The following is a 72,089-nucleotide window of genomic DNA, read 5'->3' on the forward strand; positions in this document are numbered from 1 at the left end:
CTCCTCTTCCCACTTGTGTTCATGTATGTGCTTTCTCTCTCTCTCTCAAAATAAATAAATAAACTTTTTAAAAAATTTTAAAAAAGGATCTCAGATTGTGGTGCAGTTCTGACATAGTTCTGTCAAGGGTGAGGCAGAGTCCTCAAGCCAGAGTCACCACTGGAGGAGTGAGTCCTGCATTGCACAGCAATGAGCTGGCCTTGGTATACCCACCAAGCTCAGTCACTGGCTGGGAGCTGCCCCTGCTAAGTGTGATCACAGCGTCAACACTGCAATGCATTCAGGGTGCAACAGCTTAGGCCACTGATCAATGATTTCCCATTTCCCACAGTGGGAGATATTCGTGGTGGCCACATACCCACTAGAGCATGCTCTGTCACATCCCTTTGTTTCTGCATGGCACTTAACAATATTTGATAGCATCCTATTAATGTGTTTATTGCCTCCCCTTCCTCATACAGCTGACAAGAGTACGGAAGTTTTAGCTGTCTCGTTCATCACTGTAACCTAGTACCCAAACACTTCCTGGCACATAGTAGGTGCTCAAAAAAGGTATTAAATGACTCTTTACATTTGGGGCAGGGAAAAAAGAAAAGGAGGGCTATTCTATATTCCCTCTCTTTACTGGTATGTTCCAATAGATGGGACTCTGCAGTAAAAACCAATCAACTTCACATACATTAAAAAAGAAACCTGCTGAAATATTTTCTTCCCTGATTCATATTTAACTAGGTTATTCCTTATAACCATACCTTTCCCTGATCTGGTCTATATTTTCCTAAGAAGAGATATTCTACTTAATCCACCTTCAAATGAGAAAAGTTATAGTAATTCAGTGTAGTTGTATAGTCTTTTGTATTCTTAGTTTGCAAAGCACATCACATTCATTATCTCATTAATTTCTCTCAACAATCCTACAAGGTACTTGTTATTATCCTCATATTCCAGAGGGGAAAACTGAACATAAACACACACAAAAAAACAAATGAAGGAAACTGGACAGATTAGGATGCCCATATGAAATTCTCCCAGCAGAAGGAACCGGTAGCATATCTGGTCCAGGTGGAATTGTTTGATCATTCCTCCAGAAGTCCATTCGGAGTCAATGCAACAATTCTTTGTAAGATCAGAAAGTGAGTATGAAAACAAAACCTGTTGTTCGACCCATTTCCCTTTTAAGTATTTTGCTTTACTGACTCTCTTTTTTTTTTTAATTTGATTACACAACTTTAATTTTCTGGGCATCCACACTTCTGTGGTAAGATATTCCTGCCCTGATCTCTAAACGGTATGTTGGATTACAGGAAAACTCTTGATATCAGCATTTCCTGATGTGGCTCAGTAAAGTCCTTATTCATTTCTTTTTATGGGGTTATTTTTCACTTTTACAGACTACAGTATATATTTTATATGTGTATATATATATGTATATGCTTATACTATTTATCTCCTACAGTATAGCTAGTAATTCATCTAATGTTTGATCCAATTTTTACTTATTGTGTGCATGTTTCCATGGAAGATTCCATGGCACCTATAAAGGAAAGGTAACTATCATCTCTAAAAGGTTCATAGAAAGGCTGAGGCATGAATTAGATCATGAAAGAGAGAGATCAAGAAAACGTTTCAAAAAATTTTTTTAGAGAGGAAGAAAGCATGCCCATGAGCAAGCAAGCAGGGAAGGGGCTGAGGGAGAGGAGAGAGAAAATCTTAAGCATGCCCAGCATGGAGCCCAATGTGGGGCTCTATCTCACAACTGTGAGATCATGACCTGAGCCAAAATCAAGAGTTGGACACTTAACCAACTGAGCCACCAAGGCACCCCAAGACAAAAGGTTTAAAACATAAGAGGAGACAAGAAATCTTTGAATAAAAAAAAAAAGATGAAATCCAAGCCAGAGGTTTAATTCTATCATGGTATATGTGTAGGCTCATCTTTCTCACAGTTTGGGCCTAAAGACCTACCAAATGCCCCAAACACACAAACAACAAACAAAATGTCATAACCTCTGTCCCATTGGTGTGCATGCATCCTCTCACACAGGTGGATGTCATGTTCAGGTCAGCCTGCATGTGGGCCACATTCTTCTATTCCCCACTCCTGGCTCCGTGCCAGGCATAGCTAAGAAGTCCCAGCTCTTACAATGAGCTTCTTAGATTTCTTCACAGTGAACAGCTACTACAACTGTCTGGAATTGTTCCTACAGATGAAACCAACCTGCCACTCCAGACCTGGCTCTGCTCAGGACAAGAAGACAGTTAAGTGAATCTTGTCACTTTCCTCTTCTTACGCTGATTGAACCTGAACTGACCATCCCAATAATATTTTACAAGAAAAGCTAAAGTTACTTAAAAGTCACATTCGTTTGCAATCTCCTTGTATGTAGCTCAAAATAATGTCACTAAGATAGCTCATATATGTACAAAACTCATTTGACTTTTATGAGAGCCACAAGATGTTCCCAGAGTAGATGACACGAGAGAACTGAGGCTAGAAATGAATTAAAATGACACTGAAAAGGTTACACAATGATTTTCTGCAAATCTAGGTCTTCTCCTTCCTATTTAGTCCCTTGTTTAGCAACCAAATAACAAGCTTTGGAATATATGCATTCCAAGATTTGGGAGACTACAGATTTGTTAAATATTAATCCTGGAATGATTCATGCATGCAATTAGTTTCAGTATTTTAGTTGTGTTCTGGGAAACACTGGTTTAGAAACACTGATTTAGTTCAGCCTCCTCCCATTTTATTGATGAGAAATCTGAGACCCAAGAGGTTATGACTTAAGTATGATGAAATACACAGAAAGGCAGAATCAGAACTAAAAGTCAGGTCTCATAACTACTCTTCTTTTGCACTTCACCTTCAGGCCTCCTAATAGTGTCTTAAAAAGCTGCATAGGGGTCTGGTAAGACACCCAATGTGGGATACACTGAACCAAGGGTTAATAATATAGCTTTTGAGTAAAATGATAGAATATTGGATTCTCAATCTAAGTAAGGCTTTATCACAAATATGTACAAGTTTGTTTATAAGCAAAGCAGAGTCTAGGTTTCCAGACCCTTCTTCGGAAACTGCAGTATCATTCTGCATCCCATTTTTACAGGTATGCAGTATAAATTGAAAATAAATTCCAAAGAAGCTCTAAGGGGAAGACTGCAGTAATTTCAGCCTAGATGAGCTGAAAAAAAAATCACCTCTGAGCTAGACCATAAATCCAGCTATTTTATAGCTTTTCCTGTTCTATTCTTGTGCTTGTTCAAAAAAAAAATTCAATTTCTTTAGTGAAACTATATTAAAAAAAAGTACAGAATGCAAAGTAGATCTTAAAGTCAGAACTTCTATCAAGACAATGCTATCTATATGAATAAAAACCCATACGGATATCTCTTGAGCTTTCAGACAGTCTGCCTGGAGGGACCCCAGGTTTTCAAGCAACAAAAAACTCAGGCCAGTCTTAAGGTCGGTGCTTTCCTAAAGAAGATGGCAGTGCTGGATCAGGGGATGATGGCCTCAGCCCAGGTATTTTACTTACTGCCATCACATAAGGCATACCTCACACCAAACAAGCCAACAGTCTCTTCCTGGGGGCAAGGAAATCATTTAACTTGGGTTCTGCTCTACCATTTTGAGGTACATAAGAGATACAAGAGAGGTCATCCGACTAGACAGTAACTGAAGGATTATAGAAGTCTAGTCAAATTGTGATAAAAGTATAGATTTAATATTGACTTCCTGTGTAAGAGCAAACTAGATGTTTTAAATCTTACAGTACAGGTCTTCCATTTAGCTGAAACACTGGGTTCAATTTTATTTTGCTTTTTTTCCAGCTGCAGAAAATGTTTCCATTGTTCAGCAACATATCTAAAGCTTCCTGCCTGAATCTCCCTCCGGTTATTGCTTACATACATTCAACATTACAGAATTTTCTTAAAAGGCTGGTGAGTCAAACTTAAAGCAGACTACAGAATTTCCAGTCGCATGGCCATTTGCCTTCACCCACGTGACCTTAGACTATTTAGATGCTGCCAAAGACCTTTGTGGAAGTGGTTTTCCTTACTTTTTTTTTTAATGTTTATTTATTTTTGACAGAGAGTGAGAGAGACAGAGCATGAGTGGAGGGGGAGCAGACAGAAAGGAAAACACAGAAAATTCAAAGCAGGCTCCAGGCTCTGAGCGTCAGCACAGAGCCCAATGCGGGGCTCGAACTCATGAACTGTGAGATCATGACCCAACTCGAAGTTAGATGCTTAACCAACTGAGTCACCCAGGCTGCCATGTAGAGGTGGTTTTCTTTTTTTTTTCTTCTCAAAGATGTTTATCATAATATGTACACAAAATGCAAAATATATGTAAAAGCAGAGCTTTCAAACACAAGTAAAAAAAATACATCGTGTCTTCACTTTTAGTGTTTCAACTAGTAGAGGTGGTTTTCTAAAGATATTTTTAAGCAAATAGAGGCAAAGACCAGGGCAGTTTGGGTACAAAACCACATTTTCTTAAAATTGTATTTATACAATGCTTTACAATATATAAAGCACATTTCCAAATTATTTAGTGATTCACAAGCCTAAATGAACATTATAATCACTTGGAGCCATGCTAACTCTGATACTCACTTCCCAGAGAGTCTTAGTACAAAGAGCTAGAGGAGGGCCCAGGAATCTGCATTTCTATCAGACACCTGCAGGGGAGTCTCATGCAGGTGGTATACAGACTAAGCTGAGAAAAACTCTGACTTATAGAAGCCTGACCATGGCTGTGTCAGCTAATTACCACACTTCACATAATTTTAGAGAGTCTAAAAGTAAAGAAGCTAATCCTCAGAGAGAGACTTAGATATTTGCCTAATATCTTACATGGAATGCGAGAGCTAGATTTCAAAAACCGTACGTTTGATCCAAAATCCAAAGACATTCACATGAAAAAGGCTGAGTTTATTCTACATGAATTAAAACAAGAGAATAAAAGAAAACATGGCTGTATTAGAGAAAGCAACTGTGTGTATGGGTGAAACCGAAAGGATAAAGAAGCCATTTGTGAGAAAGAGGGATGAAAAGGAGGTTTTCTCTTTATCACCATAATGTCTAGTGGTCCCTCTCCAGACTCTTCCCAAGGGGTCACAGTCTGTCCCTGACTTCCTGGCTGTAACCTGGCCAGTCTAAAACTGCTGGGATCGCCTCACTGCCATGAGAATATAAACTGATCCAGTGTCAAGTGCAAATGAGGATAGCTACTTCATTTTTAACTTTATACCTTTTCTCTCCATTTTCTTCTCAAACTCCTGGCTCCTCTATTTCCCTACAAGATTCTAACTGTAAACAAGAGAGAAAAAAGTCTTTATTCAGTAATTTTTTGAAGTGTTCTTAAACTGGAATCAGACAGAATGCTAATATCAAAATTAATCTCTATCACTAACTTAATGCGTTATCATGGGTGAGTTGCTTAACTTGCCTGGACTTTGCAAAATAAAGTGGTCAGACTAGAGTTCCTCTAAGGGCAATTTCAACTTTGAAATGCTGAGATGCAAACTCTTCAGAGTGAGCACTGAATATGTGTAAGACTCTGTGCCGGACTTGGATGATAATAAACAGTCATGGACCCTCAGCATGGAGCTCACCAGTTACCCAGGCAGGATACAATAGACAGGGAATTTAATGAATTATAGGAAGAAATACTAAGGTGACAGGGGATTCATGAAACAGTAATATGAAACTGAGGGACAGAGTATTTCTATCATCTCTTGTCTATTGGATAATATCACCTACTCTTGTTCCTTCTAATCTACCTGTACACTACAGTCTGTGTGATCTCAAAATGCAAATCTGATCACTATTCTAACATAAAATTCTTTAAAATCTTCCCCTTGAACCTGCATCCAAATTCCTTCATATGACCTAAAAGGCAGGGTCCATGCTTGTTTTGTCCTGTCTTGGATCTGCCCCCAGGGCCTATTACAGAGTAGGTAAAACTTACTGAAGAAATAAATAAAAGTGAATAAAATGAATGAAAATATGACTTAGAGTTGGCCAGCCGTTAATGGAAAACACAGCAGGCTGGAACAAAGACTGGAAGGGTAGAGGAGCAATGCTATATGAATGACTTGGAGAAGTAGGTTCACCCTCATTACAAGACAGAGAAAAAGCAGACCAGGTCTGATAGCACAGAAAATCCTCTTTATTCTAATCAGGAAAGACAACCAAGATGCAGAGGAGGAGCCTATAAACACAGGGTAATTTTGTCCTCTTTCTGAGGTGCCTGGTTGGCTCACTCAGTTAAGCAAATGACTCTTGCTTGGTTTTGGCTCTAGTCATGTTTTCATGGGTTTCATGAGTTTAAGCCCTGCATCAGGCTCCATACTATCAGTATGGAGCCTACTTGGGATTCTCTGTATCCCTCCCTCCCTCCCTCCCCCTCTCTCTCTCTGCATCTCTCCTACTCACGTCATCTCTGTCTCTCTCAAAATAAATAAATAAACCTTAAAAAAAAAAAGGTTTGTCCTCTTTTCAAGGGAATTAAAATTCTCAGATCTTTTGGTATGGATGGGACCACAAAGGCACTGAATAGTTTAATCACTGACACTGATGGACAATTCTGCTGCTTTTAGAGTTGAGGGACTTTCATGGAAGACCTAGGAATCAAGTCTATTATCTTGCAGACAGTTTTCACATCAGAAGCTCATTTCCTCTCATTAGATTCCTTGCCTTGCTCCATCTTTTACCTATTTATTTCCTTTATTTTGTCAGTCTGACCACTTAGAGCTGGTATAAGCCTAGGCTTAGGGCTCATTTGAGCAGGAAAATGGATAAGCAGTGCTTCATGTTAACAATACGTCTCTTATCTGATGAAATATCCTAGGGAAAATGGGACAAACCAATTCAGAGTTGTCACAAACCTGTATTAGCCAGAGAGAGACACCCTGTATTGAGCACCATGCTGAGTCCTCTGCATTTATTATCCATAGGCAACTGCAGCAAGGATGTTGAGAATGTAGGCTGCAGATGCAGATACTGAGGTTTCTCTGGGTCTGTTCCTACCAGCTAGGTGACATTGGGCATGTTTACTAACCTCTAGGTGCCTCTTTTACCTTGTTTGTAAAATAGAAATAATATCAGCATCTACCTCATAGGCTGGACTAAATACGTTTATATATGTAAAGTCCTTAGAACAGTTCTTGGCTTATAGTAAGTATCACATATTGTTAGATGCCATGACTGCTTTGTTTCTCATTTGGTCCTCTTTCTTTTTAAAAAATGATGTATGACTTGGCATTTCTCAGAAAACTGAGCACTGGAGAGTTTAACTGACTAGCCCAAGGTCACATAACTAGTAAGTGGCAGAATATTCCAGATCTCAAGCCACTCTGACACCAAACTCCATGCCTACACTATGGACAAAGCTTTCAAGATCCCAAATGCTGAGATGAGTGGAATCAGAATTGCAAGGGGAGCCTGGAGCTGAAAAGATGGATGGATGAATGAATGAATGAATGAATGATGTCACTGATGTAGTCCAACTGTGCAAATACCAGATGAACTGCCTAGCCACAGTTTTTTTATTGTGCCAAATGAGGAAAAGTGCAGATCGTACACTAAACCAAGACAGGGAACACACATCTGAACCACCACTCTGAACCAATTTATATACTTAGAAAAATATTGTACAGAGGAATCACACAACAAAATTCTTTTATTGCCAATTGCTACCAGAGATAACAGTTGATTTAAAAAAAAAAGAAAAATTCCACTAGACTAAGTTCCATGAGGTGAGGTGTTGAATCTCTGGTTCACAAGTACAATGGTTGGCAACCAGGAGATAATCCACAAAAGCTCTGAATGGAATGAATAAGCTCAGTGTATCTGTTCATACAGATATGAACAACACCAACAAGTTCTAGGTTTTATATCTTGTGGAAAAGATGAACATTCAATATATTATATAAGTGTAAGCATATGGAGTGCTACAAAAGAGAATTCAGGGTGCTGCGGATGCATAAATCAGGGGGACCTGACCTTGCCTGGGCATGAGGGAAGGTTTTTTCAGGAAAGTGATGTGTGACCCAAAACCTGAAGGATGGGTGGGGGCAACCAAGTTAATGGATAGCAGCAAGACTGAGAAGTAGAGCATGATTCATAACTGTTGCTTCCAAAAGATTATACAATAATAGTATGAAAAGATGATGAGAACATTTGCTTTTTGTTGATTAAGAGAAAAGAACAAAACAAGGAAAAGTCAAGGTTGAGATAAGGAAAAAGTTTTGAAACACAGAGCTGACCTGAAGGATGTACATTGTGATTTCATGTTCAAGAAGATGTTATGGCAGACAAAGTGGGGCAGGGGTGGGGTGGGGGGAGCCCAACAGCTTGTGTTATTACAGAGATGGTGCCTTCCTGGGATAAGGATTGAAGGCTACACTCCAAACTCTTTCCAGCCCTGAGCCTCTGTAATTCCAATTAGAATTAGGGTTGCCTTGTTTCCCAGCAGCAATCCCAGTGTGAGCTCAAAGCCAAACCAGGAAAGGCATTAATCTCCATAACCAGCCCTCTTCAGCCCAGGGAAGTCGATTTTTCAAGGCTTTTCTCTTTTTTCTAACTAGCCACCCCACCCATATGGCTGTGCCCTTCATGCTTTTCTGGTGGCTTCTCTTGTAGGTAAAATGATAACAGAAACAAATAAATTCATATTTATGTAATAATGACTCTATTCTAAGTCTTCTAGTCATATCTGATGGTGACTAGAATGGCAGAATTGTTAAGAGCATAATTCTAGAATCAGAGAGATCTGGACTGAATCCCAGTCCCACCAGTTATAAACTGTGTGATCTTGGCCACTGCTCTGAGCCTCATTTTCCCATGTGTAACATGGGAATACTTACTGTACGCACGCTATGTGGACGCGCCTCATATGGTTGTAGTGAGGGATGTGAGATGAATGGAAAATGCTTCATATTTTGCCTGGCAGAGTACAATCCCTCAATCCTAGTCAATATCTTTATTGTTAACAAGAGGACTGTGCTAACAGAATAATGCATTTTTTGAAGGAACCTGTATTGTGGTACCTGAGTGGCTCAGTTGTTAAGTGTCTGACTTCGGCTCAGGTCATGATCTCACAGTCTGTGGTTAGAGCCCAGTATCTGGCTCTGTGCTGACAGCTCAGAGCCTGAAGCCTGTTTCAGATTCTGTGTCTTCCTCTCTGCCCCTCCCCTGCTTGCCCTCTGTCTCTCAAATTAAAATAAAGACATAAATTTTTTTTTTTAAAAAAAGAAGGAACCTGTATTATAATGGTGACAGTTCAGGCACTATGGCACTGAAATAGGAAAGATGGCAATATTGTGAGGATCAGGGAATTAATAGCTATGGATTTACAAAGGAAAGCTTAGTATAGCAAGGCTTTCTATTCCAAATGTTATTAACGTACTGATGGTCTGAAGTCAAGGCACATAGGGATTAAGTAATTTGCCCAAAGACATTCAGTTAGAATGTAATGGAGCTTTAATTTGAACATAGACTTCTGACATCAGAGTCCAGGCACTTAGTTCTAGCCCCATCAGCTGTAAAACAAACCCACTGGCTTCAAAAAAGGCAGGGCAATACAGTATAGCAGCTATGTGTGGAGTTAGACCTCCTGGTTCAAATTCTAAGCCTTCCACCTACTAGCTTTCTGAGCTATCTTCTACAGTTTACTTAACCTTGTTAAGCCTTGGCTTCCTCATCTGTAAAATGGGAGACATAACAATTGTTCTTGCCTATTTCACTTTTATGGGAATGAAATCACATTCTTAGCTGAATGCCTAGTCCATAATAACTGAAAATATTTAAAAGTCAGTAAACTTTGGGAGCTAGAAAAACCTAACACAGCATTTCTAATTCCTGGTTTTTTAAATAAGATGAAGCTAGAGACTAAGAAGTAAAGAGACTTGCTCAAAGTCACCTAAATCATTAGGAGCTGCTGTTCTCACTCCTGCAGTTCTAGAGTGGATTTTATATCTGACCACCTTAGTAAGCCAGAGTAATGGTAATAGTGAACATTTACTGAGCCTCTTTATATGCCAAGCGTTGTACAGAGCATTTAACCTGCATTATCCCATAGAAATTTACAACAACCATATGGGATACACACTATTATTTTGCCCAGGAAGCTAAAGCTAAGAGAAGTTGAGTAGACCAGCAAGTGAAAGGGGTGGATGCTTAAGTCATTAGAATAGAGACCATATGATTGGGATTAGTGCTCTTGCAAAAGAGACCCCACAGAGCTCCCTAGCCAGCTATATGCAACGTGGAAGACAGCCTTCACTGGAAACTAATCATACTTTAATTTTGGACTTCCAGCCTCAAGAACTGTAAGAAATAAATTTCTATTATTTATAAGTAACCCAGTCTGTGATATTTTATTATAACAGCCTAAACAGATGTAGTAGCTATCTAAAGAAAGCCTAGAGAACAAGGATCTAAAAATAGGCAAAAGCCAAAATGCCCCCCACAGGTATGGTCTCTTTGGGACACTGACACTGTCAAAAACCCCACTAGGCACTTGCCAAATTGCACTTGTGTCTCTGCTTTACGCTCAAAATTTCCAAGTGGTAATCAGGACCATTAAGCTAACAATCCTAACTCATATGTCTGTACTTAGGGAATAGTGAGCAATCCTAAGACCTTTAGGAAGAAATGGGTCCTGTTTCCCACAACAGCCTCCAGTGGAGAATTCTCCCGTAACATGGAGAGTATTCAAAGGCTGAGTAGCATAAATGTATGCATAACTGAACATCAGTTAACTTGTGTGTGTGTCAAAGCAGATTGTGGGCCTCATGAGAACATAAACTGGGTCTGTCTTGGTCACTAAAGGGTACCTAACTCCCTAGCCTAAGGTTTGTCTCATAACAAGTACCCAATAAGTGCATGCTTAATGAACAAATGAAAGAAACATTTTGGGGGAGGTTCCTAGAAAGGGGTATGCTTATCAGGATAAGATAGGGGAAGGCCTCTACATAGGTGGAATACTATGAACAGAGAGAATGAGAAAGAATTCATTCCACAGACTTTGGAAATTACTTTTATTTTTCACTCACTGTGCCCTGGTGTAGATGTTTAGATAGTCTATCCACTTCATTATACCAAATCTTTAATTCAACAATTATTTACAGGGATGAAGAAAATGGTCTCAATGGAGAAGGTTCAGTAATAGTTCAGACTAATCAATAAGATGGGGTCAAATTATGAAAAGCCTTCTAGGCTGAGAAGCATAAGGAAGGCAATGGGGGTGGGAGCCACCATATGTTTTGTTTTTTTTTTTCTGTTAACAGCTTATTGGTGGTATAATTGACCTATAATAAATTCCAGTTTAAGGTGCACAATTTGATAAGCCTGACATCTGTACACACCTGTGAAACCATCAGTATGATCAGCACAATCAAGATAATGAACATCTACATTCCCTGGAAAATTTCCTCATGTCCCTTAGTAATTCCTCTTTTCTGTCTTCCCACCTGTTCCCTGGCAACCACTAACCTGCTTTCAGTCACTATAGTCTGGATTTTCTCAATTTTTATATGAATGGAATATACAGCAAGTGCCTTTTTTTGGGGGAGGGGTCTGGTTTTTTCATTCAGCATAATTGTGATGAGATGCACCCATACTGGTATCAATAATTAAATTCTTTCTTTTCCTGAGTAACATTTCATGGTATAAATATACCACAATTTGTTTATCCATGTCACTGTTGATGGAAATTTGGATTGTCCCCAGTGTTTGGTTGTTATAAATGAACATATGGACATTTGTATATGAAGGACCATATGGCCATATGCTTTATTTCTCTTAGAGAAACAGACCTAGGAGAAGCATGGTTGGGTCACGTCATAGTGGTATGTTTAGCTTTCTAAGAAACTCATGTAGTAGTGGTATATTTAGCTTTCTAAGAAACTGTCAAATTCTTTTCTAAAGTGGTTTACAATTTTCCAATTCCACAAGCAGTGCAAAGGAACTCCAATTGCCCTGCATCCTCACCAACACTTGTTATGGTCATTAGTATTTGTATTCATAATACAGTTTTACCCATTCTGATAGGTGTAAAGTGATACTTCACTGTGGTCTTGATTTGCATTTCCCTGATGAATAATGATGTTGAACATCTTTTCATATGTTTGTTCCCCAGTATACCTTACGTTATAAAGTGTGTAGCCTATTCTTTTGCCCATTTTAATGGGATTGTTTGGGCTTTTTCTACAGTTGAATTTAGAGTTCTTATTTCTAGATTCAAGCCCTTTATCCAGATTGTTATACAGTTGTAGTAACAACAACAACAGCTAGCGCTTACTTTGGGCTAAAAGTGTGCTGCTTACTTCACGAACATTGTCTCAATGCTTACAGCAATCCCAAGAGCAAGATAATTATAATTATCCCAGTCCTATAAATAAGAAACTTGAGGTTTACAGAGATTAAGTAACTGTTAATAGGTTAGCCAGAACTTGAACTGGAAAGTCCATTGTTTTTATGTCATCTCCAGAGACCTAGGAAAATCAGTCCTCATTAAATAAAGCAAACTCTCCAACAATTTTTTTGAAAAATAGAAATATTTTACTGTGAGAGAATAAACTGTGTTTGTTAACTCACCTAAGAAGTCTTTGAAGAAGTTTCAACCTGAGTCTCATGACACATTTTGGAACAGAGAGTTCTGTCCCAGAACAAAATAAATGGGTAAGGTTAATCATAGCTTGGCTGTGCCCAACACTCTTCCGTTGGCTGAGTGCACCAGCATGAATCAACCATTAATCAACAGCAATGTGAAAGGTATAATCTCAAAAGGAAGACAATGTAAGAAATTGTGGTGAGGGCACTTTAAAGTTTGTTAAGGGAACAAGAATTGACACCTCAATGTTTCCTGGTAAAACTGACAGAACCGTCATGAGAAAGAATTCATTTCATAGACTTTGGAAATTACTTTTACTTTTCACTCACTGTGCCCTGGGGTGGATGTTGAGATATTCTGTCCACTTCATTATACCAAATGCTTAATTCAGCAACTCCATCATGTCCATTTTTCTGCTAGCATTGTATAAAGACACACAATAAACAATAATAATAATAATAATACCAAAGCATAAGAGTGTTTATATTAAAAATATTTAACCACCAGTATGGCATGGGCCAGTCAGAATGCCAGAATGTCCTACTGGTATATGCCAGGGAAATACCAGCCCTACAGTAAAAGTTCATACTATTGTATTGTTTTAGAGTTTACAAGATATTTTTATATCAAGTATCTCATTTGAATTTCATAGCTTTGGCAGCAAGGCATGATTATCCCCACTTCACATATAAAAATGATCAGAAAGGTAAATGATTCTTTCCAATGCTTTCCGTAGCTAGTTAATCATAGAAATGGGAATTAAAATTAGGTGTTATGACTCATGATCCAATAATGTTCCACCATTCCCCACAGTGTCTGGCTCCAAGAAGCAAATGATCCTGTTGGAATAATGCATGCACATTGATGAAACAAAGGAAATACACTTAGTGGAACAAGTATGTATATATACATATATATATAGCACAGGTGCTTCAGATTCAGAGAAAAAAAAAGGGAGGACTGAAGGTATAAAATTGACATCCCCAAAATGGTGGCAACTGTTAAATATTCCTGGAATGAAGGAGGTTCCACAATTCTAAATGCTCTGCATCAAATGCATCTTTGGCATCCCGTCTCCAGGTCCAACTTTGAGGCTAGTCCAAGCCTACAGAGCCTTGCCCCTCAAAGTGTGATCCTTACATCAGCAGTATCAGCATTACCTTGGAGCATGTTAGAAATGCAGAATCTCAGCCCCTGCCTCTTCTCCCCACAAGACCTACTGAATCTGACTTTTCACAAGATCCCAAGGAGACTTGTATGTATATTAAAGTTTGAGAAGTACTACTCTAGATCACCTTCATTACTCAGGTAAGCTCTGTGCATCCTCTAATATGATTTCATAGTCATTAATCACCACCACCACCCATCCCAGCTCTTCTACTGGATGTTCTAGAACTTATGGTCTGTATCAGAAAAATCCCCTATATCTTCAAACTTCCTTCTAGCTTCTCCACCACATGATGTGTTGGGTGCTTATTATGAAACCCACTCCTCTTGCAGGCCTCTCAAGCAAAAACGGTTTTTACCTTCCACACCCCACCTTGTAAATAACCTGCAAGTGAAGCGAGGTGCTCTCCTTTATCCTCACAGTCACTTATAGTAAACCATTCCCTCCCTCCTTGCAAAATCCTGCTGTTTTTGAAGGATATGCCATTAAGCTCTACCACCTGTTATCATGCCTTCTTGCAGTCACCTGCCATTGTCCTTAGCTTCCTTAATTACTGAAGACTAAGTCTCAAAAACACTGTCATTCTCTTCACCCTTCTATAGCACTCTCTCTGTACCTCCTCTCCTAACAACTATGTCAGCATTCCCGACCACTTCTACACCAATGTCATAGTCACCATCCAAACCCTCTGCTTCTCAGCACTTTACTACCTCAATTTTCTCCTTCACCTCATTTCAGCTCCCTACTCTCATGGCCATACACTAGGCCTTGTTATTACTAATAACTACATAGCCTGTGAAATATTTTTTCAAACATTTGCTCTTATTTTTGTAACTAAGTTAATTTAATAATCTCCCATATTCTCTTGTACTAATTCTTTTTTTAAATTTGTTTTTTAATTTTTTTTATATGTTTATTTATTTTTGAGAGAGAGACACACACACAAACAGCAGGAGTGGGGTAGGGGAGAGAGAGAAGAAGATACAGAATCTGAAGCTGGCCCTAGGCTCCAAGCTGTCAGCACAGAGCCCGATGTGGGGCTCAAACACACACACCATGAGATCATGACCTGAGCTGAAGTTCAGCGCTCGACCAACTGAATCATCCAGGTGCCCCTTTAATTCTTTTTTTTAAATGTTTATTTATTTTTGAAAGAGAGAGAAGAGAGACAGAGTGTGAGCAGGGAAGGGGCAGAGAGAGAAGAAGACAGAAATGGAAGCAGGCTACACACTGCAGGCTCTGAGCTGTCAGCACAGAGCCTGACACAGGGCTCAAATTCATGAATCACAAGATCATGACCTGAGCTGAAGTTGGACACTTAACTGACTGAGCCACCTAGGCACCCCCATCCTGTACAAATTCTTTAACTACCTTTAGGACCCCCAACACACCAGCCCTGCCACTTTTCACTGTCCATTACCTGTCTTATGCCCTTCCATTCCTCCATTATTCTTCTTAAATGCCATGGTCAACCTCTATATTCACTCCTCTCATATCCTCCCCAGACCCTGGATCCTCTTCCCTCCTTTAGTCCAGTTTGGAAAAAACCCAACTGTGGTTAAACTCGGTCCTCTACCTGTTTTGCAACAACACTCAAGCATTTGAAAGGGGCTGGAGAAAAACTCACTATATGTCTTGTCTCTCTTTAAATCTGTGACTACCCAACTCAAGTGGGCCTCTAGTACTACCCAGCAATTTCTCTACATTCCCCAACCAATTCACTCTTCCATTGTCTAAGGTGAATATTCACACATTCCCATCTCCTCCAAAATCCTGAACACTCTCTCCCTCTCCTCACTCTCAGCTCTTGACTTACTTTTTATTTCACTGAGAAAATCAAAGCAACCAAATCTGTCAATCCACCTCCTTCTCTGCCCATAAATTATTTTCACATCTGTATAAAACCAAACCCTCTAGATGGGCACTAGATGACAGGCCCTCTCACTAACCAAAGACTTTGCTCTCATGACCAGCATCTCTTTCCCCTCTTCATCAATTTCTCCCTTAATATTAGATCATCCCCAACAGCATACAAAACACTACAATTTCACCTATATTTTTAAAAGATCCCTCCAGTGGCCTCATATCTCTCTCTGGCTATTTTTTTAATCTACTCACCTTTAGAAAAAAAATTACTAGAAATAGTAATATTTTCACTCCCTCGTATTTTATTCTCTTTTTAAACCACTTTGGGCAGGTTCTTCTCCCACCTGTATGCAGAATCCAGTTATCAGTCATGGACAAATCCCACCCTACCAAATCTAAGGTTGGTTTTCTAGTCCAATCTCCACTCTGCACTTCTTCCCTCCTTTCTGGTCCCTCTTGTGCTCCAGGCATTTAGCTGGGTCCTGTTCTAACTAACAACCAATTCTCAATTAACCTGGGAAGTATTAATTACTTCCAGTTTAACATTGTTCTTATCCTAGAGAGATCCAAACTTAATAACAGGCTTTTATAAAAACAAAAACAAATAATAAAAAAGCAGCAAGACTCTGAGGAATGTAATCATGTAACAGCACTTGAGGTATGATGACAGAAAATTTCATCATTATCTGTGGAGACATAAAACAAGTTATATCATCTCTCGGGGACTCCATTTCTCATCAGTAAAATGAGAAGGTTAGAGTCAGAAAAGATCTAAGATAGTTTAATTAGGTATGAGAGAGAAACTCTACGTGTCCTTAGAATGAGGTGTATTATTATTGGTCATGGCTGAAGCCAGTACCAGTAATGTGTGAAGATTAAGGAACTAGTTATACCATTGCTGCAAGAGAAGGCACCATAATTCTCTCATCTGTCAAACATGAGAAAATAGCAACCACCAGTCTGGCATTATATCAGGGCCTAGGAAAGCATAGTCCAATCACAGAACTTGCTTGAAATATGCCTTCTCCCTGCTTCTCAGAGCATGGAATGATTTAATAGGGGGAAACAGGGAATTTCATTTTACAGTCAGAGATAAGATATTTAATTCAGAGATTCTGGAAAGTAGGGGGATGGGAAAGGAAAGCATAAGGAAAAGGCTAGAATGTCAGGAGAGACATTTTAGAAAAGATGAAGACTGGGAAGGTTTGGATTTCCCCCAAAATGTCACCCACTATACAGTTTTATCGCACACCCACTTTGTGGCTTGTATGTTGTAGCTGAGAAACTCACAGCTATTTTTATATAATATGTGGTGATTAATGCTCAAGAGTTCTTAGATAATTTAGAAAAACTAAAATGTCAAGTGTTTATCCTGCTATAATGTCAAATTTGCCTTATTCCATTCACTTTAGTATTTCACAGCAGGAAGGGATCCTTAAAAAATCATAGTCCAGGGGCTCCTGGGTGCCTCAATGTGCTAAGCAGCTGATCTCATGGCTCAGGTCATGATCTCACAGTTTGTGGGTTCAAGTCCAACATCGGGCTCTGTACTAACAGCTCAGAGCCTGGAGCCTGCTTCGGATTCTGGGTCTCCCTCTCTTTCTTACCCCTCCCCCGCTCACACTCTGTCTCTCGAAATAAACATTTAAAAAATTTTTTTGAAAATCATAGTCCAATTAACCAACTTTTTGGATGATGACACAAAAGGTCAACATATGGGTCACGGGTAAGACAAATAGCACCTCTGCATCTAGGTTGGAGTTTTTGTCAAGTTTTTTTCAAGTAATAACAGAAGGTGAAACAGCAAGTAATGTATGTTAAGTGCTTTCCATGAGCCAAGGATATACTAAGCGTTTTACATTATTATTTCACTTAACCCTGTCAACAACTTATGAGTTTGTTACTATTATTATGCTCTTCTTATAAACAAGGAAACTTCTCTTAGAATGATTAAGTCATTATTGCAAGTCATACTGAATTCAAATCCAAGCTTCTTGTTCCATAGCTTAATCTCTAAATCACAAGACTGTCTTCCTGTTTTGCTGTTGGATGCGGGGTAAAGAATACTGAAAACTTCAGGGGCTCCTGGGTGGCTTAGTCGGTTAAGCGTCCGACTTTCGCTTAGGTCATGATCTCGCGGTTCGTGGGTTCGGCCCCGCGTCAGGCTCTGTGCTGACTGCCAGCTCAGAGCCTGGAGCCTGTTTCAGTCTGTGACTCCCTCTCTCTCTGACCCTCCCTTGCCCACGCTGTCTCTTTCTCTCTCTCCTAGAAATAAATAAAACATTAAAAAAATTAAAAAAAAAAAAGAATACTGAAAACTTCATATGTGTCAAACATTCCCACTATTTCTAAAACTGGCTCTAAATATGGACCTTCCTGACAGGGCTGAGATGTGTGTAATCTGGGATAAAATGGGAAATTTGGAGGACTCATGCTGGGAAAACTCTGGAAGACAGACAAAATATGGCAGATGAAGACAACATGAGGACATAACACTGTTCTCTCCTATACTGCAAGCACTCTTGGCTCCCAGTATACTATAGCCAGCATGCATCAAGGGCATAGAATATTTTGTTTATTGGCAAGATGTTTTGAGACTTGGTTTCTCCTCAGGGATTATAAATTTTATAGCATGAATATACATTAATTAATGGGCTTCTATATTTAATCAATATATCCTAATGTGAATCCAGATGACCACTGCTATTTTAAAAGCAGTTGCCTTATGCCACTGCCCAGATACACTGATGGAAGGGAGACAAACAGTCTAAGATAATAGTCCAGGTGGAAAAGATCTCTTCGGCTCATCTGTTCCACCTCACTCATTATAAACAAAGGAAAAACTGAAGTCTCAATATAGGCATATAACCTGTCCAAGTTCATACTATGAGCAGAATCACATCTAAATCTAGAACCCAGAACTCTTGACTTCCAGTCCAGTGTTCTCACCACTCTAACTTTTAGTTTAGTAAATACTATGTCTAATTCAAGCACGCAGAGAAAAAAATATACATAAAAGAAAAAACAAAGGAGACCAAAGAAACATGTCTAATGGAGACCACGAAATGATTGCCACAGAAGGGAAGAGTCACATATCCTTTCATGTCTGTAGTTTAGATGATAAGTACAATAGGTACTGTTACAGCATATTTTCTTTCTTTTTTTTTTTTTACAAATAGTTTATTGTTAACTTGGTTTCCATATAACACCCAGTGCTCATNATATCAGCTCCTATTCATCACCTAAATTTCTAGGAATTTGGGTAAATTCCTAGTAGTGCTATTGCTGGGTCATAGAGGGGTTCTACTGTTAATTTTTTGAGGAACCTCCACACTGTTTTCCAGAGGGGCTGTACCNTTTTGACTATTCCGGGTCTTTTGTGGTCCCATACAAATTTGAGGATAGCTTGTTCTAGTTTTGAGAAGTATGCTGGTGCAGTTTTGATTGGGATTGCATTGAATGTGTAGATTGCTTTGGGTAGTAATGACATTTTAACTATATTTATTCTTTCCATGAGCATGGAATGTTTTTCCATTTCTTTGCATCTTCTTCAATTACCTTCATAAGTTTTCTATAGTTTAGTTTTCATCATACAGATTTCTTATATCATTGGTTAGGTTTATTCCTAGGTACTTTATGGTTTTTTGTGCAATTGTGAATGGGATCAGTTTCTTGTTACAGCATATTTTCATTTATGATGAGCTAGAGACTCAAAGAGTGACATATCTATTCTTATCTTTGTTCATGTAGGAAATGTTACTGAGTATTTGCCAGCTATTGTGTCAGATGCTGGAAACACTGTCATAAGCAACATAGATATGGTCCCTACTTTCATGAAGCTTACATTCCAGAAGAGTAGATGAACCACATGAGATAAATCAAGTAAACACAATAGAATCAAGTAATGAGCCATCAAAAATATTACAAACAGATTGCTATGAAGGTAACAAACTAACAAATGTAATAAAAAAAATAAGAGTATACTTGCTTTAGGTGGGGTGTTCAGGAAAAGACCCTGAGCAAGCAACATTTAAGCTGAGAATGGAACTAAGAGGAAGAGGCAGTTTTGTGATGTGCCAGGAGAAGGAACATTTCAGGCTGAAGTAGCTGCACATGCAAAGACTCTGAGCCAGGAAAGGAGGGTATGTCAAGGAAATGAATGAAGTTTTCTGTTCCTGAAAGGCAGTGGGTAAGACTGAGCATAAAAAAGGATGAAGTGGAAGTGAGGACCAGCCAAGTGGTTGGGACCTTGCAGAACATAGTGAACATGTTAGAATTCATCCAAATAGAATAGGGATGATAATGGAGGATTTTAAGTTGGGGAATGATAGAATCCTTTTTGCATTTTTTGAAGATCATTTTCTCAAGATCATAGGGGTTACATTAAAACTCAACAAGGACTAACACTCAGGAATCCCAGTTCTGTGCATGGTAATCTCGAACAAGTCAATTTTCTCTCCTATGCTCACTTCATATCATCAGTGGGTATGCCAAGGGAGTTAATGGATATGAAATCTCTTTGATGAAGCAATTAGAGCCAAACTAATCCCACAAGTAAAGAAACACCTTCTCTCTTTCTTCAGAGAAGACATCCATGTAGTTCTCAGTTCTACCTATTACTAGTGATGCATGAGTACATGTGTGCATCCTGTACAGCTTATGACTATCCAAAGAAAAAAGAAAACAAGACTGCCAGTTCTTCAAGGAACTGGGATATGTCTTTGCTAACCTGGGAGCCTTCATAAATATGTTTATGCAAAATAGTATAACTACAACAAAACAAAATACCTATGTGAGGACCTGCATCCATCCCATTTACTGCTAAGGGCTCATCTCCATTAACTCCAATACCCCTTCACTGAGGAAGCACATACATGAGGAAGAAAGGAGATGGGCTTATGACCCCTCACTGCTCTACTGCCTCTAACTTGGGCTAAGTTCCTATTGGTCTGTGTTCAGGCCTATATTCGAGCATTACCATGGCAACACTGTCCCATCAGTAAAACATGACATGGTAATGAAGACAGCTGCTGTATAATGAGCTGGGCCTACACAAGGGCAGAGCCTCAAAAGGGTAGAGGGAAAGGAACAAGGGCTTGCATCCTGATCCTTATCAGAAGAGCTTCCCTGAGAGAGGGACGTGGGTTATACACAATTCTTATGTCAAGACTTGGAGTTGAATGTTTCATACATTTTTGTGGCTAATTTGTGATATTCTCATCAGGCTTGGTCTCTGTGATCTACTATAAACTGCATCTTGATCATCCAAATGTGTATTTCCCACTCACATGAGAAATGTGCCAGTGTGTGGGAACTCATTTGATGGTTGTAGACCTCTGACTGTGGAACTTTATTTTCCTGTAGGTTCCAAGGCTATCTTTTCTTCATTTGTAGTAACTAAGAAGGAATCAAAGAGCTGGAACTCTTCAGTGTTATGGAGAGAGGGTATCATCTGGAGAAAACCCAATAGTCTTACTTCATCTTTCTATCCCTATTCTGAAGCACAAAGTCTTGCATTTGGTAGGAACTAGTGCCTGAATGGAAACTTACATCACCCATCACCCTTGTCACTAATAAGTAGGCTCCTCTTATTCACTGCTGTATCTTGGGTGCGAAAAAAATGCCTGGCTCAATAAATATGTGTTGACTAACTTATTGACCAGCTTAAAGTGGGCCTTTATCATGTCCAGTAAACTTATAATTTTTTATCAACTGTTTCCTACTTGCAGATAAGCCTATTTCAGTCATCTCTACTCTCCTCAAACTCCCAGCCCTACCTCTGACCTTTCCTGCATCCCAACTCCCTCTCCCTGTCACCTCTTTGATGACTGTCAGTAGAAATCATGGCCTTGTACTTTACAAAGAAACCGGAAGCCACCAGACAAAGGTCAGAGTCCCTCAACTTCCTGCTACAAAATCTAGAAACCATCTTCCCTTTTCTCACAATAAAGGAGACATAGCTTCCTCCTTCCCAAGGCGAGCTCTACCAGCTGTGATTTGTACACTCCCTTTCCCACTTTCCTATAATCTTACACATAAAGTGTCCCTTTGCTGTTCATACGCTCTCATTCATCCCCATGTCCTTCCTCTCTTACCCCTTACTCTCCCTGTCCTCTGATCTTTCTTCCCTGTTTCTCTCTCTTTCAGAGGGGTGCTTTCTGCTCTTAAATGAGTCTTTTTCATAAAAAATAAAAATTTTTCACTCAACTCAAAATTATCTTCCAGTCACAGCATGTCTCCTCTTCCCCTTCCCAGCCAAACTTCTCAAAATAATGTCTACAATTGCTGCATATTAATAAATCCTCCATTTCCTTATTTCTAACTCCAAGTCATGAAATCTGCATGCCTCATCTTTGTATTTATATACCTTTCATAAATTCTCCATGATTTTGTTTTGACTTCTTAAAGAATCAACCTTCTTGACCTTGTCTTGGCTTTACTCCTCTTTTCTTGGGCTCTTTGGGGGAGGTTCTATCTTGCTACTAAATGTGGGAGTTTCTCTTCCAATCTAAATCTCCTTCTCATCTGTATTCTTTCCTTAATCAACCTCACCCATGCCAGCAGCTTTAACTATCTTCTATAAGCAAAATTTCACATATTTCTATCACTAATCAAGGTCTTCCTATGAGTTCTAGACACTTATATCCAATCTCCTCTGGATTTTAACACATAGCCATCACAAAGGCATATCAAATCTGGCATATCTAAAATTAAACTCATAATCTTTCCCCCTCAGCTCAGACCTATACTGATGACTAAATTAATGTGAATGGACCTAGGTTTTGATTGGTACAATTGAATGTATCACCATCTATTCAATAAATGATTCCATGGATGGGTAATCATTCAATTATACCAGCTAAAACTTAGTAATCATGCTTGTCACATTCCTCTCTACACTCTCTATATCCAATCAAACACCAAGTTTGTTTTACCTCTTTAAACAGATCTCAAATCTGTCCAGTTCTCATCATCTCTACTCCGTAATTCCAGGGTAAACCATCCTCATTTGTCTTACAGACTCCTACAATTATTTCCTGATATACTCTACTTCTACTCTTCACCTCTGAAATCTGTTCATACAGCAGCTGGAACACTGTTTCAAAATGTAAACCTGATCATATCATACTCCCATGCTTAGGACTCAACAGCTTCATAGCACTGTTAGCTGAGTGCCAGAATGGCTAAAATGACCCATAAGGTCCATAAGAGTGGCTGTGTTGCCCTCTCCAGGCTCTTTACATGCCTAACACCTATTTGCTCTCTGCACTCTAGCCACATGACCCTTCATTTGGCTTCCCAGATAAATCACGCTTTGGCAAGGCATGGACTCTTTTCATAATCATCTCATTGCCTAAAACTCTATCCCTGAGCTCTCATCACCTGGTTACCTCCTATACATCCTCTAATGTCACCACTTTACCCTTCCAGACAAGGTCAAGTCTCCACGTACACATTCTAAGCACAGTGTATTTCTCTTTCATTATAGTTACTCCAGTCATAATCATATATCAACTTAAGTGTTCATTTGATTAAATGCCTGTCCTGCCGTTAGATTCTAAGTTCTATGAGGACAGAATTATACCTAGTATAGTATCTGATAAAAATTTGAAGTACTAATTAAGGAATAAACAAATGATCAAATTATTCAATAAACGGTGGTAGTGGTATTAATAGTAAGAATCGAGCCATAACTCTTTTTCTGTAGACAAACAAATCCAAGGAAAGAGAGTACCTTGAACCCAAGCCCAGCCATGTCCTTTTATATAGCTAATCATGTTTCCATTTTTCTGATTCGTAAATACACCTAGGGCCTACCCTGGCAAATCAAAGAGAACCATTGAAATAAGGAATAAAGATGTTTCCTTCACAGTTCAGGTAGTGGGCTTCTGTTACTATCTGTCTGGTTTCCTCCTTTCTTCTAGTTGGGAATGGACCTCCTTTGTAATTCACATTAGCCAAGAAGTTTACGCTAAGCTAATCTCATTATTTCTTTGAGGAATCTGGCTCTTAAACAGAGAACCAAAAGCAGGGAATATAGTTGGAATTAAACATCAAATGACAGTGACCTGACGATGCTACTCATGAGCATCCCCTACTTGGCCATCAAGAGCTGACACTGTTCCTGCCCTGCTTGAGGCCAGGTTGTTCATCTCATCCTTTAATTTTTTTAATTACCTGGTTTGCTACAATTAAAAAAGTTGTGTTTATTTATTTGCTTGCTTGTACAGTATTACTAATGCTCTTCATCAAAGAAAATTAACTGATATAGTCTGGAAGATGAAATTAACAGATACAGATAAGATTTTATCCCATATCAAAAATATATCTTCAAGTTTTCACATAACATTTACAAAACTTAATTATAGGTTTTATAAATAAAAGAATAAAGAAAAAATATAAATAATTTCATAAGGCAGAAGTTGTATAATCGACACTTTAAAACATAAGATTTAAAAAACCACTTAAACTTAATCATGTAAAAAAATTAATCCTAGAGGGGTGCCTGGGTGGCTCAGTCAGTTAAGCATCCGACTTTGGCTCAGGTCACGATCTCACAGTTTGTGCATTTGAGCCCCATGTCAGGCTCAGTGCTGACAGCTAGCTCAGAGCCTGGAGCCTGTCTTTGGATTCTGTAACTCCCTCTCTCTGACCCTCCCCTACTCACGCTGTCTCTATCTCTCTCTCAAAAATAAATAAAACATTTAAAAAATTTTTTAAATAAAAAAAATTAATCCTAGATTTACAAATCACTTTCAACTAAAATGTTATTGAAGACAGAAATCACTATTACATTTATGCATCCTACTTTAAGTCATTTAGTGAATGCCTACCATGTGCCAGCTTCCTGGCCAGTGATCAAATCTTTTTATTAGATCAACCTCCTTGAATACTTAGTACAAGCATTTATTGAATGCTTACTGTATTTCAAACACTGTGCTGTTTGTACCATACTGCGTTGTGATCCTCACAGCCATCCTAATGAGTTAGAATGTTAATCCCACCTTACTGAGAAAACTCTGTTTAGACAGCCCACGTCATTCGCGCAACTCCACGCAGTTTCAAGTGGCCAAACTAAACTTCAGTTTGCCTGGTATGGAGCCTTAGTTCTTCTCACTAAACCATTAACCAGTTTAGTGCCATCACTAAACAGCAAAACCAATGAGAGAAACATCAGATGAGGTGACCAGAGACTGTGGGAAACCTGACTATCACAAATGAGACTCTAATGTCACAGAAGCAGCAAATGTGCTGTCTTTCCATTTTTCTCCCCCTCTCCTTACCTGCATGTCAATACCCGCCCCCCATGTAGCAAAACATGATTGAGTACTCTTTCTGCCTTGTATGCAGCAGCATCATGCTAGCCATGGAAGTGGAACAGTGAATAAGTAAAACAGCACCCTACTGTAATTAATCTTAACGTCTTTCTTGGGAAGAGTGATGATTCATTTTTTTTAGTTTATTTATTTATTTTGAGAGAGAGAAAGAGAGTTGGGGGGGGAACACAAGCAGTGTAGGGGCAGAGACAACAGGAGAGAGAGAGAATCCCAAGCAGGCTCTGGCACCGTCAGCACAGAACTTGACGCAGGCACAAACTCACAAACAGTGAGATTATGACCTGAGCTGAAATCAAGAGTCTGATGCTCAACCAGCTGAGCCACACACATGCCCCAAGAGTGATAATTTAAACAAGAAACCACAAACATCTCTTGCAGTCTACAAAGTGTTATTGGAACTCAAAACAACCTGTAAGTCAATTAGGAATAATCGTATTTTTATGCATAAGGCTACTAAAGTATGTACATATAAAAAAACTTGCCCAGGGACCCACTAGACCAAACACAGTCCTCTTAGATGCTAGAACTGGAGCTGACATACCCATCTTCTGACTGATGAGACAGGGTCTTCCATCCACTGCTACTCTATTATTCTCCATTTTCTTCTCTGACCTAACCTGTAATAACCAATGGCAAACTTCAGCTGGAGAGTCTGAGGAAGAACTAAGGAAGAGCATATATCACTCTGAAGAGTGTTGGCATTCTTAGTTTATATTCCTTTCAACTTCAACTGCTGTTTATATTGCTCTTCACAGCCTGCTTTGCTATTCCTGAAAAAGACTCCTTCCATATTCCATTTCCGTCTCTCCTTGATTTTGGTGTTTGGCCCTAGGGACAGCTACCAGACTAATTTTGAAAGTAGGTTGTTTAAATTAAGAAGTGCATGCATGTGCATATGTGTGTGTATGTGCATCTGTATGTCAGAGGTGGGAAGGGGAGGTGGAGAGTGAGGGAAAGAGCTAGCAAGCTAGGGAAAGAACAAACATGGTTAGAAACTAAAGTATAAAGAGATTTTCAAATTTTATTTTAACCTAGGGCAAGCCACTGCAATCAGATAATCCCTGGGCTTCCTGTAGCTCAGAGAGTCAACAGTTCAACATTCACTCTGTATAAAGCAATGCCTACTTCTTCCAGTATCACCCCAGGTATTGCTGTGAACTTGATGCAAGAATGGCTGGAGGAGTTGGAACCACCCTGAAAGCCTTGCCCACTCATCTAGCATCTTCCCCACGGTCTTCATACCATGCCCAGTTCCCTCTACTTGCAATCACTTCTCGACTCACAGGATCATACTGATTAAGAGAGAACTAGAGAGGACATCAGGTCCAGTAATTTTCATACTCTCACATATGAACAAATCTCCTGGGAGATTCTTAAAACACACACTGATTCAGAAGGTCTGGGCCAGGCCCCAAATTCTGCATTTCTAGTAAGTTCCCATGAGATACTGATGCTGTTGGTCTATGGAGAACACTGAGTAGTGAGAAGTTCATTCATTTTTGTCTGACTTAAAATCCTTCCCAGCAGCTCTGAAAGGTCTCTAATCTCTCTTAGTATTTTCCCTGCTAAGGGGTCCCTGCCTCTCACAGAGCTTCTTTTATTTTTATTCAGAGAATTATTAGAAATCCCATCCTTATTTTAAGCCAATACTCACTTGTTTGCAACATCTTTACTAGGCTTAAAGAAGCAACATGGAAAACACTGAATTCATCTTCCACATGACAATCTCTTAGAGATGGACAAACCTCTTTAATCATTGCACCTTACTGAAATGCTCATTCCCTGAGGCCAAATCTTCCCTGGGTCTCTGTGCTATCACTTTTCTGATTTCTAATTTCCTTACTATCTTGGTTGCCTTCATCTGACTCTTATCAATATTCCAACAATTTACTGGAATGTTATCTTTTAGTGTCTGTTTCTGTGATGTTTACAGAGGTCTAGCTTGCTGTTTATTTGTTACTTAACATTAGGCAAATTGTGTGAAAAGGTATTTCAAAGAAAACAGAAACTAATCATTAACCATTAAAAAAACAGTCAAGCTTAACCCCAATTAAAACAATACTGTATCCCAAAAAGTAGTGTTGGCAAGGTTTTGGGGGCATGTGAATGCTCAGTCACCACAGAGGAACTGTAAATTTAAATAGCCTTTTTGGAAAACTAGAGAGCAAAAGGTGAATTTAACATTTTTAAAATATTTATTTATTTATTTATTTATTTATTGGGGGGGGAGAGAGTCAGAGAGAGAATCCCAACCAGGCTCCCTACAAAGGGCTTCATCCCACCAATTTGAGATCATGACCTGAGCTGAAATCAAGAGTCGGATGCTTAACTGATTGATCCACACAGGCGCCCCTGAACTTAACTTTTTTTTAAGTCTCTAATACAACTTACAAAAAAGTTACAAGAAAGTATATTTCTCTTTAATCATATCTCTTTTTGGCACAGGAATTCTATTTATATGAATCCAGTTAATGGAAATATTTTCATCTCAGTCAAGTTTCCCTTATCCTGAATTTGATAACACTACTATCACTACTATGAGGACTTCTTCCACTAGTAATACTATCACTTAGTAGGCACTTAACCATATGCCAGGTACACAGATGAATTCATACAGCCTTGAAGTAAATATTGCAATTGTTTCAATTTTTACAGTGGTAGAAATAGTGACTCCAAGAGGTCCAGCATCTTCTCAAAGTCCCATAGAATGTGATAGGCCTGGACACTCAGTAGTCCTGCCATCTGTATTTCCTGTCTCTGTCTCCTCCCACCATCTCCACTGCCACCATCCAAGCCCGAATGATCATCACTTCTTACTTGGATTACCGAAATAGCCTATATCCCCTCATCGTCCTCGCCTCTATCCATTTCTTCACTGTAGCCAAAAAAGGATCTTTCTGAGGATCATGTCACTCTCATGCTTCCAATGTATGTTTCATTGGCTTTGTTTGTTTGTTTGTTTGTTTTTGAAACAGAGAGAGACAGAGCACGAGCAGGAGAGGGGCAGAGAGAAAGGGAGACAGAATCTGAAACAGGCTCCAGGCTCTGAGCTGTCAGCACAGAGCCCAACACGGGCTCGAACCCACGAACCGTGAGATCATGACTTGAGCTGAAGCTGGACACTTAACCGACTAAGCCACCCAGGCACCCCTCATTGGCTTTTATAACAGAAAAGAAAGAAACAAAGACCTCAGTGTGGCCTACAGGTCTCTCCATGGCCCCCATCTTGCAACATGCCCCACCCACCAACTTCTCATAGGCACTAGACTCCTCCCTTCCCATCACCACAGGACATCTGCACATGTTCTTTGCTTTACCTGCAATGTTCTTCTCTTGGCCTCTAACCCTAAAATTCCCTGTTAGTTCTTCTCACCTCTCAGCTCTCAGAACTATACCACATCTTACAGCTTTATTAATAAAGTACCTCTTTTGTGCAACCTGCTATAATTTTATATTATTTATGTTATTAATTGTCTGACTCTCCAACTGGCCCACAAAAAAACTTGGACTAGTTTTAGTCAAAATACCTTATACAACAACTGGCATGCTGAATGGTGTCATCTACAAGGACACCTTATATTAAAAATAGCACTAATATGGCAAACTGCCACTTTATCCTATAGGCTAATTTATACAAGAACAATATGGAGTGCTTCTGTGTAAAAGCATTTTGATAGATTCTATTCTTGGGCGCATAAAATTTTAATTTTTAACTTAAATAAGAAGTCCCTTAAAACAAGATTCCCAGAATTGAGTGCATGCGCATCAGCCCTGAACTGACCTTTGTGTGAATATGTTGTATCCATAGGAACACTCTACTTAAAGGTAGATATCCCTGAAATGCAAGAGTCAGTAATTCATATGAGAATAAAATAGAATTTGTTACACGGTAATTCTGAGTCATGAGTCAGGGCAAAGACCTTGCTCTCATGTAGCAAAGGGTCAGGTTTGTTTGGGTCCAGATCCTGTTTGGTTCCTATAACTGATAATAATTAACCATGTGACTTTGTGAGGCATCTAATCTTCATAAGTCCTAGATTTTCTCATCTGTAAAATGGGAATCATAAAAAATACCTCCTCAACGGGGTTTTTCAAGGATTGTATTAAAGAATTCAAATAAAATACTGGTGGAGAGGGTCATCAAGAGGATGTGACCACCAGTTGACCCAGGAGCTGGACCTAGGCAATCAGAGGCTCCTTAAACCCTCTCCTGTCCTTTAAGTGTTATGTCCTGTTCACAAAACCTACTCAAGAGCTGTTCTAAGAACACAGCCTAGAGAGAGTAAGGTGTTGCTGAGACCATCCAGACGGTACATGTGACTGAACCCAGTTAAGGCCTCTCTATAAACTTTTAAGATTCTAGCAGGCAGGTGCAGAAATCTGCTTGTCTTATGGCCACCCAGGACAAGCCTTGTGCATACATATGTTCCCTTGCTTGCTAAACCTACACCTACCAATCTGGAGTGGTCTGCCTTGTTCTTCAGTCTCTCCTTGCTCTCCGTGTATGGGAACCAGTCTGCAAACTGACAAGCACTTATGTATCTCCTGGCACACAGTTAGCGCCCAACTTCATGGAAGTTGGCATTGCTGCCACTGCTGCCGTGGATGATGATGATATTTTTTCCCTTTGAGAGGTGTGAAGCTTAAAGGAATAAGATTTTAAACATTATTTGGGCAGGGCTCTCAGCCAATGGGGACTTTTGTCTCCTTTTAAAACACACCATATTGTCACGTGCTGACTTTCACTCAGTCACATTCTGATCTGCAGAGAAAACTGTCTGCTTTGGATGCTGCTCAGGTATCTACCTTCATAAAGATGTAATTAGTAACGTCTCCATCTGTTGGTGGTTTAAGCACCCTTAGTCATTCTCTGTTTCCAAACAATGTAAGCCATTGAGATTGGAGTGGAAACTGATTTTATTTCTATCAAAGAGACTAAAGAGAAATGAACAGCCACCATGATTCTCTTCCCAGATATGTGCCATCTTCCGCCATGGGAGTCCCAACTGACTTTCTGGGAAACTGTGAATACAGAGAGGTATTCTGTGAAAATTAGTTTAAATCAAGAATCTTTTCTTTCTCTTTTATAAATCTGTCAAAGTGAACCCCAAACAAAGCAAGGCTTTGTTTCCTTGCCTGTAATGCAAAAATGAAAAGAGAGGCTATGTCACAGGATTATTGTAAAGATTACATGCATTAATACATGTAAGATGCTTAAAATAGTGTCTAGGAAGAATAATTATTCAACAAATATCAGCTATCATTTTTTTTAATTTTATAGATTTTAGTAGATGCTACTGTACCCTCATGCCACATCCCCCAGCCCACCTGATGGCCACAGCTACAAAAAGTAGCCCTGTGCATGCTCAGACTTACCTCTGCTGATAGAGTTGTGCCATAAGTTCATGCTGCATTTCTATCCTGTAACTTTCTCTGACAACATATAAGCTTGTTCAACCCATGAGCAATAACAGTCCAGAGATGTAGGGGACTTACTGCCCTCAACCAATGGGGGACAGTAATTGGGATAAAAACTTAAGCTCCTTTTGATTCAGGTGAATAATTCTGAGAGGTTTTCTATTTAATTATCAGAAATTCCAGTGGAATTGACTCCCAGTTGTGACTTTCTTGAGTTCTCTATACATGAGCTTCACCTCTTTCCTTAAATGCCATCCAAATATATTGTCACATATTTGAAGGTCACCCTGATATCCTACTTCACTCTTCTTCAGGCAAACCATTCCCAACCTGCATCAAGCATTGCCTTCGGGATACTGTGCCCCTCATCAATCTCGCCATCTTCACAGAGTTAGAAGGTGCAGACTCAGACTCAGGTGAGCTGGGGAATACATGTGCATATACTTTCTTAACAGCTACTTTGACTTGCTGTGCTGTACTGATAACTCATTAAAACTGAGAAGTCCTTTTCACCTTAACACTCCCAACCACATCTCCTGGTTTTTAAGTCTTGCAACTGTCTTTTTGACCCCCAAAAAGAAATACATTTGTTATTAAATTATCTTTTCATGCCTTATTATTAAATAGTTATTTTAAATACTGTACTATTTTAAATAATAAGTATTGAACATTTCATCAGGAACTATTTCACTCTACTAGCAATCCTAAAAGCATAGTATTGCTATTTTAATCATTTTGCTGGTGGGATAATTGAAACTCATAGAGGTTAAATAAGCTCCTTGTGGTCACAAAGCTAGTAAGATGAATGCCCAGGATTTGAACCCAGAGCCTGCACTAGAGTCCATGCGTTTATCACTCCTATATTATCTCCCTGCATCCCTTATTAAGACATCATTCTGTTTGATTAGATCTACCTTTTCCCAACATAGAGATGCCTTTGAATCTTTAATTTGTTTTCCTATATATTGTGTATCTTCCCCAGCCTGGAATTCAGGCTGCTACTGCCCACCCTTATAATTTTAATGACTCTGCACCTCAATGAGATACTGCATCCCAGTACTTAAACTTTGCCAGAAATATATATATTAAAGTTTCTTAATAGTGATCTCAGTGACAAAGCTCATCATGAATGAGAGGGCCCAAATTCTGGCTCTGCCATGACTTTCTATTTAAGTCACTGTTAAGGCTGTTCAGCAAAATTTCCTGGTTCTCCATCGTCTGTGCACATGGTAGGAGAGTGCTTCCTGCCCCTGTTGCTTTTGAGTGGATGTACATGATTGGCCCTGGCCAAAGAGCTGTGAGCTATGAGCAAAGGTGGCATGTATTACTTCTGGATGAGAGCTTATGATTGCCTGCCTAAGACCTTCCAAAGATCACTTTCTATTGCAATGATCATCAAAGTCCCAGAGAGTGATCATTCCATCATCCCGGATCTTGGAGTGAGTACAGCATGGGACAGGCCCTCCTACTGGCCAATGATAAATTTATAGTGTGCATGAGAAACAAATTGTTACTGTTTTAAGCCACTGAGATATCATTCCTTACATCATAAGCTGCCCCATCTTGATGAACAGATTATTCTTGGACAAGTCACTTGACTTCTTTCATCTCAGTTTTATCATTCAATTTAACAAATAAAAGGGAAAAAACAATTAACATTTAGTGAGCATCTCTTAAGGATAAGACACTTTAAGATAAGCACTCTCATTTGATCTTCTCAACAGCCACGTAAGTAACCATCCCTTTGCAGAAATATTCTCGAATTCAGATATCTCTCAAATCTACTGCTGCCATAGTAATCCAATACTATTTCTTACTTAGAATACTGTATCAGCCTCCTGCCTACATCCTGTTAAAACTTCACCCTTCTTAATTCTCCTGCTCAAAAACTTTCCAAAGATTTCTCTCTGCCATCTGAATCAGGCCCAAATTCTATATCAAATCCTAGAAAAATTTACATGATCTGGTCCCTACCAGTCACTTCAAGCTAATCACTCATTCTCTTCTGTCCACTCATTAGGTCCATCTACCTTTGTCTTCTTGGTGTTTCTGAAACACATCAGTCTGGTTACTGTCTCAGGACTTTTGCACTTGCTATTACTTTTGCTGGGACTGCGCTTCCCTTTGCTCTTTTATGATCGACTTCTCATCATTTAGACCTTGGCTCAAATAACATCTCCTGAGATAACTTTTCTTTGACCATCCTTAATAAAAGAACACCTCCAGCCTTATGTTTGTATGGTCCTGTATCCTTCTTTTTCCTCACAACACAAATTATTACCTGAAATCATATTATTATTTATTAGTTCGCTTGTATATTTTCAGAATTCCCTATAGTAAGAGAAGCTCCCCACGACAGAGATTTTTGTTTTGCTTGTTCACTGATGTTTCCATAAAGCCTAGGACATTGCCTAATAACATAGTGAGCCTTCAAGAAATTATTGGCTGAATAAAATAAGTGAATAAATCTTCAATTTACAGTTAAGGAGATGAGGCTGGGAGAGTCTGAGTAACAATCCCAATGCCTTACATGATTTCTTTGGGTGTGCCTGACTCTAAACCCCACTGCCTTTTCGTACAGCAAGGCACTGCCAAAAGAGCCCAAAGTGATAGCCGTAGGCAGGGCTACGTGATAACGCACAAGTGTTCTTCCAGGCTTCGGATTCTATTGTGGATGCAAAGAAGCCACAAAGTCAATTGATCATGCTTTCCCCAGAGCCCTGGTTTTCCAGTGGAACAAGATAACTTGAGAAATCTATCGATCTCCCATTTTTGTCATGCTGTGCAGGTTGCAAGGATCAATGGAAATCTGTACTCTCCTATCCATGACCCTGCCGCTTTATTTCATAGTGCCACCCAGATTCCCACAGTTCTGCAAAACGCACCCCTCAAAGTGCCCACAGCTTATTTAAGTTAGAGTATCACCCTCTGTGTTAGCTATTTTCCCCGGATCCTTCCAATTCAGAGAAATGTCTCCTGCTTCTCTCCAGCTCCTGCTTCAAAGCCAGCACTCCAACCCAGCAGTCCTCTGGCTGAGCGTCTGACACACACTCATTGGCCCACAGCCTGTGCAGGGGCGGGGCCTCTAGCTCTTCAAAAGGGATCCGGGTCTGAGCAGCCCAACCTTTCTGAAGTACTCACTTTTCCCCAGCCTCTTTCCCCTGAGTCTGTGCTTTCCTGCCTGCTTTCTCTTTCTTTTCTGGCTCAGCCTGGGGCAGACGCTTCTATCAGAGGAGGCTCAGGTCTTGCATTTTAATGTCAGTAATGGAAAAACACAAGAATACGTCCTGGATCCACCAGCAGGAACTGGAAGATCCATACGAGAAATACCTGAACAGCACCGAGGACTACCTGGCCTTCCTCTACGGGCCGCCACGCAGCCACTTCTTCTTCCCAGTGACTGCAGTGTATGCGCTGATTTTTGTAGTGGGAGTCGTTGGCAATTTTCTGGTGTGCCTGGTGATTCTTCGGCACCAGACCATGAAGACACCCACCAACTACTACCTCTTCAGCTTGGCTGTCTCCGACCTCCTAGTCTTGCTCCTTGGGATGCCCCTGGAAGTCTACGAGATGTGGCGCAACTACCCCTTCCTGTTTGGGCTGGTGGGCTGCTACTTCAAGACGGCCCTCTTTGAGACAGTGTGCTTTGCCTCCATCCTCAGCGTCACCACGGTCAGCGTGGAACGCTACGTGGCCATCCTCCACCCGTTCCGTGCCAAACTGAAGAGCACCCGGAGGCGGGCTCTCAGGATCCTCGGCATGGTCTGGGGCTTCTCTGTCCTCTCCTCTCTGCCTAACACCAGCGTTCACGGCATCAAGCTCCACTACTTCCCCAACGGGTCCTTGGTCCCAGGGTCCGCCACCTGTGCGGTCATCAAACCCATATGGATCTACAATTTCGTCATCCAGGTCACTTCTTTCCTCTTCTACATCCTTCCCATGACCGTCATCAGTGTCCTCTACTACCTCATGGGGCTCAAAGTGAGTATCCAAGCTCGCTAGCTTAAGGCAGCACCCCTTCTTCTCCCACTAAATCAAAGGTCAGAGAAAAAAACTTAAGAATGGGAGAAATTCAGAATTGGAAGGAAGCATAGAGAAAAACAGAATAAGCTCAGAGGGGAAACAGAAGTTAAGGGACTGGCCCCATATTAGGCAAACACTGACCACAACTATAAATCATTTCCTTTAACTCATCTATCATTATTCTTCCCTCTATGCCTGTGGCTTTCAAATCTAGGAGTTCCTAGAAATCTGACTATGAGTATCAATGTGCAGGCACCTCCCTCTGGGAAATCCTGATTCAGGAGGTCTGAGGTGGAGCCTCACTTTAACTAGCACAAGGTGGCCATCCCAGGAGAAACTGGTCCACACCCTGTTGTCTCCTGCGCACCTACTGTCTTCACTGAAATTTTCCTCTGTACCCAGCTGGCCTGAGTATAATATAAACTCTCTAACTTATACTCCAGGACAGAGATACAGTTTTAATGCCAGACTGTTCCTTATGGTTGCTTTGACCCTTTGGTTGAAATATCAGGCTAAAATGTGAAAAATATGGCTTGTGTGGGACCAACTTGGATTTCTCTTGACCAGGTGGAATTTGGGGGACAAGGAAGTGAGCAGAGCACATAAGATAGAAGAAAGTGAGGATACATGATAGCTGGGATTAATAAAACACTATCACTCTGTTCCAACATATCTTATAATTAGAGGTTTCTTTCCTGTACTCATGGTGATACGGTACTCATGAGCTGTTGTTTTTTTTCTTTTTTCTAGATCAAAATTAGCTGAGAGAAACTACTTTTGGTGAGGGTAGTAGTGAGTCTATATAATTCCTCTCCTGGTATATTCTGCATCCAAATTCATAGAGATGAAACCTAACTGTGACAGTTTTATGCCCATTTAAGGAGGCAGCTTGTGTTGTAAACAGTCTTGGGACTACTTAGGTTCCCAGATCTGAAGCTCACATAAAATATACTTTTAGGCAAGCCACACAATTCTCTCCTGGAGTTAGTGTTCACATTTATAAAATGAAAAGGTCACATTACATCATATCGAAGGCTCTGGATAGCTCTAACAGTCTGTAATAACCTTAAAAAAAAGAAGAAAGAAAACAGAAAAAATCTGTGAGCAGGAGCAACAAAAATGAAGAATGAAGGGAAAACAAAGCAAACATCACATTCACATCATATGCCTTACTCTGCCACCATGTATTCTGTGGCAGTCAAGTTACTCCCCTCTCAGTGCATCTTTGAGGAAGGTGAATATCAAAAATTAATGCCCACAAGTGGTCCTTTTGTATACATGCTGTGCCTAAAATGAGTGGCAGAATCCAAGTAGGAAGAGCAAATTCTATGTACCACGAATGTCTAGACACAGGAATAAATTTAATCAGGCAGAGAGTTTTGCCATTCTCTTCTTAGAGGGATGGCCCCTCTATTCCCAGAAACACATGTCACCCCGGACTAGCTTACAATGTCTTTAGAATGCACTGTNATGAGCCCTATGAGAAATCTCCACCCCAAATTTAGCAATACCATCTCATCCAATACCAAACAATCATTCATTTTGGGTTAATTTGGAGGAAGTATTTAACTTTGAGTAGGAAACATATTCCTTCATCCCCAACCAATTTGTGTTTCACTTTGTTCTCTTGTCATGAACTTATGGCTGCCTTGTATCAGGAGAGAAGTGACAGCTCAGACAATAGCTTACAAACTACCTAGTTTGCTGTGTGTGTGTGAATCTTAAAACATTCCTATTCTAGGAAGGATGAGTGTTGTTACCCAGAGGACACCAGGGGAAAACTCTCAGCTTAGGAAATCACTTCCAGAGGATTTTAAAGATCTATAGACTGAGTCAGGAGAAATAAGCCCAAGTCTCTGGCCTTTGCACATGCTGTACCTTTTGCTGTATCATTGCCCAAAATGTTCCTACTGTTTACCATCACAATCCCCTTTGCTTTTCTAATTCTGACTTATCTTTTAAATCATACTTCTTCCATACTCCCTCAGGAAAGCTCTCCCAACTCTAGCTGTACCTGTTCCCTGTGTACATGGTCATGGTCCCTGGTGATTTCCCTTCATTGCATTTATTACAATTCATTACACTTATTACAATTTATAATTCTATACTTGTGAGTTTCTTAATTTATTTCTCTCCCACTAGATTGTAAGCTCAATGAATGAATGAATGAAGTTAAATTATTTCATTCATTGCTAGACTTTAGCTTTTCTACCTTGGAATACAGGAGAGTTGGCAACATTGTTTCCAAGAGCTTTTTAATCTAAGAGATTTTAAAGAGACTATAGCAACTCTGATGATTACTAAGTTATTGACTCCCTTGGTGAATCTAAAGTGATGACTGACTTTGGCACTCACTCCCTTCAGAAGGCCAAAAGCCTAAGACTGATGAAATCCCAGGACTGAGAAAGAAAGAGGGTCAGGTTGGTTAATTATCCAAGTGATGCTTCAGGGCTGGTGTGATCTTGAAAGCTACTTGACTTCTAGGAGCTAACATGTTTGTCAGAGAGACGGGATATTCCTTTGCTTAACTTTGTAGGCAACTTTTAATGGCCCTCTCCTCCAAGTCTTATTTAATTTAAAATTATTTTTTAATGTGTATTTGTTTTTTGAGAGAGAGAGAGAAAGAAAGAGTCCAAGTGGGGGAGGGGCAGAGAGACAGGGAGACAGAATCCAAAGCAGGCTCCAGGCTCTGAGCTGTCAGCACAGAGCCCTATTGGGGGCTCAAACTCACAGACTGTGAGATCATGACCTGACCCTAAATCAGACACTTAACTGACTGAGCCACCAAGGTGCCCAAAGTCTTATTTAATTTTAAATACCTTCTCTAAAATGTTCTGTAAAAATGCCATCCAGCACAGGAAGCTCACTGATTTCTTAGTGCAGTCTGTTCTACTGTTGCACATACCCACACCAAACTCTTTTTTATCTTGAATTGGAATACATTTTCTTATAATTCGACAAATTGATCCTAACCTACCCAAGACTAGTTGAATGCTCCTTCCACCTGATGGACTTTATCAGTTTGTCAGAACTTTCTACATTGCTAATGAGGGAACCGCAACTCACTCTGGCAAAATATGAAGGGCTATATAGACCTGAAAAGTCTAGAGGTCGAGCTGGATTTTGATGAAGATTAATCCTATAAACACACAATGTTCTCAAAGACCCAGCTTTATTTCTATTTCTTTGCTCTTCTTTCTATAATGTTGATTTCAACCTCAAAATCCACACAATAGGACATTGGTGGCTCCCAGCATTTTCCTCATGGTGGAAAAAAAAAATAGCTGTTGTATGCCAAAATTCCATGCAGAGAAGAAGGCGGCTCTCAATAAAAGAGAAATAAAACTTCCATCCCTAGAAGTACAAGCAAGTATCTGAAACCCCATTGATTCCAATTATCTAATCACTGTGACTGATGGAAAGGAGCTAAATTATTTTGGGCCTGAACCTGGAGCCAGAGATGGGCTCATTGCCATCCAAATTAATGAATGACTACGAATGGAAAAAGTGTAAATTTCCTAAAGGAAAATCAGGGTATCATTGATAGGAAAAGAAAAGAATAAATGCCAGAGAATCAAGTGCAACTACATACTGTACCAACTTGTAGATACTTGATAGTAGTTTGTCATGAGTCCTTAAAGCTTTCTTTATCTGGTTGTATATCCCCACAAACTAAAAATATATAAGTTAAAAGAAGAAATTCCACAACTAGATAAGTGATGCAGATCTTCAGTGCAATGGGAATTGAGAGGAAGGGGAGGATAATGGACTGCAGTGGCCACCAGACTATTGCAGAGGTAGATAGGACTTGAACAGGGTAGAAAAAATTGCATGTACAGTGGTGTTAATATGTGATATCTTGAGAGACTTCTTCAAGGATTACCACATCTTGCAACAGGATGAGTACATTTCCACATCTAAATTCAGAAACACATGCGGTCTTATCAGTAACGTTAGTAACACAGAATTTCTCAGATTGTGCTTCTTAAGATGCGGTAGGTATTCCACTGGAAAGGGTTGGGTAGAGGGATGTTGCTTAGTCAAGGAAGCACTATCTCCCTTGAGGCTGGGGTTGGAGATGTGGGGTGTGGAAGGTGGGGATAGGGCAAGGGTGATGCACAAACCCCCATGAAAATGTTCATAATGTCCATCAGTACATTAAAGACTGAGAAGGCTAACAATAAAGACTATTAAATGTATGAAGCAGAAACAATATCTGTTTTTGTTTTCTACTGCCTACCTACCCTGTAGCAGAGGGATTCCATTCTAATAGGTATCTAATAACATGGATGAATGAATGAATGGCCTATCGTTTTTTACTTTAGAATTTCATACTTTTTATAGAAAACCTGTTAACATTCTATATAACCAGGGTTCTACAGAATAGCATATGATAAATTGTTGCCTTGCAACGTGGCCACAGCCCTCTATCCTGTTGATTTAGGTGCCGTGGATCCAACTCTACCTCCAACTTGTTAAACATTTGACAAATTCTTACATTTCTGTATGTCCCAGGTTTTGTCTCCAAAATGAGTGTTAGAGTTACATTTCTCAGATCTTAATAGAAGGAAAAAATGTTTCCCTCCCTTAGCATCCTTTTCTGCTTCCCTTGCAGCTAAAGAAGGACCAACTGCTTAGGGCAGATGAAATGACTGCAAATATCCAAAGACCTGCCAGAAAATCTGTCACCAAGATGCTGTGTAAGTCCTCCATTTTGTTGGTTTGTTTCTTTGTGAAAGCAAAGGAGTTGCATTTGGGACTGAGAAAGTGTTACTGGGATCAGAATCAAAATTCTGAAACATAATGTTGAGGTCTGGTCTTCCTTGGTTTTCTCAGGCTCTGGGACCTTTCTGTTTTGTTTCTATTTCACTTTTTAACCCAAAAACAATGCACTGAATTGCACCATCGTAATACTCTTTGTGGTATTTGGTAAATCTCACTCTCTGAGATTTTGAGCATTTCTTTTCCTCTCTAAACTGAACAGGTTGTTTTCAACCTACTTAGTGTTATGAGTTGCTTTTTTTAAATACTATGAAAGCTGTGAACTCTCCACTCAGAAAATGTACAAATACACATACACAAATATTTTATAATCCTTTTCAGAGGATCACAAACCTCTTGACACCCATCCTTGGATGCTCTGGGATCCTTTAGTTCCAGATTCAGAACATGTGGCCAAGAATAACTCTAAGCAGTCATACCACCTATAACATCATATGACTTTATATAAACCAATACACTCTTTAGTATACATAGGTTGTTTTAAAAAATCCACACACTGATCTACACTCTCCCAAAAGAATGCTATAAAAACATGTGGTCCTGGGATGCCTCGATGGCTTACTCAGTTAAGCGTTTGACTCTTGGTTTCTGCTCAGGTCATGATCACATGGTTCATGAGTTCAAGCCTGGCATTGGGCTCAGGCTCTCTACTGAATCCTGGAGCCTGCTTGGTATTGTCTATCTCCCTTATTCTCTGCCCCTCCCCTACTCTCAAAAATAAATAAATATTTAAAAAATATATATATATATATGTAGTCCTGCACTAGTGAATAAGAAATATTGATGAGAGAAAGGAGGAAAGGAGATTTAAGATAAACTTCCCAAGATAAAACCAAAGGTTTGAAAGAAACAAATCCTTCAGGCGACTATGTATAGAAAACATTTACTGTGACAAATGGTGTTTATGAGCAAAATCACTGTGAAGTCATTAAAGTCTGTCTTTTCCATTCTAGTAGTCATCGTCTGGGAAATTGCTTAGCCCCTGTTGGCACCTGACTTTCCCTATTAAGAAATCTAATGTCTTCATAATGTCTCTCTGCCATTCCTCCTTGATCATAATCTGCTCTCACAAAAAGACCTAAAGTGCATGCACATTAAAGTCACAGTGATAAAATATATAGTAAAGTATTTTGCTTTGGGGTTGGAGTGTTCAATTTTAATAGTAATTAGTTTTTTAACTAACAGGAATTGTAGGCAGTAGTGAGCAGATTAGGGACTTTTTCTTGGTGGGGGTGGGGGGTAAGCTCAGAAGAAATGTTCAGATATTCTTGAAACTACACCACACAGGCAGACCACTTACTCTGAGTACATTTAGTGCCAATAGGAACTATATGTACCATTTACCATGGAAACTTCAAATGCACTCACAAATTCAGAGAACTGTAAAATGAGCACCTGTGTACCCATCAACCAGCTTCAAACATTACCAACTCATAGATAATCTTGTTTCATTTATATTCCGATCTCCCCGCTAGCCCCTACAAGACTGTCCTGAGGGAAATCTCCAGCAGCATGTCTTGAGAAATAGAAGTATTTTACAACTTCAGAAGAGAAAAAAAATCCATACATATTTATATTGGTGAAGACTAAATGGCCCGAAGAGAAAATATGGTAGCACTAATCTCTGTCTTAAGAGCTGAAAATTTTAAAAAACAACAACAACTGGGTAATAGTGTATTTCTGTGAATCTATAATTTTTTCAAAAACAAAAAGAAATTGGAAGGAAATCTGTACTCTAGAAAAGTTATAATAGACACATCTCCATCCCAATCAAAAGATGCTTGTAAAGCAATATTATGCTCATGATTTTTCTCTTTATGTCCCTCCCACCCCAATAGGATTATTGAATTTGCAGAAGTTTCTAATTATTTCTAGAGTAGGAAGAAAAATTCATACAATATTTGTACTACATGCTACATCAATAGTTTGTAATTAATCTAGTACTTTAAAGAACACCAGTTGCTTGAACCCAATCATTTTATTTATATAACCAGTTTATATGGTTCCAACAACCTTCTTGCCACATATTTTCCAAATAGAATGTTTTCAGAACTTTGAATAAAGTCATTACTATTTTAAGCATTCTAAAGTAAACTCATACTGTACAAGAAATCCTGTACAATCATATGGAAACTGTCCCTAAATCCTATGCAATTCATTGTCATGTGTAAATGTTCTACATAGAGGTTCTTTAGGATCTAGATGGCCCATTACAATGATAGCTTATAAAAGATGGTGGAGGGGAAATGCTAGAAGGAATGGATGGACTCAGAGTGGGCATTATATACCTATCCTTGCCTTGACTTTCCTTTGCTCTCTCATTCATCATCCTTTTCCAGTTGTCTTGGTCTTAGTGTTTGCTATCTGTTGGGCCCCCTTCCACATTGATCGGCTCTTCTTCAGCTTTGTGGAGGAGTGGACTGAATCCCTGGCTACAGTGTTCAATCTCATCCATGTGGTGTCAGGTAAAATTTTGGCTGGTTTGGTTGTATCACAAATATCTACTTCCTCATGTCACTTAGAGCAGTTGGTTCTACTTAGGTATACTAATTATTATGGGGATATTGATCCAAAAGAAATATACCAAATCACTATTGTAGGGCCTACTTTATTGAAGACTCTAAGCATGGTGATTACAGCCGAAAAATGGTCTAAGAAGTGACCTCTTTGTTTTGTGTCCAATGACCACATGACTGAATTGGGTTTTATGAATTAAACATCCATGTCCCTGAAATCTCATATTGTCTTCAGCAAGTGTTAGATCCTCATGAAAACCAACAAAAGGGCATTCATGAGGCATCAAGGTATGCTTTTAGGCTAATTTAATGCCGCTTGTTAAGGATACCATGGAATAGGGTGGAAATAGCAGTGGAAAGATCATTAAGTCAGAGGATCTGTATCTGCATCTCATTTCCATCATTAATATTCTGTTTGAAGAATGTGGATTTCTTCATGCCATAGTTTCCTCAACGGGAAAATGGCAATAATGCCTGCCCTATACAAACCATGGGCTGTTGGTAAAAAGTAAATGAAGTAAGTAGCTATTAAATGAAGTAAAAAGAAGTAAATGAAATAATAGCGATTAAAGAGCTTTGTAAGCTGTACAATGCTGTGTATCTTTCTATAATCATCATAACAAGGTTATTAAGTGCTATTATCATCACCATTTACAGCTGAAAGAACAGTTCCACAAGAAAGAAATGACTTGCCCAAAGTCATTTGGCTGGCAAATAGTTAAAACAGTGTTCCAGTCCAAGTTGTCCAACTTCAATATTCTTTCTCCCAAAATGGAACAGAGAATGGTTACCCACATCCCTCTTTCTCAGCCAATGTGGCTGCTAGACTTGGGTGCAGACCACCTGTTCCTCTACCTTGGCTAGTCACTGGCTACTTCTATGGGCACTTTAGATCATCAAAGACCTCATCAGAGAAGAGGGATAAAGCAACTTGTGCACGTTAAGTTGCAGATGTGCAAAAAGCAAAAGCAACAGTGTTCATAGGTATATTGAATGCTATGTATATTATCTACATTCAATCATCCTTTCTTTTCTACTCAGGAGGCCTTGTGTATGGTTTATATCTTGACATTAGTATATTCTTCCATATTAAATTAATTACTAATTCTGAATGAAAACAAAAAAAATATGAAAACACAAAAATATATCTTTGTGGTTAAGCTGAGAAAAAAATAAAGTGATTAAATAAATTGGAAAACACTATAAGATCACATGAGACAACTCACTGACTCTACATCTCCAGATACATCAAGACAACGATTTTAAGATTTCCAAATTACAACATTTACATTAACATTTTCCAGTTAAAATATCATCTCTCTCTTCCCCACATTACCAGCTAGATGAAGTCTAAACCTCTTAAATGCTCCCAAAAAATGCCCCCCAACTTGCCTTTTGATCCTCAAGTTATGTATTTCCATTTATAAATCATAAACTTGTCAAACTAGTTAATTAGATCTGCACATCCGCATTATTCCTGCACAATATAACCATTCCTGCCTGTGCACATTTGGCTTCTACCTGCAGTATTCTTTTATCTCTTCCCCAGTTATCTCCTGCCCATTTCAGGGTTGGCAGCATTCAATCACCTCATTAAATCCTTCATGGCCATAACAGTCCTTGAGTTTATGCCGTTATGTGAATTTCCATAGGATGACTGTCAGTATTACTTTTTGTTTTCTCTTAACAGATATAGTTCGGTATTGTTCTTTTGTTTACTGTTGAAGTTAGCCATATAATACTATTCCGTGTCCTTGGAGAACAAAGTCTAAATCCACTACCTACCATGTGCCTCAAAGTTTCTGGCACAGAATAAGAATTCAATCAGTATTTACTTGTTGAATGAATTCACAATCCATAGAAAAATTCTCTTTCTATATTCCTCCCTGCCCAGTTCTGTGCATAGGGTGTATGGCACTCTGTGTGTCCTGAACTATATATGAATGAGGACAACAATGAATATGTTAATGACAGTACCTATCACTTGTTTTATATTCTTAGCCATTCTCAGTCCCTCTGTGGATAGTGTCTCAACTTTAGGATGATATTACTATTCCCATTTTACAGAGAAAAGGATTGAAGTGCCAGTTCCATCTCAAGTCATAGAACAAGCAAGGGCTAAGATCAGAAACGAAGTTCTCTGATTCTCAACCTTAGGCTCATTTTGGGTGTTGGTGAAATAAAATAGGATATAGAAATAAAAGAAGCATGTGTACCAAACGGGAAAATGGCAGTGTGCAAGAAATTTGGTGGAGAAAAATAAATGGCAAAATACAATTAATCAAGTCGAAAGTAAGGTGGGAGTAGCCATCAACGGGAAAGACTAGGTAGGAAAAGGCCATTGGGGAATCTTTCTATGAAGACATAGTTAGCATTATAAGAAATCTCAGCAGGGACTACGACTTAACTGATTTACCATTCCTCCATTACTTTCAGTTTCAAATTACAGATTTAAGCAAAGCTCCAATGTGATAAAAACCTCTCTCTTTCCTCTGATACTTAAGCATCTCACGTTAATGCTATGAGAGAATGTTCTTTAATTAAACAAGTGGGGGATCAAAGGAGTTTGCCAAGCATCTCAGAGAGATCCCATGCTGGCCTAAATTTTTTCCAAGACTCTTTAATCTTTCTGTGTTTGATTCCTAAATACACAGGTGGTAGATCAGTTCAGAGCATTTTGTATTCTCAATTAGAGTCTTGTATATATTATTACTTCCAAAAGAGGCAATCACAGGGATTCTAGGCCTTTGTTAAATATTTATGCTTCACTCTACCATGCCTCTCACTCAATTTCTCCTCAGCATGTCTCTTTTTTAATCTCCTGTGTTCCAGGTGTCTTCTTCTACCTGAGCTCAGCCGTCAACCCCATTATCTATAACCTACTCTCTCGCCGCTTCCGGACAGCATTCTGGAATGTGATCTCTCCTTGCAAACAGGGGCACTCTCAGCACCACCCACAGGGGCCACCTGCCCAGCGGAACATCTTCCTGACAGAATGCCACCTTGTGGAGCTGACTGAAGATGCAGGTCCTTCGTTTCCTTGTCCGTTGATCAGCAGCAGCTCTCATCCCCCAACAGCCCTCTGTAATGGACAGGCACCATGAAAAGAATACTCAAAGAGTTGACATTCCTCTCTGCCACCATACTACAGGAAGGGACATCCCATAATGTATGCCTTCTTATACGATAGTAGGGAGGTAAAATGCATCTTACAACTTATATACCAACTTGTAATTTATGTGTGTTTTTAAACAAATTGCTACCAAATCTTGTATCTAAAACCCAGAACCTTCTGAGTTTTAGTTTCTTTTCCACCATCCTAACTGCCTCATGCTCCTCCACTAGTTCATGGAAAGAGAAAAAAAAAATCATGACCAGTAAAGCATGACACCTATACTTTGAGTAATTTTCACTTTTGGAAACAGTTTGTCCTGCATCATCTACATTCTGAGTCAGGCTGTAACTCTCACAACCAATGGCCCCTGTGAGACATAAAAGGAAGACATGTAGATGCTATGTTACTGTATATGACTCAAGGCAACCATGCCATTGTTCTTCCACAGCAAATTATTTATCCTACTGACTCATATTATGCCTTTTTAATGTGATACACAAGAGTTTTGAAACCTGATACTTGAAGAATCCTCCTGATAATATGGGAATGCTCCTTAGAACTATTATTCCCACTTTCCTATCCCCACATCATTCTCCGTCATTTCTCACCATGAATCAGATCAGATACAAGTTCAACTTAGAAAAGAACAGGAAGAGAGAGAAGGCTGTGGTGGAAGTCAAAAGAGACATAAACTATACTAAACACAGGCTTGATTGTTTTCATAGTTTTGTCTGGACATAGAGTTCTAAAGTCTTACTCCATAAATAGACAGAGGTATGGTCTACTATCTTGGAAAAAGAAACAATCATATAGTAACTACTAGTCTCAGTCCAATGACTTTCACTTACTAAATCCTTCATTATCTATATAACACTCTTCACACATATGAGAAAAATCAACTTCCAGACTCCTATTATATCATCACATGTAATGTATATTCTATTCAAAATGGAATACTTGTTCTTCTTATGAAAATATTCCCCAGTTGTCTCAGATGCACATATTTGCTTATGAAATTCCCTCTTTTTCTCCAGTCTCCATCTGTTTCTCTCCTACCCATCCTTCAATGTCCATCTCAATATGTCACCTCCATAAAACTCTGCTTGATTTATTCAAATAGATGTGGTATCTGACTTGTCAATCTCTCTCTCAAGCTTTTTCCCCACTCTGCTCCATATTTCAGGGATTTATATTCTTGTTTTGTCAGACTGTAAATATGTCAAAAGTGTGAAGTATCTTGTGCTCATTTTTGCTGTTGCTGGGATCCTGGTAATATATCTGTCGCAATGGTAGATGTTCAATAAATATGTGGTGAGTTAGATGACTTCACATTCCAATGTGCTGAGCCAAAGAATACTTCCAGATGAAACCACATTAAGAGCCAAAAGACTAAAATTCTGTTTCTGACAAGGATATCTTTCAGTTTACCATTTAACCAGTTATGATTATAATAGCATGCCTTGCTGTGCCCAAAGTGCAAGAAGTCTCTTCCCAAACCCTGATTCTTACTGATGCTGAAACATGCAAGTTCCTGCTTTTAGTCTAAGAATTTTCCCTTAATTGAATGAACCATCCTACTGAGAAACCATCCTATTATTGGTCTTTGACATCATTACGTCCTAACTGAACAATCATCTTCAAAGTAATTCAATATATTTTTTTTATTTTTTATTTTTTATTTTTTTTAATGTTTTATTTATTTCTAGGAGAGAGAGAGAGAGAGACAGCGTGAGCAGGGGAGGGTCAGAGAGAGAGGGAGTCACAGACTGAAGCAGGCTCCAGGCTCTGAGCTGGCAGTCAGCACAGAGCCCGACGCGGGGCTCGAACCCACGAACCACGAGATCATGACCTAAGCGAAAGTCAGACGCTTAACTGACTAAGCCACCCAGGTGCCCCTGATTCAATATATTTTTAAAAACCTCTTTGCGAATTTACAGCCAACAACCAATTTGTTCTGATTAACAAATCAGAATTCTCCAGTGATGGTTTATGTTGGTGAGCAGAACCCTCGGGTCATTTGGGGATTAATTTGAAAAGACTCAGCAAATCAAAACCTCATAAATGGAGGAGAAATGAATTTCCTTCTCATATTTTAGAGACATTCTCAAATGAAGATCTAGTAAAGTCATCATCCTTAATGTCAACTCCCAGTGACCAGGACTAAATATGTTGCTGGTGTAGGTAGATGGATAGAGAAAGAAACAACACTAAAACTGAAGCTAGTAAATTTGTTGCTTGATTACAGCTTTGATCTCTTTTTTTCCTCCTCATTTACCTTTTTTCTCTTAAAAATCTAACAGGAGCAATCGGTTTAATTAAGCCTAGCATTAAAATGTGGGGAAAAAGAGTGTTGAGATTTTGTTCATAGACATATACATACAGACATGCCCATATATACAGAAAGGAAACTTATACTTCAAAATTAAAATTGAAACGTCAAAAGTCTGAGAGTTAACTTATATAATGGTTCACACACAATTAGTAGAACAAAGGGGAAAGCTAAAGCTAAATTGTTCAATGATACACAATAGTTGACTTCATCATCTCCTTGTGAATTCCTTGCAATCTCTGCATTTCGGAATAATAAAAGAAGAGGCCAAAGAGCAAACATGATTAATAAAATACTGCTAATTTACTCTTTTGTAATTAAACAGTTACTTTTGAGCTCTCTAGTAATTCATCAGCTTAGCGAACCAAAGCAATAACATTCAGAATGTTGCTTGACAAATTAATTTGTCTAGCCCATAAAGACAGCAGAGATTCTTAATCTGAGACCCATGAACAAGTGTCAGGAAGTCGAAGAATCCCCTGAAATTGTATTCAGAATTCTTAGTGTATACTTTTTTTGTGGAGAATGTTTATAGCTTTGATTAGCCCCTCAAAGTAGTCTATACTTAAATTATTATAATTAACTAAAGCACCCTTCATGGTGTCACTTAGTGGATGAGTTATAGTTGAATGAAGGCATTGCAGGAGAATTTAAAAGTATCATTATTCCAACATAAGAATCTAGGGTATATAAGTATTAGCTGTTCAATGGTGCACTGGTACTAGCTCAGACTGCCTTGCAAAATTTTACTATTACATATTTAAGAATTTTGAGAGCTTGGTATTATATGACTGGTAGCCTGAAATCAGCCACAGTGGGAATATTTACACCATAGAAATTAGCAAACACTTTACATTGGGGCTATTTTTCCCCCACAGAGCCATCTGATCAGCACACAACCAACCACTGATATGCTAGCAATCTGCCATCTTGCTGTATTACACATGATTTCTTTGTAGAATAGATGCCCAATAACACCATTATAATTACAGACCCCTTAAATTTGTGGTTAACTCGCTGACAAAAAAAAATAGTCAATGGACCAGATTTTGACCTGGAGGTATGAGATTAAATAAGCTAAAGCATGCTAATTATGACATGAAAGCTTCATCAGCATTTTATAATTAACCCAGAATGGAAGAATTATCCTTGGATGCTGTCCATTAATATCAGTGCAGAAAACTGTAACAGCTCTACATGTTATCTTCCCTATACATCTGTTTTTAAATATCCCACAAGATTCATTGTAAAAAGACGCAAAATTTCCACATTCTCTCAGCTTGGCTGGAGACCTCACTTTTTAAATATGAAGAAGAGTACTACATAAACATTGTAAGGAAGCTTGAGATTGTATTAGCTTATGCAAGCCAAGTAAATCCAAGCAATCTATTCCTTCCCTTTTTTTCATCCCCTCTAAAGCATTAAATTACATTTGAACTCTATGTTAGACACATGTATATGCTATACTTTGGAAACATTTTCTTGGTAATGCTAATATTAGGGAGTTTTAACTAATCTATACATAGCCTAGAAATTGTTGCATATACCTAAGTGATACCATTGCCTGTGAAATATACACTTTGTGAAAAATACATACTGTAAATTTAGTAGGCTAGAATGGTTAGATTGAGCTGGTAAACAAAATACTATTTAAAAAGAAAAGTAACATTATTTTTTTAGAAAAGTGTATGTTAACTGAGATACCACCTCACGCCAGTCAGAGTGGCTAAAATGAGCAAATCAGAGAACTCTAGATGCTGGCGAGGATGTGGAGAAACGGGCACCCTCCTACACTGTTGGTGGGAATGTAAACTGGTACAGCCCCTCTGGAAAACAGTGTGGAGGTTCCTCAGGAAACTAACAATAGAACTCCCGTATGACCCAGCAATAGCACTGCTAGGAATTTACCCAAGGGATACAGAAATGCTGATGCATAGGAGCACATGTACCCCAATGTTCATAGCAGCACTCTCCACAATAGCTAAAACGTGGAAAGAGCCTAAGTGTCCATCAACAGATGAATGGATCAAGAAGATGTGGTTTATCTATACCATGGAATACTACATGGCAATGAGAAACAATGAAATCTGGCCATGTGTAGCAACATGGATGGACCTTGAGGGTGTTATGCTGAGCGAAATAAGTCAGGCAGAGAAGGACAAATATCATATGTTTGCACGTATAGGAGGATTAGGAGGAACTTGACGGAGGAACAAGGGGGAGAAGAAGGGCGGAAATGGTGGGGGAAAGGGAGAGAAGCAAACCATGAGAGACTCTTGAATGCTGACAAAAACTGAGGACTGATGGATGTGGGGGGAGGGGGGATGGGCATGGAGGAGGACACTTGTGGGGATGAGCACTGAGTGTTATGTGGAAACTAATTTGACAATAAACTATTAAAAAAAAAAAAAAAGAAAAGTGTATGTTAAGAAGCCTACATTAATGCATAGGTAAGAATGATTTGTGAGTACATAGATATTTTGAAAATAGGTCTTAACCAGGCTTGGGTAAAGCTTGTTTAGTTGAATATTATACCAACAGAAGGAATATCTTGTTCTAATTCCATGCTTCCTTTTATAAATGTTAAAAATTTTAATATTGATCCTAACTTTATTACCAATTCTTTAATAGTAGAAACTGTGAGCTTTACCTCAGTAACATTCATATGCATGATTATCTCACTAAGTTCCCAGAGCTTCGCTAAGAGGGAATTGTTATCTCCTTGCTTACTGTTGACAAAAGAAGACTTGTCCTCTCTTACACTTGGGGAAAGAGACAAAAAGCAAGCACAAAGTCTGAATGAGTCACACAATAGTATTTATACCTTACTCATCTGTCTGCAGTCTAGCTGGGGTGACTCCACTCCACCCAAGCTGGGGAATTCACAAGGAATATAATGGCCACCCACTGTAGGCTCTCCCCATGCTAAGCAAGTCACATGGCCAATCTCAAAGTTGGGGGGCCTGGAATTACACTCGTCTCACCATGAGACCATGGCCTGGCCAAGGACGAGATCTATAATACCACCAGAAGTAGTGAAGTATTGAGACTACAGCATGCATCTAGTGAATGGAGCAGCAAGTTTGAACCCAAAACTATGTGACTTAAAAGTCTGAGCTTCCCCCATTTTACTACATGGATTCTACATGGGACTCTAGTTCATTGACATCACTACAAAAGCCTTTCAGTTCAATGCCATCTCCAAATATTACCTCTTCACTTATCTCCCACCAAATCATTAACCGAGATTGGAGACCAAACACAGTAGTCAAGAACATGGACCCTAGAGCCAGATGCCTAGGTTCAAATCCTGGTTTAATATAATTAACTGCATGACTTTGGACAGGTTACCTAATCCTCCATAGTTCAGTTTTGCCATCCATAAAATAGACATGCTAACAGTATCTATCTATATCACTGTGGTTACATGACGATTAAATAAGGCAACATACTATTTGTAACATTCTAGGACAGTGCCTGACACCTACTAAGTGCTATAATAAGTGTTTGTGGGAAAATGACCCATAGAAATGGAGACATTTATTGCTTCATGAAGATATATTTTTGGATGCCATTTCACTTTGTTTACTATTTTTAGAGAATGTTACTCTCTCTGTCAGCATTCAAATGTAAGATTTAAAAGAGCTCTGTATCAGGAAATGTGTCAGGCGTTTATTGTAGTCATTTCCACCAGATAAACAAACTGCCCAAGATTCTACCACCAATTGCTAGGATTTTATTAATAATGAAGGCACGAATATGCATTAAAGATTGTTTCTTTGTTGCATGAAAGATTAATCAATATTATGATAGGGCAGTCAGCAAAACCACAAGGCTCCCAGGTTGCTAAGCCTTTGGAATGTCTTCATCTGTGGACTTAAATGTCTCCTTTTTGATTCTCAGAATTAGAAGACTTAGAAGGCTAAGGATCCAAGTAATGTGGTCATTCTAGCATAGACCAGCTCAAAGAGGAATGAAAAGGAGATAAGCTTCAGGGGTACTAACCATTACACTATCTGTAGTACATGTAGAAATGAATGTTTAGCTGTATCGTGTGCCTAAAACTCAATATCAAATTTGGATCATATACGGTTATTTATTAAACGGATATGCAAGGCAGATAGTGAGCCATGTGCTTGACATTTTTATCAAGTAAAGCTTGTAACAATCCTCATTGGACAAATGAGATAATTGAGGCTTGAAGAGGGAACTGAGTTGCCATTTATACAAATAAGTGAGAGGACTAGTGGTCAAGGCAGGAAGTCTGACCCGGAGCTTGTTCTTAATTACTTTACACGCTATATTTTATTCACTTTCCCTTCCCAGTAAATACTAAATATACACCAAGTGGCAGACATTGATCTAGATCTAACAACACAGACAATGAATAACAAGTACATCCTTATGCTCAGTCTGTTGAATCTATGGAGATTCAAACTTACTGACTAAAAGGAAATTTATATTCATTCTTTCATTATCTATTCTTAACTCTGTCCCTAACCAAATGGAGACATATAGCCTATTTTGAATGCCTATGTAACTTAGAAATTTTATAGATATCTAGAACATGAAGGAGCCTTCAAGATCATCTAGCCCAATGTGCCTTTCAACTATCAATATTTATTGAGACTTTTCCAGCTACTGTACTAAGAGCTTTACATTTATCATCTGATTTAACTTTCCTAAGAACTTAGCAAGAGATGGGCACTATTATAGTCCCCATTCCATAGAAGAAATATACATTAAAACAGAGAAGTTAAGTAACTTGCCCAAGTCATACAGCTAATAAGTGATAAAGATGAGATTTAACTCAGTTCTAAGTTTAGACCTCCAGTTAGCTACAAATCTATACCAGCCTAAAGCACAAAAAAGAAAGGTGGTTTGTCCAAGATAAAACAGTGAGTGACAGCATTGGTTTTGGACTGATTTCTCCTGACTCCAATTTCACTTCATGTATCTCACTATATTTGAATGAATGAAGAGAATATATAATCTGGATAATTCAGAAAATGAAGCATAATCTAAAAACAGCATAATTCTTAAATATATAATATTGATCTTTGGGTCTCACTAAAGAAGGCTTCATCAATAGGTTTATATCTACTTAATTAGCTATAAAATTAATTTATATTCCCTACATATAGACCGATTCTTGACAGAAAGGTGTAGCTTTAAGGCATGCCTAGGTAACTATTACATGGTTCATGCTGAGTAGAAAAAAAATTAAAATCACACTTTGACTCAAATTGAAGAAATGTTTAAGAATCTAGTCTTAATCTGTCCCCTGTAATTTTTATTTACTAGAGCTGTCATTGCAGTGTAGTATAAAATAAAACAAAAATTGCACTCAGAAGTTGTTAAAAATGATGAGGAAGACACTACGTAATACAATTGTAATAAGGGATAGACTCCTGCAATAGGGGAGAGATTGAACTCAACTCAAATACAACAGAACCCATTTATGGCCAATGGTCAGGGTGAGAAAGTGGATGCAAAATTACTAAAAATTACTAACAGGAACTTGGTTAGGTATCAAGGGTGGGGGAGGGGAAGCAAAGCTTGCTTAGATAAAAGATAGAGGAAAAGAACTTGATTGGATGTCAATGGGAAGAAAGATGCTCTATAAACGGGCTTAGCAGAATGCTCTGCTAAAACTGGACTCAGACAGGGTCCCACATATGGGGACCAAGAAGAGACCTTATCAAAAAGAAGGCTCAAAGGACTGACTAAAGTTTGGTCAAAGAGCGTTTCCTTGTCTACAGTGTTTAGGAGTTGAGAATGGCATAGGAGGAACCTGTGGCAAAAGGAGAGACTTTCCAAATGTTACATAGTGCTGGGGCCTGGAATATGATTCTTAGAAAAGTTGGCTTCTCTGAACTTCTCCTATCCATCTTCTTTTCAACTCTTTTCCCCAGAAGTCTTCCCTTGACCGTCTTTTCTTTTATTATAAATTCCCTTAGGGCTTCTATTAGTTAGGATTCTCTAGAGAAATAGAGTCAGTAAGATGGACACACACACACACACACACACACACACACACACACTTAACAAAAGAAATTGGCTCATGTTATTATGAAAACTGAGAAGACTAAGAATTTATGGTAAGAAAGTTGGAGACCCAAGAGAGCTGGTAGTATAGTTCCAGTCTGAGTCTGAAGGCCTGAGCACCAGGAGGGGCAAGCCAATGGCATAATTTCCAGTTCAAGAGCCGAAGACCTATGGCCCAGCTCTATCAGTCAAGCAGGCAAAATTCCCTCTTACTCAACTTTTTTGGTCTATTCAGGTCTTCAGTTGATTGGACGAGGCCAACTCACATCAGAGAGGGCAATCTGCATAACTCAGTCTGCTCATTCAAATGGATCCAGATGTTAATCTCATCCAGGAAACACCCTCACGGATACACCCAGAATAATGTTTTACCAAATGTTTGGGCACTGCATGGCCCAGTCAAGTTGACACATAAAATTAACCATCACAAGACTCATGAGTACTTTCACACAATCACTTCTGTGGCTGCTGGAAATTATTCTCTAGTAGTTTTATTTTTTCTCTAGGATAAATATGATTCATGCTTAGCATGAATAGTGTCCTACCCCTGCCCCCCCTCACCCCACCCTTTTATAATCACCAGAAACACCTTATCTCTAGGTCTTAAATTTCTACCTCAAAAGATCACTTCTCTTTTAAATTACAAAGATTTTTAAGCTATTAACATCTGTATATATATTAATGTATATATTTTTTCCTTAAGAGAAAGAAAATCAAGGTATTACAGAAAGGCAAATAATTTTTGTGTGTTAAATAAAGTACAGCTCTGCTTAGATCTGTCATCCTCCAAGTCAGAGACATGTTTTTGTTGTCACAAAGAAGGGGCTATTCCTGACATCTAGTGAGTAGAGGCCAGGGGTGATGTTCAACATCCTAGAATGTCCAAGACAGTGTCCACCCAACAAAAAGAATCCTCAGACCCAAAATGCCAATAGTGCTAAGCTTGAGAAACTCTTATCTAAAGGAAAGAGTTTAGACCCCTTTAGAACAGAACTTGATCATTTGTTGGGAAAGAATGTCCAAACTACAAAGGATCTTAAAGCGTATAATCCAACTGCCTCTTTTTGTTGACAAGAAAACCACAATTCAGGATTTAAATGCCTGAGGTACTGCAGCTGGTCAACACAGAGGCAAGACTAGAATCATGTCTACTGACACTAGTACAAGACAGATTCTGGTCACTACATCCATAAAAGGAAAATCTGATTAACTACTGAATGCTGTCGAGTAATTTTTCAAAAGAGGAATAATTAAAAATGCGAAGTCTGTGTTAGGCAGCCTATTAAATGGACCCCTACAATGATCCCTATATTTTGGTACACATGTCCTATGTATTCTTCTCCCCTTGTGTGTGGGCTGGACTTTAATGACATGCTTCCAACAAACAGAATATGACAGAAATGACTGATGTCACTTCCAAGACTAGGTTAGGAAAAGATTCTGGCTTCTCTACTAGGCATGATCTTCTTCTCTTTTTACATGGCATTCTCTAGAGAAGCTGGCTGCCAGTGACTTTGGAAGCAGATCCTAACCCAGTCAAGCCTTAAAGGGACTGCAGGTCTGTGGACACCCTGATGGCAGCCTCATAAGAAATTCTGAGCCAGGGTTATCAGCTGAGCTGGCCCAGATTCTTGACCCATAGAAACAATGAGGGAATAAAGATGCATCATTTTAAGGTTATTTATTTTGAGAAAGAGAGTGTGAGTGAGCATAAGCAGGGGAGGGACAGAGAGAGACGGACAGAGAGAATCCCAAGCAGACTCTGCACTGTCAGCACAGAGCCCAATTCAGGCCTCGAACTTACAAACCATGAGATCATGACCTGAACTGGAACCAAGAATCAGCTACTTAACTGACTGAGCCACCGAGATGCCCCAAAGATGAATTATTTTAATCCACTAAGTTTTGTAGTATTGATATGTTACTATTATTACAGTAAAAACATAAAAATCTTGAATTGTTTAAGAGGAGAATGATTCAAGTATTAGTGTATCTTTATACCCCAGAAATTTTCAAACCATCTTGGGACTATCTTACTGAATTGAATTGAGTTGAATTGAACTGTATTGAATTGAATTGAATACAATGAAACTACCATTATAGAATTAACTCAAATGTCATTCAGCCTCTGGGCATATTTGTTGCTGATAAAATAATTTTAATTTGTATGTTTTTAACTCCTGAGTATTACAGGGAAAAAAAGGAAATAAAATCTGTGTTTGTTCATAATTCCTATTGTGTTTGTTTATACCCCAGAAGAAACTGTCACTTACAAAATAAAAGATAAAATAAAATCTAGTTGGTATTGTTTTCACTTACATATAATGTATTTGCAGGGAAAATGCTGAAGACGCCCTAGAGATACTGAAAAAATACTTTACTACCCCCAAGTGGACACATATGTTATTTTTACAGAAATAAAATATAAAATTGCCATTGTTTTCCAACAACAACAAAAACATGCAGTTTTGTTATGCAATGCTTATACATGAGACTCAGGATCTCAGATCTGGTAAGGACTTTAAAACTTACGAGGATGGATAGGAGGTGGGGGAGAGTAGAAAATGGGTGATGGGCATTGAAGAGGACACTTGTTGGGATGAGTACTGGGTGTTGTATATAAGTGATGAACCACAGGAATCTAACCCAAAAACCAAGAGCACACTTTACACACTGTATGTTAGCCAATTTGATAATAAATTATATTAAAAATAAAAATAAAAATGAAGTTTAAAACCCTAGAACTGGTGGGATATTTGAATTCCCTCCACAACCTAACTTAGACGTGAACACTTTAGTTATGTAAGTTTGTTGCCTGCCAAGGAAGCTCATTCTTTGCAGATAGCTCTATTTTAGTTGCTCTAGTAAATCATCATTTCTCTTATAAACAGTCTGCAAACTAGTTAAGCTCTCTCATGTCATCTACTATTCATAATGTTCTTAATAATTTCCAGAAAAGGAGATGCTATAACTTTCCAGAAAGCATGTTCAGATAACCCAAAGAACTGAATTTTAGGCTTTCTGAGGTCTTACCCGAAAAGTTCCTCCAAATATTGGGGCACCTGGGTGGCTCAGTAAGTTAAGCATCTGACTCTTGATTTTGGGTCAGATCATGATCTGAACCACAGTTCATGAGCTTGATCCCCATGTTTGGTTCTGTACTGACCGTGTGGAGTCTGCTTGAGATTCTCTCTCCCTCTCTCTCTGTCTCTCTCTGATTCACTCTCAATAAATAAATAAATAGATAAATAGATAAACAAACAAACTTAAAAAAAGACTCCTCCAATATTGCTTTTTTTTTTTTAATGAAAATGACTCAACTGTTCCTAACATACAAAGAATGCCTATAGTCTTTAATACTTCCAAATTGTCCTAGGTCTAATTTGTTAATCATGTCTCTGAGATTTAAGTTTGTCCAAATATCAAATGAAAGGTCTAGACTGACTGCCTACCCGTGTCAGAGGTGTCCTAAGAATATATTTGATTTTGGAGTAAAATTCAACATTAGTTCCCCAGCCTAGAGTTCTATACCAACCCTCTCTACTGAGTTGGGTAGGACTATATGTCAGCCTAAGGATTCCTTTTGTACCCACTAAATAAAGTAGAAAAGAAATATAATTGATATGCTAAATAAAAAAGACAAAATGGATCATATGAAATACTCACAATCACAGAAGGCAAAAAAAAAAAAAAAGAAGAAGAATGTCTACAAGAAACCCATGCTAAATGTAAAAATACATATAAATTAAAGAAATGAGTGGACATAAATATACCATGCTAACACCAATTAGAATAAAGCAAGAATAACTATATTAATCTCAGACAAAACAGAATTCAAAGTAAGGAAAGTAATTACAAATAAAGAAGAGTGAAATTGGACTTAGCTTTGTTGTAAATATATGTTGTAAACTCTAGGAAAACCACTTAAAAAATGATAGTTAAAGAAAAGACTTCTTTTACTTCTCCAGCCAATGTCAAGATAGTTGTTCCTCAAAATATGACCAACTGACTCCCTTATTTGGAACTACTTGGGGGGTTTGTTAAAACAATGCAGATTCTTGAACCTGGTAAATAGAACCTCTAAGATGAAATACCAATACAGGAATATGAATTATTATTATGAATCTAAGAATTCTTATACCTACTAAGGTCTGAGGACCACCAGCTCAGGCCAACTTTCTGTAAGAGTGTGTCCTAGATATTCATAGTGGTCGCACTATGAATTCCAGAAAATACAAAAAATATAGAAGTCAGAAAAATTAGGGAAAATCAGCAAATTATAAAGAAAGCATACACTACAGCACCCTCTCACCATGCCCAGAGCACTTTTTTAATTGTCTCCACCAACAGCAAAAAAGGAGGAATTGCATGTGGAAAGGAATTATATATCAGATTGTTCAGAGTTCTGGAATACTGACTGGACCATTGTTAGTATCAGATACAAACACTGCACCTTGAAAGCATAATCAAGATTCTACTCTCTCTCCTACACTTCCATTCACAAACTTGTTTTAGTGCAGGCATGACTATGATCATTCTCTCTTCTTTCTACCTCCTCCAAGCACATAATTCAGGCTAGGGCCCGATCTGCAGAGCTGTCATATCGCTCCCCAACAATCCCCTTCAAACACCCTTTATCCAGGAGTCTAACATGAGATGGTAACACCCCAAGATTTAAATCAGGTGGAGGGTCAATGTTCATAGCAGCACTTTCAACAATAGCCAAATCATGGAAAGAGCATAAATGTTCATCAACTGACGAATGGATCAAGAAGATGTGGTTTATATATACAATGGAATACTACATGGCAATGAAATCTGACCATTTGTAGCAATGTGGATGGAACTCAAGGGTATTATGCTGAGTGAAAGAAGTCAGGCAGAGAAAGACATATACCATGTTTTCACTCATATGTAGAACGGGAGAAACTTAACAGAGGACCACAGGGGAGGGGAAGGGGAAAAAATAGTTAAGGAGAGGGAGGGAGGCAAACCATAAGAGAGTCTTAAATACTGAGAACAAACTGAGGATTGATGGGGGGTGAGGAAGAGGGGGAAATGGGTGATGGGCATGGAGGTGGGCACTTGGGATGAGCACTGGGTGTTATATGGAAACCAACTTGACAATAAACTATATAAAAAAATAAAATAAATCAGGGGGAGGGTAGGAAGTACTTTATGTACCTTAAGTTAGAAGTTCTGTGTTTCACTGTCACCATTTGCAGGGGAGCTCTGCAGTGAGGTACTGGACACTTGAGCAGCTATTAATAATATGGCATTTTTTCCTCACTCATTCTTCTGTGTAGATATTACTTGTCCAGGGACCTTATGGAAAGAAGAGGTGTCTTTAAGGCCAGAATTTAGGCACTTTTAGAAATCAAAACTATTTTACCATCTTAATTCTCTAAGATTTTATTCTTAAACATGCAAAGTACCTTTTATCACCTTTTATAGACTCACATCCATAGTGAAATATTAAAGGCTCTGTAAAGTCCTACGGTGAGGAAATAAGCTTAATCTTGTTTAATTTGGAGACTCCATGCCTGTGTGTTCATTGTATCCCACTGAGGTAATGTCACTGGAGGCACATTTTGGGAAATGTTAGTACAGACCCGGGGGTGAGCAATCTTTTCTGAAAAAGACCAGATAGTAAATATTTTAGAATTTTGAACAAAAAAATAGTTTAAACTAACTCTTTTTCATAACTACTCAACGCTGTTGTTGTAGCATTAAAACAGCCATTGACAATATGTAAACAAATTAGCATGGCTGTGGTCCAATAAATCTTTATTTACAATAATAGATAGTAAGCCAGATTTGGCCCATAACTCCTTGGTTTTTTGTTGATTTTGTTTTATTTTGTTTTGCTTTCAGTTTATTTTGAGAGAGAGAGAGATAAAGCAGAAGTGTGGAAGGGCCAGAGAGAGAGGGAGAGGGAGGGAAAGAGAATCCCAAATAGACTGCGCACTGACAATGTGGAACCCAACATGGGGCTTAAACCCTCAAACCTGAGCTGAAGTCAGATGCTTAACTGACTGAGCCACTCTGGTGCCCCATGGCTTATAAGTTATTGTTTGCTGACTCTTAATAAAGACTAAAAACAGTTAATAGATTTTTTTTTATATTTTCTCCTAGGTCCATAGCCTGATAATTTTTTTTTTAAGATCTTATTTCTTTGCTGAGGAAAAATACAAAAAGAATTGATTCTTCATTCTAAAGTAAATCAATTAGAGTTGGTTTTTTGCTTTATTTTTTATTGTTTTAATTCTCTCTCTCTCCTCCACTCTCACTGACCCTATCTCTCCCCTTCTATCCTTCTCCATCTCTATTTTTTTCCTAATCTTTAATTAAGAGTTCTGACCAGGACAACCGGCTTTCTGGAAAGTGAAAGTCCAAAGCACTGGGCAGAAACCCAAAAAGGGAATAATATCATGGCCAAGAAAGGATGGGAATAAGAAGGAACAATTCTAAAAGAGACAAAAGAGCCTTTGCCTAGGACAAATCTACAGGTTTTCCCTTTATGCTTTCCTCCAGAACTTACTCTTAGCAAGATGGGCTGGCTGTCCTTAGAGTCCCTTTGGACCTTTTATGGATTATCCCTGATCCATAGTGAGGTCTTTCTCCTCCCCCAACACAGAGAGAGATTAAAGCAGCAGGAAGAGAAGATAGAGGAGAGGGGAGGTCTTCTTAAATGAAGGACCTCAAGCTTCCACTTAAGATCAGAGTGAATGACCAAGAGTTACATATAAATCCATTCCCTTCTATCTTTCTTTCTGAGCGTTGGGTTTTGAATTTCAATCCATTAAGTAATCATTTTTATGCAAAAAATACTTTCTCCATTTATCTGCTCCTTTTTTATAGTAAAATTCCATCACAGTCTATATTCTCTGCCTCCACTTCATCTTCCATCCTTTCTTGGAATCACTCTGGTCAGGATTTTATCTGCATTACTCCAGGGAAACTATATTTATTAAGCCCACCAATGACTCAGATGTCAATTAGCAGGTCCCCTTTTGTTCAACTCCTCCAAAGCATTCATTTATTTTGTCCTTTTCCTTATTGAAACACTATCTTGAGGTGCGTGGATGGCTTAGTTGGTTAAGCGTCTGACTCTTGATTTCACCTTAGGTCATGATCTCATGGTTTGTGAGATCGAGCACCACATGGGGCTCTGTACTGACAGTGAAGAGCCTACTTGGGATTCTCTCTCTTCCTCTCTCTTAGCCTCCCCCCTCCTCTCTCTCAAAACATTTTTTAAAAAAGAAAAAAAAAAAGAAACACCTGGCTCCCTGCATGCTACACTCATCATTCATCTTCCAGCTACTTATTGAACATCTCTTCACTATCATGCTAATCCAAACCATCTTCCCTTGTCTGATCTATCAAACAGCTTCTTAACTAACTTCTTTTGGTTCCACTTAGCTCCCCCACAGACTATTCTCTACACACAATATGGAGTGATAGCTGATTTGATGCTTTAAAGAATCTTCATCTGTTCAAATCTATTAATCCATACTAACACCCTTAGAACACAACCCAAAACTACTACATAGCCTACAGGGGTCCTGCATTAAATGTGGTCCCAATTCCACTCCATCCACATAACAGTCTTCTTCTAGCTCATACCATCTCAGGACTTTTGTGCTTGCTGTCCTCTCTGCCTATAGCATACTTTTCTCAGATGATTTATGGCTTACATCTTCACTTCATGCATCTCTCCATTCAAATATCACATTTCAGAAAAGCCTTCCCTGACCAACATTCCCTCTTCGCTACAATCTCCCTGATTCTACTTTAAATTTCTTCAAAATGCTTATTGCATCTTAATAATTGCATCTATTTATTTGTCAGGGGATCGGTCTGTCCCAGTAAAAGATAAATGTCACGAGGGCAGGGACTCTGTCTGTGTTGTTTACTACTCTATCCCCAGCATCTGGAACACTGCCTAGAACACAGATATTCAATAACTATTTGTTAAATGTGTTGAGCACTAGGATATAAAATACTTATGAGACCTAATACTTAGCCTTAATAAGGCTCTTAAATCTAATTCAAAGTATGGAATAGGAAGTAATGGACAGTCATGCATACAGTTACAAAGATAGAAGTCAGGATAATTGCTATTAAGAAAAGAAAAAAAGAAAAATTTTTGAGAGTATGGTGAAGTTAGAAATTACCTCTAATTAGGCAAAGGCTTTACAGGGCAGATGACATTAAGCTGAACATTAGAGAATGTATAGTATTTTGTTTGAAAGAGGAGGAAGAAAGAATAGCGTAAAAAATGCGAGAGAGGTAAAAAAAATGTCCATTCATTCACCTAATGAATATTTATTGATTTTCTGTTATGAGCTTGTTAAGCGTTGTTCTTAAAGCGGGGGATTCAGTAATGAATGAAACAGAGAAGAATACGAATTACAGTCTCCAAAAGTTTACATTGTGGTGGGAAGAGTTAATCAATAGTAAAACAGACAATATACCAAACAATTTCAAACCACAAAATAAGCAGTGTCATAACACACTGGGGGATGAGACACAGAACTCAAAAGGACTGTGCATGAAGTAGAGGCACTGCTTGGGCTGAACTTGTTACAGACGCTCCCTCAGGAAAGTCTTGGGAACTAAAGGGTGAGAAGGAGCCAGGTTTACACAAAGACGAAGAAAAATCATACCAAGCCAAGGGCACATACCACAGTCATTGGTATGCTTGCTGACCATCTCTGGTTCTCCGCCTCCAAGGACTGTACTTCTTTGTTTTTATATTAGATGGGGACTTGTGACTAATTCTAGCCTCTAAATTGAGAGCAGAAGTAATATGTATCACTTAATTGCTGATGTAAGATCTGCCAGTGTTTTCTTCCCTCTGGAACAACAACTAACAATTATTGGTAGGAAAGGTGGCTTATGCCATCATTCCATGTTCTCCAATGGACAGCTTGAAGCAGGGCCCCTATGCTTATCCACGATGGACAGATAATAGGTATAGTTTTCATGTAGACATATGTTTTCATTCCTCTCGGGTAGATGTCTCAGAATGGAATTGCTCAGTCATGTAGTAACTCCATGTTTAACATTTTAAGAATCTGCCAAAGTTTTCCAAAGTGATTGTACCATTTTATGTTCCCACCAGCAGTGTATGAAGGTTCTAATTTTTTTTTTTTTTTTTTTTGGCAATCTCACTGACACTCATTATTGTCTGTCTTTTCCATACCCTGGAATGGGTATGCAGTGGTATGTCACTGTGGTTTTGACTTGTATGTCTTTAATGGCCAGTGAACACATGACTTAACGGGCACTGGGTAAGAACATATGCAAAGAGACCACTGAAGAGGCTCCTTCAAAAGTCTAGATGGTAAGTGATGGGCCAGGTGATAGTAATGAAGAGGGCGTGAACTGTAAACTCCTGTGTGGCACAAAGGATTTGCACAAACACTGTACTAAGAGATTTGACTAAACCTTAGCCTGGCCTCCACCTGTACTAGGCCATGTGCCTAAAGGTGACCCTAGAGCCAGGTGCTGAGTCTTTGCTCAAAGAAAACACAACGCTGCCAAACTACAAAATGTGCATTGTTCCAAGTCATACTGCCAAATCATTTCTGGTAATTCTCCACTTATTCCTTTCTGTAGTTTTCCATTTCCCGCAGCCCCCAGTCCCTTTTTATCACCCTCCTTTCACTTCCCCCTGTCCCTCCTTGTTCCCTGTCATCACTTTAAAAACCTTAGTCACCTGTGTCTTAATTGGAGGTGAGCTCAGTTTATAGTAGGGTTTCTATCCCCTATTGAATAAAGTCTGAATAAAATCTGTTTTCACCTTTAAAAACCTTAATAAGTTTTTGGTGCTGTTGCCAGAGAAGGAGATATTTTTCAGAAATAGAATGAAATACTGTGATTATAAGTCGGGAATGAAAGTAAGGAACATATCAAGATTGACTTCTGGGGTTTGGGTTTGAGTGAGTTCTGAGAGGGCTTGGGTGGGTGAGGGTGCCATTTAATGATATGAGAAAGTTTGGGGGGGTCATGAAAGGAGAGAAAGGAAAAATTCAACATCTCTGTTTTTTTGTTGTTTTTTTTTAAACAAATAGTTTGTTGTCAAATAGGTTTCCATATAACACCCAGTGCTCATCCCCACAAGTGCCCTCCTCCATGCCCATCTCTGGTTTTTTTTGTTTTAATTTTTTAAGTATATTTATTTATTTTGAGAGGGAGAAAGAGAGCAAGCAGGGGAAGGGAAAAGAGAGAGGGAGGGAGAAAGAATCCCTAGCAAGCTCTACACCATCAACAGGGAGCCCAACATGGGGCTCAAACCCACCAAATGTGAGATCATGACCTGAGCTGAAACCAAGAGTCAGGTATTTAACTTGACTGAGTCACCCAGGTGCCCCCAAAAACTCTGTTTCGAAAATGGCATCTTACATTCTATTATAAATAGTAAAGAGTTAGATGGGTATATAATTCTGAAACACAGAAAAGAACACAGGATATGAATAAAGATTTGGAACTCATCTTCATCCATTTGATATTTAAAGCCATGAGGTAGATGAGATCATTGTAGGAGAATGTATAGGCAGAGAATGGTGTAGGACCAACCAGCGGAGAACTCTAACAATTAAAGGTAGGATTGAAGCAACAACAACAAAATAAATAAAAGAGGATATGTAAAGATGCAAGATATATTAAGAGGGTGATATCCTAGACACCAAGAGAAGGGTTTCATAAAGGAGAGACTGGCTACAGTTAATGGTGAGTAAGAAGTTCAGAGAAGTGTCCATTAGTTTTGGCAACACAATGATCATGGACAGGAATGGTGTGAGCAGTAACAACAGTGAAAGCCAGGCTGGAGTGGGTGAATAAACAGTGGGAGATAAGGACTCAGATCCAGTGAATGTAGACCAATCTTTCAAAATTTACTGTGAAAAAGAGAGAAATATGATGATAGAAGAATAGAAACTGGATAGTTTTAGGGTAATGTAAAATGTGAGAAACTACAGTGTACTTCTTTCGATGGGAATGATTTTGTTAAAAGGGAGAAATTGTAACGCAGAGGGTGGGGGAACTACCAAAGGGAAATGCTTGAGGAAGTTACAGAAGCTGGGATAGAGAGCATAAGAAGAAACTTGGCCCTTTTACAGAGGAAATGAAAAGATGCAAGATAGAGAATTTGGGTCCAAAGAAAGATGTGTTCTGGATTTGATAACGTGTATATGAGAGTTCCCTCTGCTTCTATTTTTCAGGCAAAGTTATCAGATAAGAGTGAGAGCTCAAGTGTGGCAATATTCTGAGGGAGTGAAAGACATCTGAGAGAGCTGTCTCAGAGAGAAGAAAACAAAGTCACCAGGATGTGAATTCTAGGCAGCGCGAGTGAGTGCCCCTTTGAGGTTTGTGGTCTTGAATTTAAACTGCAGTGGATTAGTCACTATACTGTATGTCTTTTCCATTTAGGTGCAGGTGTTCATTTGTTTAGATACAGATACAGACAAGGTAAGTAATTAGATTCAATATGCATTGGGTTTAGCCAGGCAAACACATTATAAGGTTGGTAAGGCAAGGTTATCGAGGGCTTTTAGAAGGGAATGATTACCATGATGAACAAGAAGGTCTGGACTGGGTAAAGAGACAATTAGGAAAAGAGGGACATGGTCAGGGATGCAAAATGGTGATGTCAAATGTATTAGAGACATAGGTGATGTCTAAATATTGTTGGGAGGACTAGATAAGAAATAAAGTCAGAAACACAACGGTTGGTGATTAGAGAGAAAGGTATTTGAAATGACAATTTCAGAGGTGATACAATTACTAATGATAACAAGATCTAGGATGAGGTGGGGTAGAAGACAAGAACAGCTGTGGAGATCAAGGTGACCAATAGATTATCTTCTTAGACATTAAAGTTACCAGATATTCTGATAGGCACATAGCTTCTACAAATTCATATCAGTGAATTTAAATGTGAGAGGCTTTTATTCTATAAAAATTCATTATTGGGGCGCCTGTGTGGCTCAGTTGGTTGAGCGTCCAACTTTGGCTCAGGTCATGATCTCACAGTTCATGAGTCTGAGCCCCACATTAGGCAAATCCTCTATCCCCCCACCCCATACTCCACCCTTCCACCACTCATGTCTGCTTTCTCAGGGCCCACGCCCTGATCTCTCCTACTCCCACCTACGTTTCTGATGCAACTTGTTTTCATTCCTGGCTGGAGATAGAAAAAGCATCTGTAATCACTAAGTCATTCAATTAATTACCTGATGCATAAAATTAAGGTAATTAAAAAGGAAGAATTAGGTCAATCCTTCTCAATTGGCTACACTCTAGTTATCCTATAAGCTATTAGTCTAATTGTGGAGCCTCCATGGGCTCTGAGAAATGCCCCAGAGGTATTTCTTGTCTTCTCTCAGACATTTGCAATTTGCCAAAGGGCTTGCAATGGGGGTTCTATGTTAAGTATCCAATACCTTGGGGGCAAGTTCTGAATAATGTGCTGCTTGTCCTAAGAACTTTACTTGAAGTTTTGTGCCACAGTAGGTATTTATTTCAGAGACCAGTTACTAGCCCCAGCTTTGCCACTAAATGCATAAGGTTATCCTGGGGAGGTCATTTTCCTTCTCTGGAGTCAATTCATTGCCTGTGGCTTAAAGAAAAGGGGGAAATTAGGTCCTGTCCAAAGCAGAGTATTAAGAATCTCAGATTCATTTTGCTGGGTGCCAAGGGACTTAACAGTGAAACTAATAAGTCTAATATGGTCTATGGCCCTCTGGGATACAATCACCAGTAAGGGAAAGACAGTTACCTAACACAGAATGATAAAGAGTGATGAGAGCATATAGGAGAAGGGCATATTGTCAGGGTCTTCCTACTCAAAGTGTGGCTCTTGGACTAGCTTTATCAGCTTCACCCGAGAACTTGTTAGAACGGCAAGAACCCGGTTCCCACCCCAGATTTACGGAATCAGAATCTGCATTATAGCAAGATCACTGCATTATAACAAGTGAACCCTATGTGCATTAAAGTTTGAGAAACATTGTCTATAAGTCAGGAGGATCTCTCTGCACTTTTAATAAGCAGGAGGTGGGAATAAAGATGAAAAGATTGGCTAGGGCCATGTTAAGCAGTTTGGCCTCCCTTTGTAGACAAAATAAAGCATTTAAATAGGGGAAATACATGATCAAAGCTGAGATGTATGAAGATTCAGTTATTTATATGTAGAACAGATTGTTTAAAGTAAACTAGAAGAAGGTAGATAGTTACTTAGCTATGGCAAAAGAGCAGGAAATGATATCATGACAATAAAATGAAGAGAAAGTAATGAACAAAACCTAATGCTATTTTTGTATTTCAATGGCATGTTTACAAAACCACAAGATTTTCTCATGATTTTAGGTTTGTTTGCAGCCTCTGAGAGTCTTAAAATCAGCAGAGCACTCTTAAGTCTCTTTCCAAGGTGCTAGGAGCGAAAAGTTTAAAGGGAAATAATATATAAAATAATATATTCATTTCATATCTCTAAGTAAAACCTGTCATCAGCCACTTATGGACATGGATATTTTATCATCCATGGGCTTCTCTCCATTGCCAAAATGATCCAGTTAAAAATAAATAAACAAACCCAAGAATCGGGCAACATGAATAAATAAATTAAAAACATATAGGTAAGTCACTTCTGCTTTCTGGAAGAGGGAACCTGGGTTCTTGCCATTCTAACAGGTTCTCAGGTAAAGCTGCTAAAGCTAGTCCCACACCAATAAGCAGTTCTCAAAGTCAGAATTCAACTCAATTTACCCAAAAATAGCATCGGGTCCCATAGGCTGAATCCCACAAGACTGACCTCCTACAGACACTTTTTTTTTTCCCTAGGAGAGAGAGAAAGAGAGAGAGACAGCATGAGCAGGGGAGGGTCAGAGAGAGAGGGAGATAACAGACTCTGAAATAGGCTCCAGGCTCTGAGCTGGCAGTCAGCACAGAGCCCGACGCGGGGCTCGAACCCACGAACCGCGAGATCATGACCTAAGCAAAAGTCAGACGCTTAACCGACTAAGTCACCCAGGCTCTTCTGGACACTTTTGATGCCAGTCCCAAGCCCAGGTTGTTACCTGTACTTCTGACTGACTGGCTATAGATCAGTTTCCCAAGGTTCAATTAGTTTGCTAGAGCAGCTCACAGAACTCAGAAACACCTTACTTACTAGATTGCCAGTTTATTATAAAAGGGTCTAACTCAGAAACAACCAGATGAAAGAGATCCATAAGGCAAGGTATGGGGAAAGGGCGAGGAGTTTCCATGCTGTCCCCAGGCATGCCACACTCCCTGCACCTACATGTGTTTACCAACCCCAGAGCACCCTATCCTTTGTGGGTTTTATGCAGGCTTCATTACATAGGCATGGTTGATGAAGTCATTAGCCATTGGCAAATGAACTCAACCTCCAGACCCTCTAGGCTCCCCACGGGTGGGGGCAAAGGACTGAAAGTTCCAACTCTCTAATCATGAGGTTGCTCTCCCATCAGCCAGGCCCTCATTTTTAGGTTAGTTGAGTGCTTTCCAAAAGTCACCTAATTTCCTTAACAAAAGCACCTCGCAGCTCTCATCACAGGAAATTCCAAGGGTTTTAGGATCTGTGAGACAGAAACTATGGATGAATATATACAATTTCTCAAATATATATGAGAAGTATATTCTGGTCACCTCACTGGCCAAATATATATTTCTTAAAAATTATAGTACTGAACCTATGATGACATAAGAGCTACCCAGGCATGTGGACATGATGATGAGTTAAAGCAGCCCTCACAGAGGATCCTTGTGGGTAGACAAGCTACCAGAAAGATGCTCTGAATATTTCAAAACTTAAGTTGGAAATCTTGGAAGACAGGGTATATTTCCTGTGACTGCTGTCACAAATTGCTACAAATTTTGTGGTTTAAACAACAGAAGTTTATTCTCTCACAGTTGTAGAAGCAAGTGTCCAAAATCAAGGTGTCAGCAGAGCCACACACCCTTCTAAGCCTCTAGGAAAGAATCCTTCCTGGCCTCTTCCAGCATCTCTTGGCTCTAGACATTCATTGGCTTGTGGCAATACAACTCTAACTTCTGCCTTTATCTTCACATGCCCTTCTCCTCTTTTCTCAGTGCCTTCTCCTTTTCTATCTCTTATAAGGACACTTGCCATTGAATTTAGGGACAATTTAATGGATAATCCAGGGTTATCCCATCTTGAGCTCTTTAACTTAATTACATTTGCAAAGACCCTTTTTCCAAGTAAGGTCACATTCACAGGTACCAAGTCTTTAGACTTGGACATACCTTTTTTGAATGTGACCATTCAACTTGTTACAGAACACTCGCTCAGAATATGATTAGGTACTATTAATCCAGTTACATAAATAAAGCTACAAGTCCACCAACAGAATCAACCATTGGTACTGCCCCCAACTTGCTCCCAAAACATAATGTAAAAAGACATAAACCAAGCAGAGAGCTGAGGTATTAAAGAGGCACACACTTTGTCATTTCTGTAAACCACCTAGCCCATGAACCTTGATGATCGTGTCAATGACCCTTCAGGAGTACTTAAATAAGCTGATGGAGTTTTAGAAGAAAAGCAATATATAACTGAGGAGCCAATAAGTTAACCCTCTTAGGGAAAGCCTTTCAGATTCACTCATTAATACAGCTCTATTTCAGTAAACAGGAACAAAACATAGCCCATGACCCTGAGGAGAGTGAGAAGGGTAAAGGGAATAAATTTTAAAGCCAATAAAGGCTCTATGAGATTGGTGGGCTTCATATCTACTTTAGTATTTTCAATCCACTGCCATTTATAGTTTTCAATGAGTATGTCCCCAATCCCACTATGTTTATTGAATGAGTATCAGTTGACTTTAAAAGCATGGGATAATATGATTTATTATTATCCCTAATACTAAATTGCACAATTTTAAATAATCATAATAAGCATAAGAAGAAGAAATTATTCTATATAATATATAATCACTATTATTTGAGAGAATAAGTTGAATGAAAACCCATTCATCTAGCATGAAGTATTGAAATATTTCAAAGCAGATAATATCTCTATTATGTTTCTCTGAGCTTTTATGCTAACTACAAAATTATCTGAAGATAGAGATGTATGTATATGACCAAAATATAATTATAGCCACAAAATAAAAAATAGGTTTCTAGACCAGGCCTTGATCCCAAAATAAATTACTAACCTACTCTAGAGAAAGAGACTTTCTTCCCTGTGAGCATCAGTTTTTCTTATTTCAAAAGAAGGAAATTATCTCTGAGGTCATGCAATATAGGTCTGGGGGGGAGGGGAAGAACACAGAAGTCAAATAAGTTTGGGAAATGCTGCAAAGTGTATATCCTTCTTAGATATTCATAATGCACTTTAATATACTAATTGTTCTGCAAAACCCTGTAATAAAAATGTACTTATGTAAGCTATTTTGTAGATATCAAGAAACTAATTCTAAAATTTACACAGACAGGCAACAGACCTAGAGTAGCCAACACAATATCAAAGAAGAACAGCTTCAAGACACACTACCTTATTTCAAGACTTATTATAAACTATAGTAATCAAGATGGTGTGTTATTTATAAAAGAATAGAAACACAGATGAACTTAACAGAATAGCGTGCTTAGAAATAAACTCAAACAAACATTCTCAACTGATTTATGACGAAGACACAAAGGCAATTCAATGGAGAAAGGACAGTCTTTTCAACAAATGATGCTGCTACAATTGGAAACCTATATGCAAGAAATAAAGTGACATACAGACCTTAGAACCTTATATCTCCCACAAAAATTAACTCAAAATGGATCATAAAAATGTAAAAGATAAACTATAAAACCTCTAGAAGAGAAGATAAGGGACTTTGAGTCTGGGGTGATGAGTTTTTAGATACAAAGAGTATGATCTAGAAAAGAGAAAAACTGATAAGTTGGATTTTATTAAAATTAAAACCTTTACTCCATGAAAGCCATTGTTAAGGTAATGAGAAGAGAAGCCACAGACTAGGAGCATACATTTGCAAAGGACTTGCATTCAAAATACATATAAAAATTTAAAACCCATGAATAAAAATACAAACAACCTAATTTAAGAATAAGCAGATGAATATACACGTCACCATAGAGATACAGAATGGCAAGCAAAGATTTTCAACATCACTTGTCATTAAGGAAATGCAAATTAAAACAAGGAACTACTACCATGCACTATTAAAATGGGTAAAATAAAAATAAAAATTAGATAATACCAATTGCTAGCAAGCATTTAAAGCAATTGGAATTCTCATTGATTGCTGGTAAAAAAGCAAAATGCTACAAACACTCCAAAAGACAGTATGGTCATTTTTTGTAACACTAAATATGATCTTATCACACAATCAAGCAATCACACTCCTAAGTACACAACTGGTTAGAAAACTCATGTCCATATAAAAACTTGTACACAAATGTTTAGAGAAGCTTTGTTAATAATCTCTAAAAACCAGAATTAACCAAAATGTCCTTTAATAGGTGAATGGATAAACAAACTGTGGTATGTCCAAACAATGGAATATTATGCAGTGATAAAAAGGGATGAACTATCAAATCATGTAAAGACATGAATGGATGTTAAACGCATATTGCTAGTGAAAGATGTCAGTCTGAAAAGACTACATACCATATGACTTCATTCATATGACACACATAAAAGAGTTAACAAAGAAGGCCTAAGAGTGTTATCCTTAGAAAGGCCCGCTTCCAAGGTTTCTGCTTGGCTGGTATTTCAGAGCTTGGATTTCAGGGGGTTTCCCACCATTCCAAAAATTCATAAGAGTGAATCACTGTGCCTAAACTGTTGTGCAAACAATATGGTATAAGCTGGACACCTTTTCTTCCATGAGTCTAGGACTTTGGTACATGGGATAGAGGGTGTACCTATATGGCCAACCTCTTTTAAAAACCCTGGGCATAGAGTCATTAATAAGTTTCCCCGGTAGACAACATTTATGTGTGTTGTCATAATTCATTGCTGAGTGAAATTAAGCACACCCTGTGTGACCCCATTCGGAGAGAGCTCCTGGAGTTTGTGCCTTTATCCTGACTTTGCCCCATGTGCATTTTCCTTTTGTCAATTCTACCTTGTATTCTCTTTTGTATTTTGTAATAAATCTTAGCTGTAAGTACTATATGCTAAGTCCTGTGAGTCCTCCTACTGAATCATCAAGCCTGGGGATGGTCCAGGAGATCCCAACATATATAACATTCTGAAAAGGCAAAACTATAGAGTTGGTAAACACATAAATTGCTTCCTTCCTGAAGTTTGAGGTAGAGGGTTAAAACAGTGAATTTTTTTAGGGCAGTGACACTCTTCTGTATTCTAATATAATGTTGGATATGTGATATTATGCATTTGTCAAAACCTGTAAAATTTTGAAGGACAAAGAATCAAACTAACATATGCAAATTTTTAAAAATGGTTTAGGTAATCAGGGAATCTCAGGATGGAATGCATAATGTGGCCAAGGACTCTAACTGTGGTATAAATGTATGAAGCAACATCAGTCATGAGCATGGGATAAACCTACCTAAAAATTAGTGCAGTCTGTAAGAGCAGAGGCAAAAGGAACTATATACATATGCACTGTGTCCTCTACTTGATAAAAAAAAAAAAATCAACTTGATAAAAAAAAAAAAAAAACCAACTCTTCCATGGGAGTATAAGTCAATTCTGAAAACATTAAGCATATATACAGTATTTGAACAATTAAATAGCTGAATGGCAGATAGTAGAAGCCAGGTTTTTCATGGTTGAAATCAGAAATTACAGATAATCAAGGGGAGGAGGGTAAAATAACCTGTGTG

At 38.8% G+C, this 72,089-nt stretch overlaps 1 protein-coding gene and 1 long non-coding RNA gene across 2 annotated transcripts; one reads left to right on the forward strand and one right to left on the reverse strand.

Annotated features, from left to right (window-relative positions):
• The first annotated feature begins 33,673 nt into the window (after positions 1 to 33,673).
• Positions 33,674 to 44,843, forward strand: NMUR2 (neuromedin U receptor 2). The gene is made up of 4 exons (XM_077769059.1): positions 33,674 to 34,399; positions 39,057 to 39,141; positions 41,563 to 41,688; positions 44,572 to 44,843. Exons 1-4 carry the CDS (start codon positions 33,674 to 33,676, stop codon positions 44,841 to 44,843), a joined length of 1,209 nt encoding a protein of 402 aa, XP_077625185.1.
• Positions 44,575 to 58,830, reverse strand: LOC144235497 (uncharacterized). Its single transcript, XR_013336224.1, has 3 exons — positions 58,667 to 58,830; positions 58,416 to 58,556; positions 44,575 to 44,821 (listed from the first exon to the last, which is right to left on the reverse strand). It is a non-coding gene; the product is annotated as an uncharacterized LOC144235497 (long non-coding RNA).
• Positions 58,831 to 72,089: the final 13,259 nt, after the last annotated feature.

Source organism: Crocuta crocuta, unplaced genomic scaffold (assembly GCF_008692635.1).
Source record: "Crocuta crocuta isolate KB4526 unplaced genomic scaffold, BGI_CrCroc_1.0 scaffold340, whole genome shotgun sequence".
NCBI lineage: Eukaryota > Metazoa > Chordata > Mammalia > Carnivora > Hyaenidae > Crocuta > Crocuta crocuta.

Excerpts from the sequence above, each read along its gene's own strand:
- NMUR2 (XM_077769059.1), top strand. The coding sequence starts at position 33,674 with ATGTCAGTAATGGAAAAACACAAGAATACGTCCTGGATCCACCAGCAG. Across the intron at positions 34,400-39,056 it reads ACTACCTCATGGGGCTCAAA|CTAAAGAAGGACCAACTGCT; the intron begins GTGAGTATCCAA and ends CTTCCCTTGCAG. Across the intron at positions 39,142-41,562 it reads ATCTGTCACCAAGATGCTGT|TTGTCTTGGTCTTAGTGTTT; the intron begins GTAAGTCCTCCA and ends ATCCTTTTCCAG.